This window comes from Aythya fuligula, chromosome 18 (assembly GCF_009819795.1).
Source record: "Aythya fuligula isolate bAytFul2 chromosome 18, bAytFul2.pri, whole genome shotgun sequence".
Lineage (NCBI taxonomy): Eukaryota > Metazoa > Chordata > Aves > Anseriformes > Anatidae > Aythya > Aythya fuligula.
Window position 1 is genome coordinate 8,707,626 of NC_045576.1, and position 69,493 is coordinate 8,777,118.

Genomic DNA, 69,493 nt, shown 5'->3' on the forward strand with positions numbered 1-69,493 from the left:
CTGGCCAGTGAACCTGCACCCCATGCTTCCCACTGGTGCTACTGCTTATTGAGAAAGTAAAGATTTGGGGCTTGCAAAGAGGGGCAGGGAAACAGCTTTGCTGCCGTTTGGGTACCGACGTGCTGCCAAAACGACCTGTCGTCAGCTTGAAATAGCAAAGTGGTTGTCTGGCTTTTGCAAGCATTTTTAAGAGTTGTTTCTCAGCCAAATCTCTGAACTTTTCAGGGTGCTGGGAAGGTCATTTCACCATAGCAACCTGGACCTGCGCTAAAGCCCCAAATGTCAACTTTGGGCCAAAGCTGTGGCTGAATCGCTGCAAGTGAGCTGTGAACAGAAGGGGATGTGCTGCAGGCTGCAACCAGCTCCTCTTCCAGAAAGGTGCAGGTCCCCAGGAGGGGCTGCAGCTCGTGGAGGAAGGTGAGTGGCACCACCGGGGCTTGTGCTGCCCATGAGTGGCAAGTCACTGTCTCTGATCATCTCCGTAACTGACTGTCATGCGCAGGACCTGCAGCTCAAGCAAGGTGTGGTTTAGAGGCTTTTCCATGCTGCTCTTCTCGTCCTCCAGCTGCTCCATCCCCAAATACTGGCCCAAGAGTGCCACATGCCTTCCTCGAGGGAAGGTTGGTGTTTGGGCAACAGGCACAGCAGACTTTGTTAATCAACCCGGCTGTTGCAGTTTCCCTTCATGTTTGTACAAATGACACTTTTTAAGCAAATCTCATGCCCCACCTCTGCTGATCTTGGGCAGCTCTCATCACTTCTCCTTTAAAACAAATAAACAAACCCCCAGACTCCATGATGCTGCAAAGCCTGGTGCATCCAGCAGCCTGGTCCCACAGCAGAGCAGCTGCAGTGCCCTGGGTTACCTCTTCCCTGGGACCAGCTCCTCCTGCAGCAACCCTATGGGGAATTTACTCCTTCAAAGATTTTGATAGAAATAGAAAGAAATCTCTCTTGTCATTCCTCACAGCAAGCAAACTTTGCATCTAAAGCAAACACCAGGGCCAGAGGTTGACGTGTTTGTTTTTCATGTGCTGCAGCTAGGCTGAACGCTGGTACTGTCTGCTCGCAGTAGCTGCCCACCTGTCAGTAAGCCCCCATTTCTGAAACCTTTGTCAGCCCCCCATCGCTGTGCTTTTAGCAGAGCTCAGAGAAAGAAATGCCACAAAATGAGCTTTGCGGGTGCCTGGGATGGCAGCCCCATCTGAGTAAATAGACCTACAACCTACTGGCTTATGTAACTTTAACTAAACCCTTTATAGGTCATAAATCCACGTTTCCTGGATTTTATAGCTCCTGTTTAAAAATACAAACAACAACAATGACAACAAAATAGTATCTGATTGGAATAAGCCTGAGCATTGATCATCCCTTAACAGAAATATTGGCTCTGAAGCACTCCTTACCCTGCGTGCCGGCACGCTGCCCCGGCCCTGTGCTGGCAGCGCCCTCCAAAAGCCTGGTGACGCTCAGAAGGGAAAGCTGGAGGTGAGCAGAGCATGGGGCACGGCCGTGCACACAGTTATTGAGGGACTTGGCCAGCACCACGTCACCATACGGTGACACGGCGATGGCAAAAACAAGACGTGCATTGTGCTCTTCCTTTAAATAGCACCAGCATCCAGAGACTCTATTTCTGCAGGTTTTATGGCTGTGGAGGGTGCAAGAACCCACTGGCTTTTAATAGCTTGGAGTTATTTAGAGATTTTATTTGCCCAACAGCGCTGTGCTTTCTGGGATGCTTTAGGAAGTGTTTGCAGTAGTAATGAAATGTTTCTATCAAACGTCCTCACTTGGGGATTGCTAAACCTTTTCTGTTGGTAGCAGCTGTGCAGGGACTGTCCTGGTCCACTTGGGGCTGGGATGAGCACCAGAGATGAGCAAAATGCTGAGAGCTGTGCTGGTGGCACAAGGACGGGCACCTGGACCATGCCGTGCATTGAGCTTCCCGGGGCGGGCTTCAGTCAGCGTGTCAGCTAGAAGGGTGGCTTTGAAACCATGGTCTGGGGACATTTAGGATGCTGCGGGTGATGCTTAAGCATCCATAAATAGTAATTAAGCAAAGCAATGTTGTACGGCTTGTTGAGCTGTCTGTAAACTTTCCCTGGGGTCTGCACGCTTGCTGGAAACTGAATAAGCCTCCAGCAGTCAAAACAGAATAAAATACCCACAACCAGTGCTCGGAGCATTGGGGAGACTCTTCCTAAAAATGACTCCTGGGCTTGACAGCATCAAGCCTGCAAGCTCCAGAGCATGCACGTAAAGTCACTCCAATCCCTGGGGATTAGGAAAGCTGCAAGCCTTGAATCAAGGGCACAAGAAGGAACGAGAGGAGTAGGATTTGCCCCCACAGTAACCTTGAGTTGGTTGTTGAGGGCCCCTGGCACTTGTCCGAGGCCGTGTTTTATTACCACAGACGAACAACAAGTGCAGCAACAACGAATGAAGCATCAGGAGCTTTGGAAAATGGGGGGAAATGTCTGATTTCTTTCTTCCTCCTCCTGTATGTGGCTCAATGAAATGACTTATTCACAAGCCTGTGTGCTCCCATTTCCCAGAAGATGGATGTTGGCCTGCCTCTTCCTTGCCATGCACAGGTGTGATGGGCACTGCCCGGGGCAGGCACACCCTGCAGGCACAGAGCCGCTTGGTTATAACCTCGGTTTGCCGCCTTCTCCCTGCTCCCCTAGGCAGTGCTGCCCCCTGTGCTGTCCCACACATCCCGTGGTTAATCTCAGTTACAACGCTCAGTGCTCACACGTCTGGCTCAGGAACAGTGCCTTTACTCTGATCCCTGAGAACAAACGTGTGTTTTGGATAGATAAGGCTCCATGCCCCAAAGAAGTCAATAAATAACTGTGGTTGTTAACACGGATCACTTCATTTTGGAAGTCGCAAATGATTCACCTTCTCCCCAGGCCCACCTCTGGTGAGGATCAGCACAAGGCAAACAAGCATTTCACAGTTTGTTGGTTCCTTTCTTGCTCTAGTTGCATTTTCCAGAAGTCAGGTCTGGTTTTCTTTCCCCAGGTGCTGCCTCTGGGCTATATTGGGCCTGTTCACCGTGATGCCAGGAGGCATTATATGCGGTGGTAGCTGGCTGAAAGGCCTCTGTGTCCTTGCTGCAGGAGACTTCAACTGGAAGAGGGACCTACAGAGGCTCCGGAGGGGTTGGTGTTATGTTAGCAGCTGTGAAGCTTTTTCACTGTGGAATTAGGAGTGAGCTGCAGCATGGCAGGCGGGCCACCACTTCAGCTGGGCCTTCTCAGGTCATGCAAAGCAAGGCAGGACACTCTTACCATTTCACAGAAAATGTATTCAGAAAACAGTCCTGTTCCCTACTTGTTTACAGTAACTCGTAGAGACTGTTACCACACCTATGTTGGTATTCTGCAGGCCCTGGTTGTTTCACTTTCTCTCCTTGTTTCTTGTGTTTGCTGGTCATTTCCATCCCTCTCTGGACTTCGCCTCCTTGGTTGTTGAGCCTGAGCAGTGCTGAGCAGAGCACATCACATACATCATCGTCCCCTCAAGGCTCTCTGCGACCTTCCCTTGCCTCCTGGTCTTCTCCTGAGGCTGCTCCTCAGCTGCAATTTTTGCTGAGAGTTTTTATCCTGCTAACTTTCAGCTCATGCTGCACTTGGACTCATTTTAATATTGTTACTATCTCAGACCTACTCCTTGTCACGCATTTTGGGAGTAGGCAGGAGACATCCAAGAATCTGAAGCCAAAAATAGAGAGAGAAAATAAAATTGTGACTTTAAAGTTCTTCTGACTCAAAACCACCTTAGTGGGACGCTTCCTTGGCCATGGCACTGCAGCTGATGTTGGTCTTCTCCAGCTGGTCCCAGCACTGTGACTGTGCTGGACAGGACCGTACTGGCTGTCCCATGAAATCTGAAGTCCTAAAGCAGCCCTGAGGTGCTGCAGCACACTTTGGTGTGCTCATAGGTCCTCTATGCTGCAGCACTGGGACCTGGGGCAAGCAGGATGAGTTGCGAGAGCAAGAAGCACACCTATGGATTATAAAGTGTTGGGCTGTTCACAGCCTTCTTGCCTCGGGTGCTCAGCTCACCCCTCCTGGGAGGCAGCATCTGTTCCCCACTGTGTGACCTTACCCCGAAGGACGCATGGGATGCATGCAGCTGCTGGGCCTGATTGGAGAGCCCTGGGGGCATCCACACCGAGAGGTAGGAGAGGCTGTGCAGGGTCTGAGGCAGACGTATGGGGGGTGAAACACAAGGAGATGGCATCTTGCTGAGTACCCAAGGCTCTGAACGGAGCTGAAATGAGCTTTTGCACTGAGATACTGTTTTTTATGGTTTGTAGCTGTGTTGACTTTGTTTAGGATCATGATGGGTTAAGTCACAGATTTGTTATTAAAACCTGACCTATTTTGTTCTGGTATTAAATACTACCTACTCTCAGAACCAGGCTGGTTTTAAATGTCCTTCTCCCAGTCTGAGCTTTCCCAGTCCCAGAAGAGAATGGATTAGCTGCGGGCTGCTGTTGTGGCACTGAATTTCTCCTCCTCTATCACAATGTCGTAACACTTGAGTCAAATGTTTCCAGGGAATAGCAGCTCAGTTAAATAATTCTGTTTCCGGAGGAATCAAAAAGGAAACTTTCCACTTGATCTCATGCACAACATCCTATATTTACAGAAACTAAATATCAGGCATAAATTGACTTGAGAGGTGCCTTGGAACCGGCTGTGCTATTTTGATCCAGCCCTGCGACTGCCACTGCCAAACGTGAGGCTGGTGGGAGGGCTGGAGCAGGAGACCCGAGGGGCTTTGCTGGGGGGCACGGGACACATCCAGGCCCCCTGCTGTCACCGCTCCCCCCCCTCCAGCACCAGGAAGGGTTTGGACAAAACCTTGGGTTGCAACCAAGCCAAGCACCCAGTGCTGGTGCAGCTCACCCCAGGAAAGTCCCTGCATCATGGTGATGGGGTGGATGGAGCCCGGTGGTCCCTGAGGTGGTGCACAGGAGGTGACACTGCATGGCCACCAGCATTGTCCTGCCGGGGGACCGGCCACGTGTCTTCTATTTTCGGTGGTGGCACGCCGGGAGCCCGGGACGCGCCGTCTGGGCTGTTCGCCTCCTGTGGGTTTCGTATTGCCGGACACACTTGCTCCATGCCCAAAGACACTCAAGCGGTTAATTACGACCTAGAGCACTGATGGATCACATCACCGCTATTTTTAGCGCTCTCACTTCTGGTGCGAGGCCCGCATCTATCTCTTTTTGGCCTTTTATTTTCAGTTTCTCGTTGCTGTTTCCTAAACTCGTCTCAGCACCAGGTGGGCAGCAGCTGGTGAATATTTTTGTCTCCGTGCGGCACAACGGGGCTGCGGCGGGGGGGCCGGGCGCTGCCTCGCTCGCTGAGCAGCTGAAGCCGAGCGGGGCGGCAGCTGGGCACAAACCAGGGCCGTGTCCTGGGCCAGATCCTGCACCGGGTGCGGGCACGGCTGGGAATGGCAGGCTCAGCTTGCAAGAGCAGAAGGATGAGGATGCAGAAATGGGGTGGTGGTTTGGGTTTGGGGTCTTTTAGGGGGTTTTGTGCAGCTGAGGGGTCAGCTTGGTGCACCTGAGATGTGAATGTGGTACTGGTGTGGTCCCCTGGCACAAACTGGTGATGGGATGTGCAGAGGTGCTGGCGAGAAGAGCAAATGAGGTGATGTGGGCACAGAAGAGCTCCGTGTCCCTTCCCATCCCCAGCAGACATCTCCCCTTCCTCCACACCTCGGGCAAGGACCCAGGAGCTGGACGGGGCGGGAGGAGGAAACCTGGCCTCAGGGGTGAGAGGGAGCCGGGAAAGGAAAACCCTCTTAAGCCAGGCTGCTGACGGATGGGCCGGGAATAGCCGGTGCCCGGTTCCCTAGAGAGCGGGCTCATAGCATGGACATAGATAGGAAAACCCACCCCGAGCGCCCGTCCCTCCCAGCAGGTGCCCGCTCCTCCCGCTCACCCCCATCGCCGGGTTCCCAGCACCTCCCTCCCCATCCCCTGCTCCATCCCCTCCCTCCGCACAGCTCCTTCCCTCCCTCCCGCCAGGCCAGGAGTTCAGCTGAAGGTCGTCAAAGGGATTTAAGGCTTTGGCAGAGGAACGAAAGATTTTTGTAGAGCTAAAGCAGCTCTGCTGCTCCCTGCAAGCGGCCGGCCTGTGGCTGTGTGCTCTGGCGGGCAGGCTCGAGTCTCCTGCAACATTTTACAGAATAACAAGGTGTTTCTTGTAAACAGGCAACACCGAAAGGCCATTTGCACGGGTTACTGGTGGATGTCCTTGTTAATAGGCACACAGCTAATTCTGATTTAATGCCTTCAGCTCCATAAAGTGCAGTGCCAGGGTGCAGTTACGTTACTGCCCATTCAACACCAGTTAACCAGCCAGAATCCAGAGGTAACTACAGACATTAACTACACGGATTGAGTGTAGGACCCTGTAACCGTGCTCATCTGAGCTTAATAAACCAAGCACAGAGCCCTGAAGCAGAACAAAGGGAGGTAATGGCTCAAGCAGGTATATAAGCACGCAGGTGTCTGGGTGATGAGCGCCACAAACGGAGTCCTCTCCTGCACCATGACAGCCCAAGACATGGGGAATGTGCTCCAGGTGCTGCCACACATCTGGCTACCTGGAAATGAGATCCTGACCTTATTTATATCTCTCCTCCTGCAGCGTATGCTCAGACGAAGACGGGGACGGGGTGGATGATAGGTAAAACAAGCAGATGCAACAACAGCAGGGGCTGGGGGGAAGCGGAATCTAAGATCTTGCTGGTATCTGTGGAGTGTGTAACTGGCAGGAACATTTTAGGGCTATGAATACAAGCTGTCGTATGCATGTATGTGCAAGCAACAATCCTGTGAGGCCAGGGCATGCCGATCACCTTCAGGAGAAGGAGTTTGGGGCACTCGTTTTCAATTAAAATCCTTTTCATGTCAGCCTCAAGGATTTGTGGCTGCCATGCATTTTTCTCTTTTACTGTCCCTGCTTTTTATGGCTTTTTGTATCAACCTTGGTGCTAAGATGGGGTTTATTTACTGCACTTTTTATGCTCTGGCTCCCCTGCTGCTGGCTGCTGTTGCAGGCTCTCCAGGCAGGGGGGGAGGCCAAGCCCATGGTTTCTTTGTGAGATGCCACCAGCTGGAGGTTTCCATCAATCTTCGTGCCTAGAGAATCAAGTTTTCGTAGCAAACAGCGGATGGCTGTGATCCTGGTATGAATATCAGAAAGGACCGCGGGAGCCTCCTTGATTGGCAGGCAGATCGCAGCAAATGTAAAACTGTGGTATTTCTGCTAATTTGTTGGAAAGTGCAGGCTGGTTATGTATAACACTTACACATGCAAACACACACAGATCTGTCTGCAGGCAGCACGTGGAAGAGAAGGCTCTGGATAAATCCTGCGCAAGAGATTTATCTCAAAGCAGACGGCGTGGGAGGGCCAAGGCGCAGCGACATGAGGGGGACAAAACTTAAACCCTTCATTTTCTCCCCCAGCCCATTTGCAGACAGGGGGATTGATCCTTGGGACTGCTAAGTGTGATTTGATACATGCCCTGTGTCTTCCCAGCCATTAATTTGGGTGGCAATGGCAAGTTATTTGTATTTTATTAGCGTAAGGATGTTCACCAGACCCCTGGGCAAAGCCCTCTGTGAGGACCGCCAGTCCTCAGGATGTCCCCGTGACTCTGGATGTACCAACCAGGCAAGGAAAACAGGTCCAAACAGGCAGGTGAGACAGACAGGAGCTGTGCTGCAGCAAGCACCAACTCCATGTTGCTTTTCTAGGTTGGCAACGCAACTTCAACTTCTGCTCGTGAGATGAAAAAAATAAGGAGGTGAAAAGTATTAGGTCAGGACTATGGTGATGGTGAGGTTGGCTGAGCCGTGAGAGGGAGCAGCAGAGACTTCTTCCTGGCTGGGGCTCTCCTCTCACCACACAGATGTTGCACAGAACCCCTCTGGACTGGGCTGGTCTCTGATGTTGTTCAGGCGGCCGTGACACTTACCTGACTGCCTGCTATTGAAGTAGATGTGAAAATAAAGCAGGTTGGCTATTTTTGATCAATGACTAAAATCAAACCATGCACGTCCTGAAAGGCAGCAGGTCCTGCTAGGTGAGTGTCCCCTGTCAGCTGGAGGGGTGACCAAAGGGACCCTGTGAGGTGCCAGCCTCCAGAGCAATAGCAAGCAGACTCCGTAACAGCTGGTACAGGCCGTGTGTACACATGGGCACAGAGCATTTGGATAAGACTGCTGCTCTCATTGCCTTTTTCACATGTAACATCTTTTATTTTAGGCTGAACTGACCTTGGAGTAAAATTCCTGAGTACTGAGGAAGAGGGATGAGAGCCTGGACTCACCAATCCTCTAGCCTAACGAATGCAGTCATCGTACTGGTCGTAAGAAAGGTAATGGGAAGCTTTGGAAACTGAAGATGATCTGACAAGGACAGGTAAAACTGGCCAAATTATATTTTGATTCTCACTGGCTTACGCAGAATGTGTCCCTCAGGCCCTTGAGTGCTGTGAGCTCCAGCAGTGACCAGGTATTTAGCTGGCAGGTACTGTGGGAGACAGACATCCAGCAAAGCATTCACGCGTGTGCCCATTGGAATGGCATCCGAAAACACGGCTCAGCAAACTTGCTGTCATTTGGGAAACACCCCAGCTCAACAGGGAAGTTTTGCCAAGAAAGAGTTTAAATGCTGAAGAGAAGGATGGAGTTTTTTGGCATGTAATTACATTTGTGATCAGGCTTGCAGTCATTTTTCTAAATATGTCTCTTGGCATTGTGTGACTGAAAGAAAATCTGGGGCTTGGGTGGTTCTTTAATGGTTTCTTACCATTACTGTAATGAAAACCATGCTCAGACGTTAACAGTAAAAGGTCACTGGCAGGGAACTTGTTGCACCTCAGCACTCTTGAGGCTTCAAATACACCAGGGACTTGTAGTTCTCAGCATGTGAACAGTCAAGGCCAGCTCTGCCTCCTTCTCTTCCCTCTCTCCTGCACCCAAGAAGCTGTGCTATGCGTCATTTAAGAGAGGTTTCAGCTGTTTTGGCTGGAGACTGGCCCAGGAGATGTGTGCAGCTCCCAGAAAAGCCCAGGACAGGTACCAGCCCCCCTCCTGGAGCAACAGCCATCTGCAGGCCAGGGCTGTGGGTCCTGGGCTACAGCGTAGGGCTTAAAACATCCCCCCTCAGGTATTTTTTATCACTCTTTACCGCAGCAGGTCTTTGTATATTTATTGATAGTTGGTAAAAGCAGAGCTTTTGTACCCAAGCACCTCTGTTCTCCTCTTCCGCTCAGCCCTTGCAGCCCAGCCAGAGTGAGGGTGAGGAGCACACCAGGCCCCGCAGCTCGCTTGTGCTCAGCTCTCTTCAGCCAGACCAAAACCTTGGATCCAGCTGCCCAAGAATGGTAGTGAGCTTTCGATCTGTGCTCCTGTAATAAGTACTTGCTTGCCCTGGCTGTTGGCTTAAAACTCTGTGGGGGAAAAAAAAAAAATGTTTCTAGGGATTGTTTCTAAACTAAGAGTGCCAGTTGAAAGGAGAACCGTGTACAGCCAACCCTTGTGTCCAGCTCATGGGCTTCTCAGGGGAAATGAGTGACTAGAATGAGACAATGAATGAGATAAATAGCATTTAACTGGTATTGTAATGAACCTTGAGCAGTCTGTCTGTGTGCAGAACCTGCAATTTATCTCCACGGCCATTCTGTGAGTTTTTAAAAGAGGCTGAGAATTATTCACCAAATCCCCTGAAGGACGACTGCCCAGTGGTCTCCTTTGAAAGTCCCAGCCACGTCCCACTGGGGAGATAGAGCTCCAGGTTAAATACGCCATAGAAAGGCTTGGATTACTTTGTGAAGGGCAGTAGCATGCAGAAGGAGGATAGCAATGTTGTGTGTCAGTACCAGGCAGCCGAGCACGAAGCGATGAGGCTCCGCTACCGCTCCCTGGGCAGCAGGGGTGGCTTTTGGCCCTGCTTGGTGCTGCCCAGCTGCTGGTGGCAGGGCTGTCAGCAGTGGGCTGAAATGGGTGGAAAGAGGAACACTTCTATGGACACAAGGCATCTCTGCATGCTCACGTCTCCTTCTCTTCAGCCTCTAGGAAGCCTCTTGGAGAGTGCTGCAAAAAGCAGAACATGCTCAGTCCCTCCCCTAGGCCAGTGTGCACCTAACCCAAGCTGCGCCTCCAATTAACACCTCCATGGATGAGGCTGGGGAGGATCAGCGGGGCTTTGATTTAATAATTTCCTTACAGATGTTGTCTGCTGAAAGCTGGAAGGGAGGGTCTGATTGAAGGCCATGCTCTAATTAAATCCCAATTCTGCCACCAGCCCCAAAGTCCTGGGTCACACAGCCTGTGGTGTCCCCATCCCCAAGGATGGGCTGGAAGGAGGACAAATGGGACGGTGACATTACCACGAGGAAGTCAGAGCACAGTTGCCCCACTTGCAAATGTTCTTGCAGGCTTGTAGAGGACAGAAACGTGTTTGCAAATACGTGGTATTTGCCAACAAAATGAGATTGCTTAACAAGTAAGAAGGAGAAAAAAAAATGAATGCAAAAGTAATAGAAGACATAGCCAAAGACTTAGGCCTACAAGTGGGATTTTCTCAATTTTTAAATCTGGCTGGGGTCACTTTCCCATCCTGCATGAGGAATAACACAATTTTCACCTGCTATGTAAGATTCAGTTATGGTGTGTCTAGGGGGCTGTGAAGATTAATGGTGTTTGTGCCATACAGTAGAATTTTACCAGATAGCAGTGGATTTCCAGGAAGGGAGGCATTTCTTAAGCCACTGCGGAGAGCTCAGCACAGCCCACTAAATAAGCTGATGACTCCCTTGGCTCCGCTCCTCGGGGCATTTCTTAAAGTGCAGTCCTGGAGCACAGTGTTCTTAAATCAAAGCACAAAAATAACCAAAACAGTATCAAGTGAATTGTAAGAGCTGGCAGAATGGAGGTAATAAACAAGGTTAAAACAGTCCAATAACAATATCCTGTTACAGGAGAAGAATTACCAATATTCTGTAATGGTGAAATATCAAACTTTCTGGTGACAAGGCATCGATTTTCCCAAAAAGGAAAGCGAGAACAAGCTGCAGCAGTAATGCAGCATGTGTGAGCACAGAGAGGGGATAGCTATGACAACACTGAATAAGTATCTCATCTCCAAGAGCTCGAGCTCTGTGACCTTTAGCAGTGTTCGGGATTGTATGTCTGTTTAGGATGTCATTAAACATGACAAGCTTCCTCCAAATGAATAGTGCGTAGAAGTAATTGGAGTAGTTTGAAGGGCCAGATTCCTAACTAGCTACTTAACTAACTTGGAAAAGCTACACGTCATTAGGAAACACAACACAAAAATCTAGTTTAGCAAAATTTAGTTTTGGATAATAGCTCTTTACCCCATGTTCAAGTTAATAACCTGGTTTCCATGACGGGCCTAATAGAGGGGATGGTCCTGTGCTGGTCCCAGTGCTTGGTGTGCCATGGAACTGAGAGCAGGTTACACATGTCCAAAAGGTAAATTTAGATCATCTGGAATAGCCCTTAGGATCCAGGTAGTTTATCTCATGCTGAGTAGATGGCTATGTGATCGCTGACAGCTTTGCAGACCTCTGAAGGAGGGAGGAATTGCAGCAGCCACTGGGGCTCAACCCGAGGTTTAGTACTCTAAGGGTGGTGCTATAAGCATGTCTCTTGTGGCCGGGTAAGTTATGAGTGGCATTTGAAATCCACTTTACAGAGTAGAATAAAGAGAGTGAAGAATTGTAAGGTAGCTTGAAGACTGACATTAATTACCCAGTAATTTTCTAGCTGTGATCCATGAAGTACTTGTTGCTGATCCCCAGACAGATGGCTAGTCACATAGGACGGGCTTCTCCTCTTTATTTCCATCTGCTATATTTCATTAAGACAGCTAAAAATAAAAATATCCCTAATGTTATTTTTCCATGCAAGCTACTGCTAGAGTGATTTGATGCAACTGTGACTAGAAGAGTTTCCAAGAGACAAGATTTTCTTAATTAATTTGTGATCCTTGGCATAAAAATTGACTAAGAACCCCTACACAAGACTTATCATGAGAGCTACACTTTCTTCTAAGTGCTATATATCTAGAAGAGTTGGTTCAAAACAGCTTCTCTGATATAAGGGGAGTAAAGACTCTGCCGTCCCTTCTGAGCTGAAGTTCCCATTTTTGCATTCAAACCAGTTGTAGATGGTGACTACAGAATGGAGATGTAATCAGGGAGATTCTTCAGGCATGAAGTCTTTTATTCCTCTGTGTAGTAGGAATATCTCCAGAAGCAGCTGTTCCTCACAGCTCCAAGCTTCTTTTCAGCCAGCACAGTGCCCCAAAGTGTTTTGCAGGTTGTTTCGTTCTGTCTTTTATGGATTGTTTGCTCTATCTAATGTGTCTTTGCGTGGTAAAGCTGGATTCTTGCACACACAGCTCTACTAACTCCAGTGTTTAGTTTCTGGACTTAGCTAACACTTGCTCTCCAGAATTGAAGGTGAAATCTGGGACTGATATCTTAGGCCTGGGCTATTTTTATTCTTCACTACACAAGTCATTGCCATAGTCCTCCTGAATGCTGATCACAGATGCTTACAAGAGATCAACTCTATTACTTCACCCTGCTTTCAAAAGCCTAAAGAAAGCAAGCTATTTTAAACAGCACAACCCAAAGCACCACCAGTACTACGTCTCAGTGACACTGCCTACAACACAGATGAGAACCTTTGTTCCTACCCCTCCTTTATTAGTTGCTTCTGCTTAGAAAAACAAGCAATTTCCTCACCCTCCTGGCAACGTTCCCATGAGGAAATTCCTCCTCCCAAGCCACAGCCACGGAGCCACTCACACAATCCCTCCTTCTGTCGGATCACGCTGTTTTCCCATTTGCCTGGGCTCTGGCCACGCACCCCAGCCCAGGAGAACCTTTGGCTCCATTCTTGTGCCTGTTCTTCCTCCTCCAAGAACCTTTATTTGAGTTCCACCCTAAGATCACACTGACTTAGGCCCCAGTTTAGCAAGGAATTTTATCATGTGCTTACGTGTAATTGACTTAGACCTTCAATCTGTTTTTAGCTTATCAGAGCCATGGGTGGGTAACGCCACCCGTCTGCGCGCTCCTGACGCCCACGGAGGTTGCCTGTTGACACCGTTGAGCGAAGAGCACATGGGCCTAAAACTGAGCAGAAACTCAGATAAGGAGGACTGCTGAGCTGGACTCCATCCAGCATGGTGGCACATCTTTTAAGACCTAATTATCTCCACACAACACTGCGGAGGTGTCAGCACCATGGCTGTGACACACTGCAGGTTATTGGGTGCTTCGACCGCAACTCATCACTGGTGTGTAGTAACCAAACTTGGGTAGTCTGTGCTCTGCTCAGACTTCATTTTGGATATCAGCAGCTTTTCCTGCCCTAAGTCCTGAGTAAGGACTTTAGGAGTAAGCCTTAAACTTTGGATCAGAGAACGTGTCTAATTTTGGCAAAAAGCAATGAGTGCCTCCAGCCCAGAAAAAAAAAAAAAATAAAATCCAGTAATATTAGATCCAGTATTTTATTCTGCTTAAACCACAGTGAAGTTTGACACAGAAGCACCTCATTTTCCTGTAGGGCCCCATCACATCAGTACAAGGCCTACAGACAATTGCAAAAGAAGTGGAAAGACGCCCTGGATTTCACTTGGCCCCTTATAACTTTTACCTTCAAAGTCTGGCATATTTAATTCAGATCATATAAAAATTCCAGTGGTGAAGGGTGGGGAAAATTGAATGTTGAATGAAGACTTTTGTTTTCCGGAACAGAGCTGAAATGAAGAAGAAGCTGGGCTGTGACGATCAGATTTCTGCTATAGGTCAGAAGTTCAGTGTATCATCAGATTTCATGTCATGGGGCTGTTCTGTTCCTAATTGCAACCAGCCAGGACCCAGCCCATTGGTGAGCTTTTACTCTGTGCTCCTTCCATAAGATATATATTGTAGTCAAAGTAGTAACTGAATCATTTTAATTGTATTTTAAAAGCAAACCATTACCTTTCAACTCTACAACACAGCAGAAAATGAAAAGCCATGCTGGCTTACAGTCATGTAAAATATAAAAGCCAATACTGGATTGTTGCCGCAGCAAGTTTATTTTGCACAAATTTAATACAAGCATTCAGCTATAAAGCTCTGGTAGCTGTGATCTCTGATTTGAAGGTATCTGGAACCTCATGGTGAGAGCAGCCAAAAGCCCCAAGAAACCTGGTCCAAGGGCCCAGACCCCAACCCCACGGATTGGGTGGGGATGTGTGAAATACGGCTCAGCTGGGCAGAGTTGGTGCAGCAGGAGAGAAGGGACCTGTGCAAGCAGCACCAGGCAGTACAAGTCCTGAGTGATCCCACTACATAACTAAATTAATGATTTATATGTCTCAGGGGGAGCAGCTATAGCTACATCTGAAGTTGAAATGAAAAACAACTTAGCACTTAGCTGATGATTGACTTTTTGAATAATTTAAATTGGTCAGAGACATCCAGGGTGGACTTGTGTAACCTCCTATGGACATCCATTTGTCTGCAGAATTAAAGGAGACAGCGTGTGAGTTGTTTGGGCAGCTGCATCACAATGCTGCAACAACATTAAATTATGACAGAGAAACACGGGCTGTTATGCAAGGATGATGTGGGACCTCGACTAAGAGTCAGGCTGGGGTATCTCAAGTTAATCCAGTAGCTAACAAAAATTAATCTACCATTCCTAAAATGACTTTGCATCATGAGTGTCTTCTGCAGAGCACCTCTTACTGCACTTCTGCTCTCTCAAGCTTTTGGAAGCCCCTGTCTCATGTGGTGATAGAGTCTTAGAGAAGTTTTATTCTTCCTATGTCCAGGACAGACCATCTTGTGACCTGCACCGCATCCTCTCCTTAATAAATCATCTTCTAAACCTTTTCATAGTGAAAAGAGGGCATTCACATGTTTCAGCGTATTCTGGTTTCCCTGGTTGGGAAGAACGAGGCTCTTGCTGGTGCTGCAGGACAGCTTGGAGATGTAGGCACTGCCTCAGGCTGGGGAGCAGCGCCAGCCAAGAGGAGCAGGACTGCCTAGAAGACACGTCTGTATTCCTCAGATGCTATGCATTGCTCTTAAAGCCAAGAAACCTGAAGCTGCAGTGGCAAGTCAGACTTCCTCTCGAGATGGAGTCGAGGCAGGCTAATTTTAGCCACCATGCGCTATGCAAATCACCGCTCTGTAGCTGGGTTTATTTTTTAAAGCTCTGACTGCCAAACTGGCTGCAGGGCACAGACTTCACGTGGGTCTTGGAGGTTTGAAACCGGCTCTTTGGTTTCTGATGCTGCCTTTCAGATGGGGGCAATGTGTGCTCAGAGAGGCTGACTAGAAAGCACGCTTTCAGTAGGGAAGGTCTAGATGACTGGGTTAGATCATGCGTTGCCTTTCTAGCTGGCTGGAATTAGCTCTTGGTGCTTTTGTGGTCCTACATGTAATTTTTCTTTTTCCTTGAAAACTCCCCTGATAAGCCACGCACCGTGGGCCTGCCAGAGATGGTGGGAGTGCTGGTGTGGACCTTCCTGGTAACTGGACCATGCCCAATACCAGTAGATAAAGGAAGCATATCTCTATTGGCTTCTAGGTGTATCCTCTAAATGTTTGGAACATGCACAGAGTTTACTTTAAACTGTGGCTGAATGTGATTTCCTAGGAAAGAAGCATTTCTTAAAAAAATTATTATTAGACTGTGATTCATGGCACTCATTTAAAAGACAGAGGCAGATATGGGGAAGCGAGGCGGGATACGCTTCCAGTAAGCCCAAGCTTTAGCACAGGCAGTAAATTGTTACATTTCTCTTCAATATTAAGAAGATTTAGCACACAGAGTTTCATCTGATAGCCTTCACAATGTCTTTATCATGAGCCATACTGTGACTGAGTTGTAGTTTGTATCTAAAAGAAACAATTCTCTATTATTTCATATCTACATGTCATAGATAGCTTCAGAAAGTTTCCTCTCTCAGCTTTAAGAACAACCACTTCCCTGCTTGATGCCTTACCCATAACTCAAGCAGGTCTGCATGGAGCATGGTTTTGAAAGGCACTTTGAATCTTGGACTCCAAATGAGGCAGACAAGCAAAAGCAGGAGCTCGATGTCAGCTGTGCTCCTATGGCCCGTGGCTCATCTGGAGTCTTTGATGTAAGTGCTTAGGATCTGGGGCTTGAACCACAGCGAGTGGTCGGAACTGCTCCTTGAAATCTGCTGTGGACTTCAGGGGTGACTTTGAGAAAAAAATGTGCATAGCATAATGCAATTTCGATAGGGAAGCTCTGAAATATCCCATTGCATGCAGGGCACGAGAAGGGACTGCCACTGTATTCCTTCGAACGCAGGGAGCTAACATGTTGTGCATTCATTTCCATTTACGTGCACAATCTGCCCATCTTGTGAGAGTCCAGCACTGCTTAGAGAAAAACACCACCAAAATTAAAACAAATAGCTGTAGGGCTGTACATAAGCCGTGCAGCAGCTCCCCAGCCATTAGAAGGGGGGGACTGGGGAAAACATCTTTTGCTGGGACAGCGCAGGTGCCCCGCAGCTCCCCGAGGTGCTGGGTGGCACCGGGGGCTGCCGGGGGTCTGAAGGGACCTGCTTCAACCCCAGCGCTCCTGGAAAGCTCATCTCCAGGGGAAGCAATGCCAGTGTCCCGAACCTAAGAGTGGGGAGCAATAAAGAGCCTCTGTGGAGATGAATGGTGCGTTTGTGCTGCTGGGCGTTTCAGCTGGACGAGCAGACACGCTTGCCTTTCAGCATGGCTACACTCTATTTTTGTACATTTTCTGTGTCATTTCATCGCCACTCAGCTTCGTATTAAATCTGACCTTTCTGCACTTGACTAGGGAAAGGCAATCACTTACTCTGCCTTCTTCAGAGTTATATATCGCCACATACAGCAGATAGATAAGTGTATCTGGAAAAATATGGCTACATGTGAGAGCCGGCAGGAAGAAGTATCTGTGAGCAGGTCAGGATCCACTTACAGACCTCCCAGACCTGCTTGGGCACAAATATATTTTTCAAGTCGGGTATTTAACTCCCACTGGCTCCCATGAAAACTCAGTGTATTGGTAAGCTGCATAAAATCTTTTGCTTAGAACCAGTGGAAAGAGACTTCAGTTCCCCATTCCGCATCACTGCAGCCAGGCCCCGAGCGAGCACAGTGAGGTTTCTGTGATTTATGATGCTACAAAGAGTTGGGAAGTTTAGGAGGAGGAAAAGGAATATTTCAGGTTTCATTCAGTGGATAGAGACGGATCTAAATACGCTGTTGTGCAGCCCTTGGACTGGAACTGAGACTGTGCACTGCACAGAATAAACATCAGCCAAAAGGAGTTTAGTACCTAAGTGCCTCCAAGTACCCTGGATTTCCAGGGGATAACAACAACCGCACATAAGCAGCTCTGTTCGAGCACCGTCACAGAAACTTCGGGGGCCTCTTCTAGTGAATGCATCTACAAATGACATGCTCCAAGTCCAGATTTGATCTCTTGGCTTCTGAAGCTACCAATTGCTGAAATGCAGTGATAATTCTGAGCTGATCACGAGGCTAACACAGTGGGAGAAGTACGGGAACAGGGCAGGGCTGCAGTTTGGGTCGAGCCCTAAATATCTTTAAGCCTTGCAGCTGTGTCTGTTCTGTAAGTCCAGGAGCAGAGTAAAGGAGCCTGCACTGTGCTAAGTGTTGCTCCAAGTGCTTAGGCTTCTTGCTCCTCCTAGCACCGTGGTGTGATGCTGCCCTGGGCAGCAGAGGCACCTGGCTGCTCCTGCCGACAGCAGCTAACGAGCGACAAGGTGACGAGGGTCAGCGGCAGCAAATGCAAGGGCAGGGCTCCCAGCAGGCCGGGGCGTGAACCCGAATCAAGGTCAAGAGAGTGCCTTGGTGTCACAGCTTATTCTGCTCATCTTATTCATGGAGAAGCTGTGCTTAATGTTGAAGTGATTAAAGAATAATTTAGCTTGATGCGGAAGCATCATTCAAGAAAAACAAAGGCAGTTTAGCTAAAATTGGTTTGAAAATGCTCATTAATTAAGCTCATGTAAATCTGCGTAGATGTGGGCTTGCTAACACTCTTTTCCCCCCTCTTCTTATCTAAATGTGACTAATTATTTGTCTAATTATGATGTAATTGTGTGGCCTTGGGATCACTGATTACAGATGCGCTTCCTTTTCTCCCTGCTTTGTCTGAATCCAAGCGGAAGGTGGGATGCTCTGCTGGGATGTGCTGCTGCTCCTTTTGGCTGCAGTCTTGACCTTAAAAAAAAAAGAGAAGAAAAAAGTGAGTAAGCTGAGCTATTTATAGTTGAGCTAATTATTTTGATGTGATATGACAGCAGTGGAGTCTGTTTTCCCTTCACTCAATTAATGGCAATGGAAAAAGCATTCAATACCCTTTTAACAGCGTTCATTGGCTGCAATACAAACCTTTGCTTAATGCTTTAAGACACGGGATTTTGCAGTATGGTGATGGGGGGGGGCAAAACTCTGTGTTGTCTCTGCTTGATGGAGGAGAAGCTGCAGCGTGAGTGGCAGCAAGGAGCTGAAAGGGAATTACTGTTATTAAAGGAAAAATCCATTATTTGGTAGGAAGGTAGCATGCAGCAAGCACATGCAGACTGCCACAGAAAAGTGTACAGGACAAAACTCAGACCTCTTCTAGGATTCTTGGTGGGCTCTAGGGAGGTTGAGGTAGCTCGAGCATTGCTGTTCACTACAGGGAGAAACTGAGGCAGGAGCATACTGCCTTGGTAAAGGTTGCAAAGCAATTAAATGGCCAGACAGTAATAAACTTGGTCTGTGGTCTCTGATAAATTCATCAAGAAAGTGAATTTATACTGAGCTTGTGATCCTCTTTTATGCATTTGTGCCATTCCCACACATGAATTCAAGGAGGGAGACATTCTGGGCAGCGAACAAAAGGGGGAATGTGGAAGGGACAGAGCAGGATGTCTTGTCAGCAGTTTTTGTTGTCCGTGACTGAAGTTTCAACAACAGAACCCCCCCCAAGCACCACGATGTATTTTGTTGGTCTCTGGGGAAGTTGTTAATAGCAGCTAACCCTGGTCTCTCTTCGGGAGCTGGATGAAAACTAGATTTTTATCTTCTAAGATTTGGGAATTTAAAAAAAAAAAAAAAAAAAAGCATGAAACAGATCCCTATCTTTAACCAAGACACAATTTGAAATCATAGACGCCTGTGAGTTAGTTCTGGTGGGAAAAGCCTTTCACCCATTGAGTTAAAGGCCTGGGGTCTTGCTCCCCCTCCAAGACTCATAAAACAGCTTTTCTTCCCTGCTCCGTGCTGCCCAAAGGGAGCTGTGGCTCGTCCCTCTGCATGACCACAGAGCTCCTGCCAGAGGGCTCGCCGTGCATCGCCGTGCTTCCTTCTCTGCTGCATGAGAGGAAGAGCAAACACGCTCTCCCCTCCTTTTAAGGCTCTGAAAGCTGTGTGCTTCTCAGGTTGCGTTTTGTGACCTTTCAGGCTCTCAGAAAGCAGGTGCTGTTTGTGAAGCCTTTACGTGACTGCCGCTTTGTTTTCATTTTATTTATCTTTTTTAACCATGTGGGTCAGGCAGCTGCAGGTACAGTGCAATATTCATGAGAGGCTCTGATTTATGCAGGCACAAGGCTGTGCGGAGGGATTACAGGGTACTGAATGTTATATGCAGCTTTAATTTCTTTTCATGACCAAAGGATACAGCCAGAGTTTCTCCAATATGGAATTTATGAGAGGCTCATTCATGCAGGCTTTAAAGGGGCCCTGTATCTGTGCCTTGCAAAGGAAGAAGAGCAACGACCAGCAGGGCGCGGATGCGGCTGGGACCAGGCGCTGCACTGAACCCGTGGGGCAGCTGAGCTGCAGTTAAAGGAAATTATATATAAAAGCATGGGCAGGGCAATTAGCATGACACCTAAATGGCCTCTGTGTCTGGCAACCAGGCATTTATGCATCAACCCCAGCCTCCCTCCGAGATAGGCACCCATTACGGGGGCACCAAGAAACTCAGGGAGATGCTCAGGCTGAAATCTTCTGAGCGGGGACTCTGTGCGGTACAGTGTGAGATTTTAGGGCTTCTAAGAGCTGCTCTGGCACAAAATGAATGGCAGAGGAGTTTGCGGCAAGCCTGGTTGTTGTTTGTCCCTCCTAACTTCCAGTCCTGCACTCCGCGCCAGTGGCTGCAGCTCGGTCCTGTTCTGGGCCAATTTTGGTGTTTTCTCCGAACTGCCAGCCCCTTCTCCTGGGGCAGGGTGTGCCTGCAGCTCGCCAGACGCTGCCCTCCACCAGACATTTGCGTTGTGGGTTATGAAATGGGGCTGGCACACGATGCCGGGTGTTCAGCCTGGGGATACAGCCTGGCAGCACAGTGTGAGCATCGAACGTGCGCTGTACAGCCCTTCCCTGCCTCGGGCACCACACGGTGATTTGTGGGTACTTCCATTGCACGTGGCTGTTTTGTAGGGAGGGATGAGTCTTTGGAAAGTCACTGGTGTGTTTCTGCAGTGGAACTGAAGCCATCAGGGTACTCTGAAAACTGGTAGTGGGTTTCTGATCGACAACCCCACCGGGCGTTGGTTATAAATGGTCTGGCCATTTCTGACCACCTCCAGCTGCCTGGGTCAGGGTGAGGGGAAGCCCTTCCATAAGCCCAAGAGGAAGTCACGTCCAAGTCTGACACCTCAGAGCATGGCATATGCTGTGCTTGGCTCTCTGCGAAGGGCCGTGCGTGGTCTCCAGTCCTCTGGTGGCTGCTGCTGGTGCCAGAGCCCCTGAGCCTGACCTGGCCGCACAGCCAAAGCCTTGCCACATCCCACAGCCATCTCCTCGAGCTCCTATTTCTGCACAAGGGGAGCTTTCCTTCGATCTCCCTCTGCCATGCCATCCAGGAAAACAAAAAGGCGCTGCTAACATCTGCTCTCTTCTCCTCCTACATGCAGGCTCTTTCTCGGCTCCCCATTAAACCCCTTCCCACACAGAGGCGTAGGCAGCCTTATGCGCGTACATCTCGGCGTACAATTTCTCCCGTCCCTTGGGAGCAACATTTGCAGTGGTGACTGGTGCAGGTTTATTTCTGTTCTTTGCTACGGCTTTGGTTAACGGGCTGCTCGGGCTCGAGCTGCTCCTACTCCTCTGGTGATCAGACCCTGTACCAAGCAGTGGCAGGGCTGACATGGAAGCTTATGGAGATGCTGAGAGTGGGTGGAAATGGATGAGGCAACGTATGTAGACGCTGCGCATTGCTAAGCTACACTCAGGTGCATTTACTTCTTCCAAGAGGAGTTACTAAGGAAACAAGGAGCTGTTTTCTGAAAAAAACAGACGGTTCTAATGAGCAACAAAAGCTATGCTTGTCCTTCAACTTCTGCGCAGTTGGGCCTGTTCTTTGGTCTCCAGTCATTGAGACGTGGCTGGCTGGGGGCTCTGCCATCTCCCTCTGGCCCTGGTCCTGTCCCTGGGGCCCCCAGCTGCGGCAGCGTGCCAAGCGCTTCCCATAAAACGCACGAGCTCTGAGTCACTCCTCCTCCTGGCAAATGAAACAGGAGAATCCATCTGGGCTCGTTCCATCCTTAAAAACTTGCCATGTTTTGCAGTCTGCACATTTTCTCCCCTGATTGGAATGGCTTTGCTTTTCCTGAAGCTGGCATGGCTTTTTTTGTTGCAACAAGAAAAATCCCCATCAAAATAAATTTTGCGGAAAAGTTGAATCCGAGAGGTTCAAAGCCAGGCTGTGCCAGCTGGTGCACCACGAAGCTTTGCAGAAAGGGGCTCTGCAGCCCTGACCCAGCCTTGCTGCCCACTGGGGCTTCAGCATCCCTGGGGACCTGGACTAGGGTGCAGGTGGCATGAGTCTTCTGCAATGTTCGGGTCGCCTTTGTGGTGCAGAGTCTCGTGTCATGCATGTAAAATTTGAGAGAAGCCAACCTGCATCCCACCAAGCACTTGGCCATTAATTGAAATGAGTGATTTACTCTTTGAGGAACAGTGATTATCCTTGAAAACACAGCGAGGTGGTTAACTGCGCCACCAGGCATTAAGAGTTGTGTTGAGAGAACCTCTTCCCAACAGAAAGGGTTTTAAGATAGAGTGTTACTCTAGAGAGAAAAATCCGTTTTCCCAAAATAGAGATCCAAATACCTAGAACAATTCAGAAAATGCTGTAAAAGAAACATGAATAGCAGCAATACTGTTAAGAAAGAATACTTTGAAAGGAATTATAATCCCCAGCTGAAGTTCTCTGGTATAGAAGCAAAGAAAAAGATTATTTTTGGGGGAAAAAAAATCCATATTTCTTGAATAGTGTGTTTAGTTTGGTGGGATGTGACATAATTGTGTATTTTCCCACCATTCAGAAAGTATAATTCCCCAAGTTATCACAAGGAACACTTGCTCATTAAAACAAAAAATCGGAGCTCACTAACTTGGTGCATTTTGCAGTGTGATTAATGTGCTGGCTTCCAGAGCATTTAATTCAAACAAAGGAAAAGTTCAAAGAGAATGGTTCAGTTTATCTAAGTGTATAATTTTTTTTCCTGTGAACACAGAAAAACACAAATAATGGTTTCTGTTGTTTTTGATAGACCCACAGTGCTACCAGATTACAGCCAAATGATCCTAAAGACGTAAACTTTTTTCAGGCTTCAGACTTTGCTATCAAGCAATTAAAAACAAACAAACAAAGAAACAAAAACAACAACAAAAGGTGTTGAAAATTAACTCCAGAAGAAAGGAAAACATTGTTACATATGGAATTTTTTTCCATTTTATCTATTCTTGATAAGTCCTGTTACAGCAGGAAGGGGCAGGCGGGTTTTTGGGCTGCCCTTGCCTGCGTGTCTGCGCTGTAACTGGTGACTGGAGGGGTCAGCGCCTTTCCTATGGAAATATCAGATTTTGCCTGGGTGCTGCCCATTGGGTTTGGCTCTAGAGGTCTGATCCAGTCTGTGAAAAGTCCCCGGAGCAGCTGCAGCTGTGCTGGTGCCCGCAGGGGAGTGAAGCTTGTAGCTCCCTGTGGGGCTGCACTGCTGCAGCTCTGTGCTGGGTGAGGCAGGTGGGCTTAGGAGGATGGGGGATGCAGGGGGAAAAATAGAGAGGCTTTTTGATGGGAAGGTTCACAGCTTTCTTTGATGTCCTACATAGTGCTTTTTTTTTTTTTTTTTTTTTTTTTTTCTGAAATGTTTTCAAATTACCTGCAATATTCTCATGCAGTGTTTCCAGCAGTCACAGTCTGACCTGGAATATCATTATATTGGAGGAAAACAGGAGAATGAAATGGAAAACAAAATAAGAATGAAAAATACCCAGAGTAAGGTTTCTGTTAAATAGTGATTTGGGTTGTCTTCTTGTTTGTTTGATGTCATTATGGTTTTAAAACAGTAATATGGATTAGCCAACAAGCATGGTCACATCCAGCTTAGATCCTGCATTATTTTTGGGGGTGGAAGCCGCCGTCCCTTCCCGGGGAGCCCCAGGCAATCGCCACTCTCTGGGCAGGCAGCAACAACTGCGGGAGCGCTCTGCTGGCAGCCGCCTTGGCAAAGCCCTGCTGGATCAGCCTGGGGTCACGGGGTGGTCAGGGCGAGCGAGGGAGGAAAATACTTTAGGGGTGAGCTGGGATTCCCTCCGAGGTCCCAAATAGCACCGGCGCTCTCGCTATTTAGGATGGCTTTAAAGTCGCAAGAGCAAACGCTGTAGGTTTGTACCTCGATGGCTGCTTGATGTCCAGCAGCAGCTCAACATTACCACGGCTGGAGGCTGTGCAGGTGCTCAGAGCCCCTCGAGGAAGGGTTTGTGCCCGAGGCACGAGGAAGGGTTTGTGCCCGAAGCACGAGCAGAGCGTGCACAGGGGCAGTAAATGTAGGCACGGCTGCAGCACCACCCAGCTTCGGGCTGAGCCCGGCGGTGACTCAGGGCAGCCAAACAGCCCGGTTCTGAAACCTGCGTGTCCAAATCAATGCCCAGCAACCCCGGTTTCGCCCGGCGCTTTTGTTCCTGAAACAGGCAGATTGCTAAAGCCCTGACTAGAAGAAACATCAACTGAAACCTACAGTGTGCTCACAGCCTTCAATTAAAATATATCTATATTATTCCCTCAATGAGGAATTATCGCTTGAATGAGGAGTTCAAATAAGGGAAGAGAATTTCTGCCTCTTTTCCTTAAACTATTAAAAGGCCTATCTGTCTTTCCAATTTAACATCCCTGGGCATTGGCAGTGTCGCAAGAAGCGTTTCAGAACCGAGGCGAAGCTGTAATCCCTCAAGAGCTGGCAGGGAGCTTTTTTCTTTTTTTGGATATTTTGCTTTTCCATTTACCCAGGAGTTTATTGCCTAGCATTTGCTCATTGGATTTGGATGCTGCAGGGAAGACAGCCAGCGGATTACCGGGGACCTGTTTAAGCCCGCACCCTGTACAGAAAGAGTTACTGAGCTGCTGGTGTGGTATCCCAAAATAAGCAGGGCTGTCTCGAGCCAGCACGTTTCTCACAAGCTTTCCCATGAGATACCCCTGTGTCTTCAAAATGGGATTTTCCTGCAGTGGCAAACATGAAAATGTACTCGAGTGTTTTGCTCAGCTATTAGCGGAGCTGACGAGTGCCGCGAGGAAGTAAATAACACCAGATACCGCGGGTATGCGAGTCCCTGGCAGTGCGGGGCTCTGCTCGCTCGCCTTCTCCAAACCCTTGCTCTGCCAGGAATGTTTGTGGGAGCTGGGGGCTTTACAGCCAGCGCTGGGGAACACTGGCACCGAGCAAATCTTAAAGTTCACGTTTCCCCACTCATCTGTGTGAAAAAACATCCGTGGGTTTATGTTGCTCCGGCACAGGGACAGAAATGCACCGTGCAGTTCAGAGATACCAAACATAGCTTTTTTTTTTTTTTTTTTTTTTTCCAGCCTTTAAATATTTACAACAAATTGCTTGGGAAGCAATCACACACTGTTCATTTTCATTGTTAATCTAATAAAATTTTGAAATCAAATTTTGCAAAAAAAACTGCCAGTAAACACTTTATGGCGAGCTTAAAAAAAAAAAAAAAACACCCAAAAAACAACAGAAGACCAGCTGTGCTAGCACTTGAGATTTATTTGGGCAATTACAGCTAATAGGAAACGCAAGTCTCCTAAAGAAATTATATTTTCCTCTTCAGCTGTTGAGGAACGCTGCACGGGGCGCTGATGACAGTACGGCAGTGGGTGTGCTGGGGCAGGTGTCGGGCTGGCAGCTCGTTTTCCTGGATGCCCTTCCCCTAAACGTGTCCTTGCTGTGTGTCCCTTCTTCGGCCCCTCACTTGGATCTGGGGCCAGGCAGGAGCCACTCCGGGCCCTCCTGGGTGCCTGGGGCTCAGGCGAGCGCTGGAGCAGCCACGTCTCCCTTTGTTTCAGGTCACTGAGTTTTTGCGTCCAAGCTGCAAATCAGCCCCAGCGTATCTGAAATGCTGCCAGCCTGGCTGGAGATTTGAAAGTCTGAGGAACCAGGAAATCTCCTGATGGAAGTCTGGGGAGGGAGAGAGGACGCTATATGTGCTGTGTGTGCTGTGTGCGCTTTATCTGGGGGTTAGCTCTGAAATAAAAAAAGCTTTTTTTTTTTTTTTTTTTTTTAATGGATTTGCAAAGCGCAGCTCCATTTTATGCAGACTCCATCTAAATCTGACTACTTTGTGCTAAGGTGCCGGGAAGGCACTAACCCCATTTACCAAATCTTTTCCACGCTGGCTAACCCCCTAGGCGCCCATCTCACAGCAAAGCACCCCAAAGACCCCCGCCTTGCTGCCCCATGGTGGCTTGTGGGGCGCTGGTTCACCATGGGAGCATCGCCATCACCCCACGTTGGGGTGGGAGCCCTAAAACACAGGGCTGCTCCCCTGGGGAGGAGGTGCGGGCAGGACAAGCTTTGCTTTGCCGGTGCTGAGAAGCGAAGGTCACGGAGTAACCGGATCTGGCGTTATTTATAAGCAGGGCGCTCGCCGCTGAGAGCAGCAACATTTGATCGGGGCCTCTCCCGCGCCGTGCGGGCTGGCCTCAAGCATGTCAGCCTCCGGCGTGCTGCCTCCCCTTCTCGGGGGGCTGAAGGGTGAAGGACACGGGTGTGAAGCCGAACTCATCCCACCTCCCTGCAGGGTTTGTGGCACAGGGTGCGGAGTAGCCATCGTGGATCAGATCCCTGGGGCTGGAGCATCTTTCATCTACATGCAAACGCTGAGCTAGCGTAAGCCGGAGTTCCTTTTTAAGGCTTGCTGCCGGTTTGTTCAGTTTAATGATTTCCCCAGGTTGCTTATTTATTTATTTCTGTTCTCCAAAGGCTCCCGGCTCTTTAACTTTTTATTTTTGATGGTATTTTCTGAGTATGTGGTTGAATTAAATGTCCGTGAAAAATGCCTTGCTTAAGAGGATGGGGGGCTGAGCAGCGCTGGAGCCCCAGTTCAGCAAGAAATGTAAGCACTTGGTTACCTTCCCTTTAATTCCACCAGCTCGTTAGGTGCCCACCTGGAGTGAGGTGTGTCCTCGAGTCCACCTCTGCCCAGCAAAGCATTTCAACTTGCTTAGCTTTAACCACGGAGACAAGGGATTTTTAGCATATGCTTCGCTGCTCCCCAGAACTGGAACCAGACCAGCTCTGGTGGATGATTACCCTCTCGCCTTCCTAGCACTGCTGGAGCTGTCCTGCTGCTAAAAACATTACCAGCAATAGGATATTTTAGGGAATCTTTGTAAAGTGAAAGCAGCCCATCCCCTGGTAGCACAGGCTGTCCCACAGCATCCTCCCTGTTTTGGGGCTGCAGGGACGATTTCCAGGGCAGTGAAGGGAGCGATGATTTTCAAGTGAGTGATGCTTTGTGGTTGCACCGAGTGTCGCTTGTGCTATATTTAGCTGTTGTTGCACACACAGAGTGCAGGTCCCCAAAGCCTGTGGGTGTTGCTGAAACACAGATAATAAATGGCTCGTGTGATCCGAGTGGAGCCACTTTGCTGAGTACGTCTGAGCCACACAAGCCGCTGTTCCTTTTGCTGCATGGGTCTTGTGGTGGCAATTTCTGAAATTCGGTGGCAATTTTTAAAATACCCTTTCTGTTTTAAGGTTTCAAGCGTGCCTGTCAGCTGTGTGTTTAAGACCAGGCATCATTGGAGGGAAAATTCAGTCTGAATGCTTCTTGGGAAAAGGTTGGCAGCTGATCAAAATAGGCAGCAGAAATGGTCTGAAGTGAATCCCAACACGAAGTGGGCAGCTTGGAGTCTGTGTTGCTTCTTCTGCCATTGCCTAATTGGTTCCTGGGCATCTCAAGTGCTGAGTTTCTCTGAAACGTGTAAGACTGACAGCACTCAGACTCTCAGATCAAATTATCCTGGAAAGCAGAAAGGCTCCAAGCCCTCGCTGAGCCAGAAATCGGTATTTTCTGGGATTCAGCAAGAGCCTTAAATAACAGCTTCCTCAACCCAAATTTGGACAAACTGCCTTTTGGATTTCTGGTCCCAGGCTGCGCCTTGGTGCAGTTTTTTAGCAGCTGCTGTGAGCACAGGGACAGGGGCCAGAAGGGGTGCCACCATCCCAGGCAGTGGGGTGGGGGTGTTGCCGTGATGCTTTGGGCTCATTCGCTGCTGCTTTGAGTGAAAACCGTGTTTTCCAGTGTAAACTCTCTCCTTGTTACCCCAAATAAAACCTGCTGGTGGTCGCATAGTCCTAGCACCAGGTGAAGGGCTGAGGATGGGAAGGAAGAAGGAATAAATCAATAAAAGCAGTCAGTGCCAGTTTTCAGATGGGGGTGATCCAAGCACTGTCCAAACCACAAGAAAGATCAGACCTGTTCCCAGCAGTGCAGCTGAAGCCCGTCCTCACGATGGGACAAAAAGCAAGAGTCTCGATCCAAAGAGCTCTCAAGTTGTGTGGATTCAGGGATCTGCCCTGCTTGGTCACGGCACAGCCCCGCGTCTGTTCATCCCCTGTTGTTTGCCTTGGCTGAGCAGCTCTATCGGTGTAGACTGCCTGCTTTTCTGCCAAGGCGCAGGGGACATTTAACAAATCGCATTTTTTCAGCACATATTCCTTCTCTGCAAAGCTGTTGGCTATTCCTATCTTTTTAAAAAGTCTTAAAAAAAAAATAAAAATAAATAAAAAAAATGAGTTGTTTGTGGTGCTAATGGTATGGAATGAGCTAAAGCTTTATGCCATTTTTAGTGCTCTTGGAACTGAGAGAATTGGAGGAACTGAAAATATATGCTTAATCGCCCCCAAGAAAGACTGCCATAATATTTTGGGTTGCATAAGCAAACTAAATTGGAAATCTGGAATCTATTCAAGACCTTTTGATCAGGGAGCTTTGCAAGTGCAGAAAAGTAAAAACACAGACAGATGGGGATTAGAGTTGAGCATCAGGAGAATAATTTCCTCTTTTAATTTCAGTTCCGCCAACATATAAAAAGCATTAACAATCCCGTTACGTAACCTGCGTCAGAGCCAGCTCTACGGAGCGCCAGCGCTCGCCGCAATTAAGCCGTTGGTTGTGCTGCCTCCGTGCAGCACAGGAGTCGCTTTGCACAAGCAAACGAACCCCCCCCTCCAAAAATCTGGGCAAATGGCCGGGCCAAAATGAGACCTGGTGATGGAGGCTAACGGGAGCTGCAGGGGGGCCGGGACCATGGGAGCCCGCTCAGAGATACCGCTGCGGTTGCAAAATCCAATTGCATCACTTGCAAACCCCAATCCGCCCTGTTTTGTCACTAAATCGGCTTCGGTGGGAGGAGGAAGATTAGGCCGAGGAGGAAGCGGAGATATTTTTTGCTGATTGTTTGATAGCGGGAACAATGGGCCATGATAGGCTTTGTGCTGCTCTTGTGGCAGGGTCGTTGAGAGGAGGCACTGCGCTGGGAGGCTGGCAGCAGCCCCAAGAGCTGGCAGAGCCGACAGGTTTCTGTTCTTGCCTGTTCTCCATGTCTCAGGGTGTTTTTGCGTATGGTGCTGATGCAGAGCGGTGCAAAAAAGTACTAAAAAGGTGTCTTTTTAGTGCAAGGACTGCTTGCTAACTGGACGCAGCTTTTGAGCTGGTTTTGAGGAGTCTGGCACAATATCCGTATATGCTGAGATGGTCCCATTTCTTCCAGGTAGTCAACTTTATTTATTTTTTTAAGCAGGTTTATCTTGCAGTTACTCTTGCTTGCATTTCAATCTCATTACACAAACCTAGGTGGGAGTAGGACTGAAATTCCACAGAGCAGCTCTGCTTTTCTTCATTTCAATTAATATCAGATCTGGGAAGCCAGCCGTATTTTTGGCATCGCTTTTTGTTGCTCTGCATTGGCACGAGCTCGGAGGAGCCTTCAGATCCCCTGCAGCGCTTCCCAAAGCTGGCGGAGCCACCCCAGGTGGGTTTCTCCAGTCTGCAGAAATCCCAAATTGGCCAGGATGAGCCAGGGGGAGCTCTGGCTGGTGGTGGGAGGGATATGGCAAGGAAATCCCTGCCTCTTGGCAAGCCCTGGCTGCTGAACCAGGGTCTGAACTAGCGCCGAGCCCGGCCGTTCATCAGAGCCAGGCACGGTGGCTATTTCTGGGCCACGGCAAGATGAGTCGCTCACGTGTGAGCAGCACTCTGCAGGCTAATTGGCCATGGTGAATAAATAACAATAAGGTGGAAGCCTTAAAAAACTAGTTTTACACAACTGGCACATCTTCCCCATTCAAATGGGTTATCCCGTAGGTGCGCATGAGATCACAGCCTGCTATTTAAAGAGGAAACCTCGACTTACATAAATGTCTGATTATGCAACTGTCATGGAAACCAGAGATGACAAAGATGCTTTAGATTGGCTTGTCCATTCCCTCAGAGAGCTGGACTGTTCCTTGCAGTTTATTTTTTGCTCAAGATTTTAAGAAATGATCAGTGACTGCCAGGTGCCGAGCTGGAGAAGAAATGATTTATAGAGAGAGCTGAGTTGTCACTTTTCTAAAGGTGATTTGCTTTGGAAACTCAAGAATAGAAGAGCTTTAAGTCGCATCCAACAGTCCTCACACTAGCTTAGTTCAGCCCTGTGCTTATATGTTCAGCATACCATGGCTTTCATTACTTAAAGAATGTGCCAGAGTCTTAAAGGACACTTTTCTAGTGTTCTGCTTGACCTTTCTTTAATTTTCACCCCCTAACACTGTTGTCTTTCCAAATAATAATCCATCTTTCGCTGTTTCTGCACCCTGCCAGCGCGTTCCTCATGTGCTGCTGTTGCTTAGCCAAGCTATACAAATTTAGCTCTTTTTAATCTTCTCTCATAGGTCAGTCTTTCTAGCCACACTCATTTTTGCTGCTACACAGGGAAATCAGCGGAGATTAATATTTTAATCTTCTTTCCCTGTTTAAAGAAACCCCAGGAACTATGCACAATGAATGGTTTTCCTGTGACTTTAAATTAGTGTTTAAAAATAAATATATTTTTATATGCATTTCTCCTTTGCTTCTAGTTCCTCTGTGTTATTGACTTACCTGTTCTTTGGCCTTCTAAGGAAACAGCATTTTAATTATTTTGAACAGATTTAATTTCAGTTTGGTTTCCTGCGATGACTGGAGTAAAGTTGTTACATCACAAATGATGTGGCTTAGTCTGACCTGGGCTAGCCAACCCGGCTAATTCTGCACAATTAACCTGGACTGGTTTTAACCCAAACCCTCTGGACTGTCAGGTCCCTCCAGAGACTTGGGATTTGGGAGGATGTGTACATGTACGGAGACAAAAGATTAACTAGTATTTACTGTCATTTGTGTAAACTGTTTCCTCTTTTATGGTGTTTTCTGCTGGCCAGCAGTGTATTTCGGTGCTTTTGTTTTCCTTGCAGTTGGCCTCGTCCTCTCTGACTTAATCCCAGTGGTCACCGAGTGCAGCTTTCCAATTCAGTCATTGATTTTTTAAATTATTATTATTTTTAATTTAATTTATTTTTTTTTCCTGAGGCAGCTGATACAGGGAGCAATTATGGTGGTGATTTCTCTGTAATATGGATCTCAGTTGACCACATGGTGAAGGGACATGTGCTTATTTTGCACAGAACCCCACTGCGGGGCAATACTTTCCAGCCACTGCCCAACTGAGACAGATTTGACCCTAGAGATGAAAATTCAGATTGCAACATCTCACCCCGAATATCGTTCCATTAGTGAGACGGCAATGAAATGTAGTGCTTGTGGCGTGATTTGTAAGACAGAAGTGCTCCAACTATTCATCTTAAATCACAGCACTTGCACTACATATAGGCAAACGGACTTTTATTTTTCTGAGCAGGTCAGACAACTTCCAACCTCTTCTTCAAGTATTTAACACAAGTTCTTAAAAGCAAGAACCTGTTTCATTGCACTTAAAAGAACAAGCTACCCCCAAGGGAATTTGCTCATCCTCTCCCCATTGCTCTGCAGCCGCTGCCAGCATCGCTGCTCTCCTCTCCTCCGACAACAGAGGCGTTTCCGCAGGAATGATCCCTGAATTTCAGATGGAAGAGCCTCCAAGATCCTTCTAAATAATTTCAGCATGAGATATCGTAAGGAAGCTAAAAATCAAAGGCATGAGGGCTTGCATATTTAAAAAGATGGAAAAGGCTCTCAGCAAAATGAGAACCACATTGGCGGGGCTGGGAGTTTTCCCCGGTACAGATTCCGAACGGGGTCATGGGTTCGTCGTACGCTGGCAAGCGCAGATGCCGTGTGTTCAGCATAGGCAGTAATTACCTCTCCTCTTTCTAAATTATGTTATCAGGAAACATCTATATTGTTTGCATGGGTCTAGATTACGCTCTGAGAATAGAATGTTCTCTGCACAAAGAGCGCGGTTGGGGTAAATCAATGAGAATGCACTCAGAAACATCAATTAAAGGTAATACAAGTCTTTAGCGCAGGATCAGGGAGCTAGCATAGTTTGAGATTCCTATTTTCCCAACCATGCCTTCCTCCCCAGGAAAGCAACAAAGCAGAACTACTCAGAAATTCATAAGGTTTAAAAATAAAACACTTGTCTCTTCTCATCCTCTTCTCTGCTCAGGTTTTCACTCAGTGCTGTTTCCCAGCTCGGTGTGTGAACATCCTGCTGTTCTGCAGGAGATCTCAGTCCTCTGCTGGGCTGGGGCTATGGTTCTGCACTCTGGTACTGGCGTGCTCACCCCAAAACCCCTGCAGCCCGGTTTGCTGAGGTGCCCAGAGCTTCTCCCAGGTTTTGTCCCAGCTCTGCTGCACCCAGGCACCTTCACACCACCACCCAGGAACTGCAGATATCACAAGCTAACAGATATTTCTCAATACAACATAACAGGGCGAACCGAAGATAGAAGCGGGAAATAAATCCAGACCTTTTGCCTTCCTAGCATTTCATACCTGGTGCTCATTTCCAGAAGGGTGAGCAATCTGGCCACCTTTGGACGTAACCAGCAAGGGAGATCTACGTAAAAGTCGTCAGCGTGTTCTCTGCTGGTTCCAGTGATTTTCTGTTATTTTGGAAAATGGGAAATTAATGTGAATCTTCCGTCAACCTATTAATTCTGTGTCCCCTTCACAGACGTTAATTCAAATGCGAAACCTGAGCCCAGCTTTGAGCCTCCCCTGCACTCGCAGCGGTGCACGTACGGGGCTCTTGTTTGGCTCCATTTGTTACCTACGTGACACTCATCGATCATGGTGATTGTGATGGGGATAGGTGGAAAATTTTCCCCTAGCTACTTGGGGAAAAAAAAAAAAGGACTTTATGTAGAATTTATAAGGTTTTCTTCAGCTAAGCTAATTATTCAGGAAACAGTATTTTTCATTTCTCTGCAAGAAGCACAGGCAAGCAGATTCCATTCATAACCCAAATACCAAACAGCTTTAGCACCTTCAGTTTTAGTGGCTTATTTTATTAATACTAAGGTGGTGTGGTGGTTGGCTTTTTTTTTTTATTTTTTTGAATGCTTTTCCCTTCGGGCAGAAAGCTGCTCCCTTTTCGTCACAGCCTCTATAATGAATTGCCGTGTACAAAGCCGGTCATACAATACGCAGCAGCAGCACGGAGCGAGAATCTTTGGGAAGAGTTTCCATAGAAACACTGACGTCCTCCTGGCGAACAGGACACCGAGTTCCTTCAATGGGAGGTATGGGGTTTTAAAGGAGCAGTTGGGTGGCAGGGAGCCAAGCCAGCAGAGCTATGACTCTGCATCTCCCAGCAGAATAGGGGGGGTTGGGGGTTCAGCTGGTGGGAGAAAAATAACCCAATTACCCTCGCATTAGCAAAATGTCGGGTTTGATGGTTGTTGCCGAACGGTGCTGCATATACCCTGGTAAATAATTAAACCGCTGACCGCAGAGTGCACAAGAGCTGGGAGCCAAAGGCATAAATACCCAGGGCTGCGAAATAGCTGCTCCTAAAACCTTGTCAGGTTTTGTCACAGATTCCATCCCCAGGAGCCTTAAATTCGGCACAGGGCACCATGACGCAGGCTTAACCCTCCCGGGGCCAGGCAAGGTTGCACCCAGCGGCGCGCCCTCCCCTCCGCTGCTTGTCTTGGAAGCAGACAAGTGTTTTGCTAATGTTCTAGCTCCGCGTTTTAAATAGCCGCATGTCTACCCGGCTAAATGGTGGCAGAGCAGCTCTGTCTGGAAGAGGCTGTTTTTAGAAGGAAAACAGTCAGAGGAAATGTTTTTGCCAGAAATGTTGGAAATGGTACAAAACCAAAAGGGAGCATGCAAACGAGCTCCCCGCGTTGGGCAGGCTCACGAAACGCCCTGGTTCAGCGCAGTGTCTGGGTGAGATTGAAGGAGGGGACAGACCTCTGTTGGGCGACCAGCCCCAGGGCCATGCTAAAGCCTTGTGTCAGAGGCTGGAGCCTCCCCACCGGCCACGGGGCTTGGGCTCTCCAGCCAGCAGCGGCCGTGCCCCAGCCCTCTGCACACAGGGAGCGGCCGCCCGAGCTGTCTCGGCACTCCCAGCTTCCTTGAGCTCTTTGGTTCCCTGCTAGATATCTCCACCAAGGGTCAGACAGCCCTTGGGTGCAGCCTCGTGCATCTCAGTTAGGGAGGTGCTACGTGCCACTCTCCCAGATACCTAAATCGTCCTGTGGAGAGCTGCACCAGGTGGAGAGCACCTCTTGCAGCTCTTTTTCCGTTTCTCTACAGCAGTGATACTGCAGGGCTGGCTCGCTGTTTACCCAGCAAATCTCTGTGGTCTGTGGTTTGCTTTTTGAAGGCAGCTGGTGGGAGGGTGAGCTCCACCGGGACAGCACAGAGCTGGGCAGGAGCTCTGCTGCCTGCAGGAGCGAGTGTCATGGTCTTTAACCAGCCCCAGTTGTGCACACTTTTGTTTTTGCGGGCACAGCTTGCATTCTCTCCAGGCTGATTACCAGAAAATGCAAAGCATCCATAACTCCATCACAGTTTACTGGGAGCCTCAGCAGATCTGCACCTTGCAAAATCTGCTCTGGAGAGTCTTAAATTAGGCACCAAAGGCAAACGACTCTTGCGAAGCTGCTGACCTTAACCACTTGTCCTTTGCAATTCTCAGAAAATGTGGCTGTTCATACTGCTGTCATTGCAATACTGAAAACTCCGTGCTGAAAGTTAAATTATTTCCAATCTATATGGTTAGGATGCTACATGACATTCCGGTATGTAATTTTATAGCGAAGACGTCCGTTTGCTCAGTGGGCTCCCGATAGGACGTTTGGTACCGGACGTGGAATTGATCTATTTGCAGAATGTTTGCATGGAGATTATTTTGCATAAACCTGTTCAGCAAGATTTGCTGCAGGCACAGGAGGACAGGAGAGACGATAAGTCAGAGGACGTTAGAGAAGTGCCCAGGTTTTAGGGACTCATTTGGACTGTTTCAAAGGATGATGGCAGGAATTACTTTTACGGGAATAGGAAGAGAGGGTAACACGGACCTCCGTCTGTCTTACTCGTACCTAGCTTTTTTGCCCATTAGTCTCCAAGGCTTTTGCTGCAGAATCAAAAATGCTCCATCTTGTTTTGTAGATAGGGAAATGATGCCTGAGCAGGATACTGACACTTCTCTAAGAGCATTCCCTAAACACTGGTACGATGGCCTAGTTCAGTGCTCCAGACACGGGACAACTTTGTAGAGGTGCTGGAGATCAGGATGGATTTAGGATGTAAGAGCCATGTTACTTGAGCACTTCACCCTTACAGTTCAGCTGAATTTGAAGGCTCGTTATGCTTTCTTGATTAACATAATTTCAAAAGGTGTTCAGACAGCAAGGTGATGAACTCAATTTAAATACCTAGCCAGGCTGGACTTGTGGCAGGAAGGGCAGAAAAACTGCCTACAGCACATGCCCCATGCGATAACTTGGCCAGGGGCAGTGTTGGGGTTGGGCAAAACAAGGACCTGGCTGTATTCAGCTGGGTGACCCACAGCGTGTGGGGCTGGCACCATCACGGGGGTCTACCTCCCTTTGGAGGACGGGCACCAAAAGAGAGAGCTTTGTTTATATTGGTTTAGGAAGAAATACAGTTAAAGCAGGAGGACGCAACTGGTTTGACTGCAATTGTAGCCTCCAAGCACTTTTGTGTGGTATTTCTGCAACAGCGAGCAATAAGTGGAATTATCTACTTGACCGATATTAAACCGGTGCATTGCAGCTGTCACGAAATTCTTCTAAACCAGATCTTTTTGCAGCTCCTCTTATGCCAGAAGTGCTGTTTCTTCCAGGTTACCCGAAAACCTGAAGTGCTGGACGTGCACCCATTATTGGTGTGGTACATTTGGCCAAGGCCAGGGCACTGCTCAGCTCGGCTGGTTATGAGGCCCTGCGGAGCAAACCCTCTTTGCAGACACTGAGCTGAGAAGCTGCACTTAAGGAACCTGATGGACCTTGATCCCTCGCCTTCTGGGCAGTGCTGAACTGGAAGGTGAACTCATCCCTGAATAAAAACTAATTTCCATCAAGGTTAGGCTTATCTGCAGGCTGAACAGGGCAAAGCTGCAAGGATAAGCCATGCACAGGGCATTCAGTGATGCCTCAGCGAATCCATGCAGGCTTGTGCTTAATGGAGAGATGTTGTGAAAGCTTCTGCCTACTACTTAAAAACTCGCATTGGACTTAAAATGTGAGAAGAGGGCTAACTCCCTCTCCACATATCTGTAGTCAAGAGTTGTCAAACATGTTGGAGGTGTTTATACCCCAGCAGCTCTGTTTAGCTGAAGCATTCGCCTCGTGCTTGCTAGCTGAACCAGCGAAGTCTTTCTGTCTTTCTCTGCACCTGAGCCCACGTGGAAGTTCCCATTGGGTGGAGGTTCTGGAAACCTCCAGCCATGGGTCACTGCAGCCAGCAAACGTTTTGCAAATTCACTGCACAGATCCATTTCTCTTCCTGGAATCGGGCCTTTTGCAAACATCAGTGAAACTGTGTTCTCTGTGATGCATCGTCTGAGCCTTCTTTCCAGCAGATCCTGCTTCTTTTTCACATCAACTCAGATACTAAATCTAGGACATGGATGCTCAATCCTGCCTTCTGGGCTCTCATCCATCAGATTTGCAAATTTTTTTGTGATACAACAGTAATAGCAAGCTGCTTGTGTTAAATGGCATGCTATCAGGAAAGCCTTTCCAAAAGGGATCTTAGTCTTTGATCATTCTTTCTATTATCAGAAAACAAAGTATGCCTTTTGGTGATGAAAAATGAATGCCCAGTTCATCCTTCAGAATGGTGCTGGGTTCCTGCTCCTCAGACATGGCACAGCAAGCCACTCAACATTGATGTTGGATACAAACCCCTGAAAAGTGCAAAGTGATAAGCCCATCGCTGCCCCTTCCGCACTGGTGATTGACAGCATCTAGCACAGAATAACAAAAAGGAGGAATGCACTTTATTAAAGATGAGCATTTGATACCAAAAATTAAGCATGGCCATAACAATTACAGCCATCTAGTGGGCAAAAGTTTTGTTTTGCTTTTTTTTTTTTTTTTAATTAAAAAAAGTATTGATATGCAATTTTAACAGGAAAATATCTGTAAATGGCAGAGGTCCATCAAAGAACTAGCAGAAGGAGGGGCTTGTACCCTTTTTTACTATTTTTCATGAATACATAAAATCTTAAATATTTTCCTTCTGGCATTGTACTTTGGAAATGTTAAGAAAATTAGGTCTCATCTGGCACTACCATTTTAATGAGGGACTTGCTGAGAATATCTGATGAAGTGCATTATTGCTCACACTTCAGCCAAAGGGACAGGACTGATTTTTTTAACAGAGATCTCCTTTCTCCAAATGGTTCATTACATTTTAAAGTTAGATATGTGATGACAAAACCTTTAAGTTAAGTAGATAGCAACGAATCAGCATGCTTCACAGAGTGATTAAGAATCTCTTTCTGCAGTTGCTTTGTATATATTCCTTTGGCTCTTGATGTCATCCATCATTTCAGGAGCTCTTCAGGCATCGAAGGGTATTTCATGTTTGATAGCATCTCTAGTGATTTCTACTGAAAAAGCAAATTGGAAAGTAAGTATTTTGTCTAAATCTTTGCATATCAAAAGGAAGAAAAAGTACATTCCTCTCTTTATCTTACTTTCATATGCGGCAAACAGGCTGAAACTATGAACTTCAGATCTGAATTCCAAGAACTCCAAAGCATTTTGATTTAGTCCATAATCAAATCTGCACTGGGAGTTCATAACAATGCTTTTTAATCCACCTAGGAGGGAGGGAAAAGATTCTCTGTAAGAGGGTTTGCTCTGTTAGAAGTTGGTGGGCTTTTTTTGTTTGTTTGTTTTATTTTTTAACTTCACTTGTACTCAATTTTTTTAAAAACATATTTACAGAACAAACCTTCTTAGAATAATCTCTGCAGGCTTTTGATTGCATGCCTTGGAGTGGAATAACAGGCTATAGGATTTTTAACCCTATGACAAGCAATAACTGGCTGTGAATTTTGGAAATCCTCTTTGGCATGTATTCAAGCCAATATTAATGAAAAACGCCCCATGCCAATCTCATGACTCATCCCAACCAGCAGTTTCTGACACTCATCCCATAAGTCACTGGCCTTCCCTGGGAAGAAAACAAAGCTGCCCCTCCCTTCCTTCCTGCAGGCTCATGGATGTGAACTGCTGCTAAACCGGTGCATCCTTTGTATTGGCGAGTATTTAATTTGGGGTTTGATCTATGGATTTCAAAGGGGAGTTTGTCACTGCATAATTCTTCTCAACTTGTGAGCCCTGCCGTGCTGAGCAGCTCTGTGGTGCTGCGGGCTGCCACCACCCACCCCCCATTTCATGTTTAGGGCATGAGAAACTTTTTGCAGCCAGTATGCGAAATCCTCTTTGCACCTCTGGTGCAAATCTCTCCAAAGACAGCTATACATGCAAAATGTTATGCTGTTTCTAAATCCTATGTATTAGTAGGAGATAGTACATACATATATGTTTACTTCATATATTATTGATACAGTGCGCAGATATCCAAGTAACCACTATCCATAGGTAGACAATGTTTGCAAAGGAAAATGCTGTTTTAAGTACCGTGGTTCTGCAGAATCGTGTGTGCTGGGCTGTCTTGCCCTGTGGCCATTGAGCAAGGGCCTTTTCCCCATCCCCTAGGTGAGAGGTGAGCAGTGAAAGGCAGAAGCTCAGCTGGTCTGATTGTGAATTTCTTGACCTCTGACAGTTTATTTTTTTTTTAAATCACAGACTTCTCTAAGCATGGGCTGTGCAGTTTAGTGTGCCATAAAAAATCTCAGATAGATACAGAACTAGATTTGTGATGCAGTTACTGGTATTTCATTAACCTTTATCTTGACAAGTGGAAATAACGCGCTGTGATTCGGGGTAAATTTTTCACTTGAAGAGAAAAATGGAGCCAAAATGGAAGTGAACGGTCTAGAAATTAATAAATACAAATCTGAAAGCACAAATCACCTCCCAGTGGGACCAGGCCGCTTGTGCGCGTTGTTGATGACTGTCTGTGCACTCTGGATCCCGACAGCATGGGTACGAAACTGCTGGTGCCATGCAGCCCCAGGGAAAAAAGTGGGTCCTAGGAGGGCTTGAGCTCAACCCAGCCTCTCTTAGACTGCAGAGTCTGCGGTGGCCGGCAGAGTCCCCCAGAGGAGACGGCAGAGCTGGTGAGTAATAAGGATAACTGATGTTTTTCCAAGTCAAAACCAGCCTGACTCACCACTATTTTGTTTCTTTTATTGTTATTTGTATTGCTCTGATGCCAGACATCAGATCTCAGTTATTGAGCCCAGAGTTTTATCGCTGTATAACAGGAGAAAGTGCCCTCTGAAATTCTTCCAGACTAAATCAGTAGGAGGGGAAAAAAGGAAAAGCAAAGCAGCTCGCTCACTGCTGCCCTGCGATTTGGGCCTAAAAGCCCTCTTCTGCCCTGCTCCTGAGCAAGCACCCTCACTTACCCATGGTGGCATATTTTTCAGCTGGCCTTGCAAACACTTAGGTTTGTAAGTCATTGATGCTGTGCAGTTTTCCAAATCAGAGACCTGCTCAGAGCCCGTGTCCCTGGACCCCTGGTGCTCTAGCACTCGCTGCCTGCAGGGGCTGCTCATAGCAGGACCATTCTACCGAGGTCTTGGTCTGAGGGCACCTGAGACTGAAGTGTGGCTGCAGAAAAGGAGCAGAAGGTAGATCCACCACAGACAGAGCTCTGGCCCTGCTGTCCTACAGCAAGTGGCACAGCCTTGGACAGCCACTGCCTGTCCTCTGGTAGGTGAAGTCAGTGTTCCTGGGCAGGGATGCCATGAATATGTCTCTCTGGGGCTGGTATCTAACATGGAAATGTCTCTCTCGAGCCAGTGTCTAGCATGGGATAAGCATCAGGCTGTCTGTGATATCCATCAGCCTCTTGAGGTTTTTGTGACACCCCAGGTGTTACCATTGCAGGGAGCAGTCATGCTCACTATTGCATCTGTCAAAGCAGAAGATATCTATCTATACCTTTAAAGTCTTCATTCTTACCCCTAGGATTTTAATAAAATATAAGGCCCTGCATCTGGTAGCATCAATAGAAGCAGAACTATTCCCAGATCCAGACAGAGAAATACATGTACAAGCAGAGGGAACCTAGATGTAAGAGAGACAAAAGCTGGCTGGAAGATCAATGCAGGAAAGATTTGTGAAAGGTCTGGGCTTTAATGGGATGAGTAGGATGGGACTTGGCATACATCAAAGCTATTAGGAGCAACACAGAAAAACTTGAGATTTGGACAGTGAGAAGAGGCAGAGGACAGCTGGAAGAGGAGGCTGGGAGGACAGCAGGTAGAGGAGGCTGTTTTAGCTTGTGTGCACCACTGGAAGAGTGAAGGCAGCTGCAAAGCCTGGTCAAATATTGGAAGAAGACTCATGTCTATATGAGAGCAAGAGAACAGGGTCGCCCAGCAGCAGGGCAGGAGGCAGGGCAAGGTGGTGTTTTGGCCAATCTCAGCTTGCGTCTTGGCTTGGGAAAGCATGCCTGGCATTTTTGTCAGCGGTGTCTCTTGAAATAAATCACCACCCGCTCTGGAGACTTGTGCCTGTGTCTTGGGACAATTATTGCTTTCTTCTAGCCTTGGCTGTGTAAAAATGCATTGCTTCTCGTTGTGAGAAATTCTCATCTCCTTCTGTCAGTCATCTTGTCTCAGCAGGGAAAAAAATCCCCAAACCCTGTCATATCAGAAAATGAGAAAATTATCAATATCTACAGTGTATGTGAAAAATATGAGCTCTTTCTCTATTTGGGAGAATGGATCTCGGTTGTAAAATGTTATAAATGTTAGCAGCTTCTCAGACATTCAAAAATGTTAATGATCCTATGGTACTAAAATAGCTTGCCATAGAGTTCTCTATATTACAAATACTGTCTTGCCCTCTGCAGCCACCTAAAAGACTATCCTGGATGAATGGCCCTATGTGTTGCTTTATGTATTCAGAAAGCAGAGTCAGGATTAGGACGTTCATGCAGACACAACAGGCTCTGACTGCCTGCATATCTGGAGTGAGGATCGAGCTTCGGTGCCTGCAATCAGGTTAATAAATACTATCGCCTTCCTCCCCCTGAGCGTAGGAATAAAAACCACCTGACAACAGCTGTATCTCTGAATTGGAGCCCGTCAGTGGAGGAAATCTCTGCTTCAGCCAGCTCCCCATGAGCAACCTGGGGCAGCTCCTTCCCCGCTTCAGGCTGCCAGCTTCGCGGGCACAGCTCGCCTCCTTTGGGTGCCCGCAGCTCCTGCCTACGTGCACCTCCGGCGGCTCTGCAGGACCGCGGCTCTGAGTCGCATCCCCAGGCATGCAGAGGAGTGGTTTAATTCTATTCCAAACCCAAATTTATTAGCGCTACCTGGAATCACAGGTTTGAGTCTTGGCACCTGCGAAGGCGGCTGGCTTGAGGCCTGTGTGGAGGAACCTTCACTGCTTCTACAGCACTCCTGTGGTAGGGCTCACAATTATATTTGAATTTGTTCTGCTTTTTCCTTTCCAAATATTTGTCCCTTTTGCTTTTGTGAGCCATCGATTGTTTTGTTTCCCCACCAGATTAGTTTATTCCTCTCACTTGTAGCTTTGGGCTTTTGCAGCTGAATAGAACCCGGGAGACCTGAGCGTGAGGACTGAAGACAGAGCACAACACAAAAAGGGCAGCGGGTGCTCAGCAGACACCACAAACCACTTAAAACGTCTTTTGTTTATTAGCTATTGTTCGGTTAAATATAGCACCTGCAGCTGGAACAATAGGCAGTGGCAGAGGACGGGCTTTGTGTGCACAGGGACTATCACCGGGTGCGCCGAGGCGAGGCCTCAGCGCATTAGGCCGCAGGCAGAGTGCAGCGGATTTGCCTGGAAAACCCCCGTAATGCCATTATAACTGGCCCATTAGCAGAGCTACTGAGGAGACTGCATAAATGATGTCTATCTCGTTGCTGAGAGCCTGTGGCGGGGAAGGTTTATTTAACCAATTTGGCACAGGGAAGGTGGACGTTGGTGGGGCCCTGGAGCCATGGGATAGTGGATGGTGCTGGGGGAGATGGGTCCAAGGCACCCAAATGGGCCACCCACTCCTCTTCCTCCCCTTCCTCCCATGCTGGTCCCTGAGGAGAGGCTTTCTCCTCTTCTCCAAGCCAGGCAGGTTATTTCTGGGATGCTGGAGCAGCAAGCCCTGCAGATCCATCCCCACATGGCCTGATATATCCCCATCCCATCCCAGCTGGTGTTGTGCTGTGTTGTGCCTGCTCTGCTCCTGGGCTTCCTGCAGCCCAGAAACGGGGCGTTTTCAGACACTTAAGCATGTGTTTCCTCAAAACTTGTGGTGGGACTCTAAAGAGAGCTACTGTGCGCATGAAGCCATCCAAAGCTTTTCGGATTCCCCAGCTGAATGAAATGTGAATGTGGGTTTTGTTGTTGTTGTGTTGTTTTTCTTTTTCCGCCATTAATTTCCTCTGTTCCAAAGCAGAACTGAGCTTTCTGATATAATTAGCCTTCCTTTCCCAAAGAAATATAATGGTTTTGAAAAATTGCCTGCATTTTATACACCCAACATCTGGATTTGGTAAAAATTCTGAAACTTCTTTAACGCTACTTGCGGTCTAGAGGAAGGGAGGGCGACATTTAGTTGATGATCTTTGCCCTCATTTTTAAGAAAAAAAAAAAAAACAAGCCATCAATTCAGCTGCTGGCAATTGAAAAAGCAGTTAGGCTGAACTCTCTTTTAAGTGAACAAACACTTAACGGATCTATTTATACCTGCCCTGAAGCAGACTACTGTAGGTGGAAATGCTGTAATTATTTCCTTTCCCTGCTTTCTACTGTCCTATAAAGATCTCCTGGAGCAGCTTGTTAACAAGTTACTGCTGTACATGGGTGAAATTAAAATCAAACCCAGGTTAACAACAAAACCAATTTGCCTAAAAATGACTAGAACTAGCTGTAACAAAGGTGAGACATGCTTGAAGGCTGCTAAGAGACAGCTTCTGTTGCTTAGCCCCATCTATCTAAGAAGGCTGAGAACTACAAATGATAAGTGTTTGGCAGCTGAGGGGGGACCGGGACCTGATTAGTAGTGATGAGGGGATGCAACAATTCTTTTTTCCCCTGTGTTTCTTTTTCCCATCAGTGCGTATTTTCAATTAAATTTCCCTCCCAAGGAGTCCCTCTCCTTGATTATCTTCCTGCTTTTCTCCCTTCTTCTATTCCCTGGGTTTATTTCCAGAGGAGATGATCTCTTCCATTCACCGCCCAGGTTAACTCTAGTTTCAGCATCAAGGATTGTTTAAGCTACAAAAAGCTTTTACTGAGTCCATGTTACAGCCCAGGAGTTGTAAGGGAGTTGTAACCCAGGAGTGTCTGGTCACCAGACAGCATCTCCAGCTGCCTCTGGGCTGGCGTGTCAGGGCTGCGTGCATTCCTGTACTCTCAGTACGATGGCCCCAAGCCATTATGCTTCATATCAAGTCAGGAGGGTCACGGACTAGATTACAGCTGGTTATGGTCCAGGTGGGAGGTGCTGATGAAACAGGGGGAAAAAAAATTGTTAACACTCAGCATGGCAGCCTGTTCTGTGAAGTAATTTTTAATCTGCAAAATGAATGGAAAATGATGTCGTTGTTTTTTAAGTGCCCATAGATTTTTAGCACTCTGTGTTGCTATGGGTTATTAGGAATGGTTAGTGGTAATATTTACTATTGTCTTCTGTGATTACAGAGTCCAAATTACTCAGTTATATGAAATAAGCTCTATACTGTTTAGAACTATGAAGGGTTGACTTTTAGTTCAAGCAACAAGAAATGATGCTTCTGGAGCAAGGGGGTGGCTGTGCTGCAAGTCCTGCTGCTACAAATTTCTGCCCCCCTTGAGGCACAAGGGGATGGGACCTGTGAGTTACAAACAGACGGTGCATCTCTAAGAGCCTGAATAGAGCTGGATGCGCTGAGTGCCTTAGTGACACCCTAAATGTGTAACAGCATCGCTCCTTTGGGAAGATGGCAGGCTGGTGGGGGGAAGGAACCATGAGCTGGCTGTGGGGAGGGTGTCAGTGAGTCCCCAAGGAGGGAGTCCTAGCAGAGATTTCAAAATCCTCACTATGCCTCAAAAACAAATAGACTGTCTTGATAGCAGGAGATAAAAAAAAAAAAAAAAAAAAAAAAAGAGGTAGCAATTCAGTGAATTTTTACTGCAGTGTATTTTGGAAGATTTGCCAGATGGCTGGCAGCAAGACTTTTAAACTCTGACTTCTTTTCTGAGCCAGCCATATTATCATCCATCAGACAGTCACTTTGGACTGACATTGCAGAGTGTGGCTGTCTCCTTTAGGTTTGCCTTGCTCCTGTTTATTTCTAGCTGATTTATTTATATCTGGAACTGATACAAGTGGCACAATTTCTTTGTTTCATTAAAAGATTCCTTGATCTAAACTTTAAAAGATTTGTCTACAGAGAGATCAAAGTCAACCAAGCGTATGTTTTGCATCCCTGAGTTTTTCTGACATTCCAGTCTTCAGGTAAATCTGGAAAAGACATTTTGCTGCAGAGTAGTAAGCGGTGTTGATGAGGTTAATGCAGAGCTGATCACCGAATTGTTGCGTACTAATGTGTACTTCTTGTCCAGGCTTCTTAATTATTATTTTCTAAGAGGTGAAACAGTGTTGACAGAGCTTAAACTATCAAGCACTTGTCAAGGTAAAACTGAGAGCCAAATGCAAGCATGGAAAATTACATCCCACTGCCCAGCAACTCACAATCAAGCACATAAAATACGATTTGCACAGCTGAACGGAGGCATTGTCAGGGTGCTCACCAAGGAGCCGAGCACTCCTGAACTTGATCTGCCACAACCTGTGGCTTACTCCTGGGAAAATTGCATGCAGCTCATTCTCTATAAGAAGCTACTAATCCTGGATACCTCATTTATTAATTTTTGGCTGTGAATCTCAGCCCCTCCACATCCCCTGATTTCTAGACCAGCCAGCGGTGGCAGCTGCCACCAGGAGAGAGCTGTCTCACTCCCTGCTGTTGCTGGAGGGCCAGTGGAAACCTTTTCCTCCCAGCTAGCTCAACTTCTCCATGAATTAGCAGGTCTCAAGCATGCGTTTCTGCCCCGTTGCCTGTTACCTGCTAGCGCCGTTGAAAGGAAAGGGTGTTTGTGGATGCTTTGAAGACATAAAGCTCTATAGGATTGCTGCACATTGTTGTGGATTGTTTGGGTATGTCCTGGATATGAATCACCTTGCTCTTTCTGACCTACTGTCCTAATTGAGCTTCGTGTATTCTTCAGGCACTCGTCACTGTCTGTGCCCTACCTTTTGGCAATAAAGCAGCAGCCTGGAGCTGCAGGTGTTTGCCCCGCTCCCTCATTCCGTGACAAATTAAAGGAGATTTAGTAAATGGACATGCTGAATCATGGATCCTCCCCAAACGTGACCCCGGATTGCTGCCCCTTTGTTTTGCTGTTGTCCGCAGTGGGGTCAGGCTAGGACATGGCTTTCCCGTCGGCTATGTGAATTTTACTGCTCTGCATGTTCCAGTAAAATCAAAGGCCTGAGAAAGGGATTCTGTGGAAGCTTTTTTTTGTCAGTGACTTTACCCTCGTTAGTTATCATTTAGAGCACAAGCCTTGGGGCAGCACCAGCACAGTTCCTCCTGTTTGATTATGGGGGCACTGCTGCTTCTTCAAATACCTCCACAGCCAGGTGGATCAGAAACACAAGCTGCTTCTGCCCTGCTTCTCCAGCACGTTTAGGCTGGAGACCCTGACCCTGACCCTGACCACCTTATATTTTCTATATATTGAAGGGGGAAAACACCTGCCTGCTCCGAGTCCCCTGTAGTGAGACACAGCCTGGTCACAGCCCTTTAAAGAACTTCTACCCCAGGGCTTATCTTCACTGCAAAATTAGCTCAGGCTTCCAGCCAAGGGTGCCCCGGCCTCCCAGCTCTGCCCTCTCCAAGCAGCGCAATGGAAAATTGCCGTCAAGCGACCCACCAGTGGCTGCAGATTAGGGTTTAAACGCTGCTCACGCTGGAGTCGCTGGCGTGGCTGCAGTGGTACAGACGTCAGCCCGTGCTGCTCCGCGCTGCACAGCCCCTGGCCCTCCCGTGAGACCCGCTGCGACGCTCGGCTTGCCACCTGGTGCTGCCCCGGTTCTGCTGTCCCCGCTCGGCTGACAGCTGGGCAGGCTGGTGCCAAACGCTTAGCAGGAAAGGTCTGGGTGGGAACACTGAGCTTGAGCACCTGGTGTCTTCCCCTTTGAGAATAAGCTTCTCGTAAGAGAGGACTGTCCAAGGTGGCCTGGGCTGGGAGCACCAACCTGGGGGAGCCATGGGCGCTTTATTTTTTGCTGCTGCTTTTGAAGGTTTCAGACCATCTTTTCTTACCTTAATTTTTTTTTAATTTTTCTCTCTTTCTTTTGTTTTTTTTTTTTTTTTTTTTTTTTTTTTCCTTCTGTCTTTTAATTCTTTGTGTTTTGCAATAATACAGCACTGTTACGTGTTGACCAGAAGAGATCAGATCCTTGATTCTGGCCCTGTTCTAGATCAGTTCTGAATTTCACATTCTCTGTGCATATTTGTAGTGCTTTTTACAATGAATTTTACTCTTTTATTTTGGGGGCTCATTGGTATCAGGAAACACAATTCAGCTGAGCCTCTTTTTACTCTCTGGAAGGAAGTCCTTGAAGAAAAGTTGATCCAACTTAGAAGAGAACTTGTAGGTAGTAGACGCCCAGTCTCTGGGTGTGAAGGAACAATCACATTATTATCTTTCTGTCATTGGAGATAAATGAGATCTATTCTTCTGGGGGTGAGGCAGGCGTGATTGATCACTGGATAATAAAAGCTACAGTTCCTGGTAAGGAACAAGGCTGGGCTGTGCAGCTACAAGTGCTTGTGGAGAACCTAAGCTTGAGGTGTGTGCCCAAGTTGCTCTTCATTTCTGAGCTATTACCTGATACTAAACAAGTCCTATATAAAAAGTAAAATTTCAACCTTTTCCATATGTGATTTTCAGTGGCAACTAACGAAATACCTCAGTCAGCAAGAAAGATGTTCATAGTTAGATGAAAGCTCAACCAAACCCTGCCACCTCTGGGACTGCTTCTACTCCTGGTTCCTTCAGCTCAGGGCTGGTGTCACCTGCAAATCCCCCCAGGTGGGATTGCTGGCTAATAATTGTCATTATTCCAATTATTTAGGTCATGGCCCTTCTTCTACTCCTTCTTTTCACTACCTGAGTGGTGGAGTCAGAAGAGAGATGACCCAAGGGCACAGGTTCTGGTTTGTCTCATTGCACAGAGCTCTTAGCCTTGGGTTCACTGCTGGCATTGCATCGTTCCGTTCTGGCATTGCTTCTTAAAATCACTCTTCTTTCACTTCAGTTCAGAAACCAAAAAACATTCAGTTTTTAAGGATAATCACACACTGATACCTCCAAATGAAGTTTTACAGTATGAGGCCGTTTTCAAGAAAATAGATCTCCATTTAAAATACTTGGGGCTGTGTTTGCTTGCTTGTGTTTGCAGGTGCTTTTATTCAAATGGTCTGCTATGAGCATGTATGTAAAGTGATGCAGCCCCAGATTTGACTGAAATGAAGTTGTGAGAATTTATGGAAAAACACTTTGTGAGAAAACATTCACAGCTATGTAGCCTTAGAAACTGGCGAGGTAAGAGTTGGAGTTTGAAGAGCGGCTATGAATATGGAGAGCCAGGAGATGGAAAAATCACAAGGGAGGAACTGCACCAGCCGGGATGAAAGATGAGAGCTTCAGCAGAAAACTGATGAAGGTAACGGAGCAGGGGAAAGATGTCCTGTGACAGCGGATGGATTTGTAGCATCCAGCCCCAACTGGAGCATGAAACATAAGCTTGCTTGGAGTGGAGTGGAGAAAAATCAATCAGAAGATTTCACATGTGATTGTGAGACTATAGAGAGCTCCAAGACACCCTGGAACACTGCACCATTTACCCTAATCGGAGGGTGAGTCAGCACTCAATTATGTGCAGGCAATTTTATATTCAGTTTTCTATGCGTTGGCGACAAAGCAATTTAGATAATATGGTCGTATAGCAGAATCACCTTCTTTACAAGTCTGAGTTACATTAGCTGAAATAAAAAGTATGTCACTGCTCATTTTCCAGTGTATAAGATAATCATCATGTGGGATCAAGAAGAAATCTCTTCTTCCCATTGCCAAAGCAACATAATTGTGCAACACGGCTGGTTTCTCTCTTCTGAAGTGTAAGTTATGGCTACTCTTGAGACTAGACAGATCCACCACTGTGTGCAGATACTGTCTGTAGTCTTGCACAGTAATAAGAGCACAAGATATAATAACTCCTACTGGTTTGTGTACTCAAGAGAAAACATTCTGTTGTAATGAAGTGGGTTGTGTATCTGAAGGTATGTAAGGACTGCTCACTCTGTCCATCACATGTCAAAGACCTGTGATCTGGGAAATAGAAGGATCTGTGTTCTCTCCCTGCCACAGCCTTATTGGAATATAAAGTCACAAGAGTAATGTCCTGGGAGATTTCAAGATGTGGCTCCAGGTTTGCACAATGTTTTGCCATCGGTTCAGGAAAGATGTTATGCTAATCTGACCTTTTTCTTCATCTTTAAGGCACGTATTATATTATTTTGGAGCAATTATACCCTTAGGAACCAAAGATTGGAGAGGAAATGAGTGATTTACTATGCTTTTAATCAATGATTTAAACTGGATGATTGTTTCAATGCCACTGACGGATTCAAATCTTCTATGAGCTACTCCTTACATGAACTAGATACATGAGCTGCATTAAAAAGCACTTTGTGCATCCCAGGAGCAAACACTGAGCTGGAATCTTCATTCCATTTCATTGTTCCTGTTGCCATAACTCCATAGACTTTAACGTGAGTTGAGTAAGGGTCAGATATGGAGCATAATGAACTCAAAGAGAAATTTCCATTGGATTTTTTTTTCCGTGGAAAATACCCTTAAAGACTCAGGGTCAAACATTCATCTGTGATAAGCTGGCATCTCTGTCCAGCTAGCGCTTTGTGTCTGTACTGCACTTCAGGCACCTGAAATTTCCTTTCCCTTCCCGTCCCCCAGTCATTCTGTTCTTCAGATTGGTTTTCTGAGCTCAGCATTCTCTAAGTACGAGTGCATTTTAGCTGTCACGGTCAAGTTTACCCACAAATGCTTTTTTTGTCTATTAATTTATTGGACAGAAAAGACCAATGATGCATAGAGAAGTATCTAAACTTATGTTCAGATCTTGAAAGCATTCTGCTTAGAAACCAGCATGTGTTCAGAGCAACTAGGTTTCTGTTCCTCTCGAAAGAAGCACCCTCGTTTTTTTTAATTAATGTGAAGATAGCTTCCAATGATCTTCCTCTATCCATCAAGATACTGACATTTGAACTCCTTTTACTTTGAAGTCACCATCACTCAGATTGTCACAGCTTGACAGCACAGTCGGTTAACTCGGCACTTCTCAAATTAATGCTCTCAGATTCAGTATCAATACACGGGACCTTTGGCTTTCTTACATGTGAAATTCTGCATGTCATCTAGTAGTCAGTGACTAAACTCTCAGAGTCCTGGGCCGTGCATAAAGCACTGTTACTGACAGCAGCAGGATTGTGGAAAGGTATCAGAAACCCAGTTAGGGGCCACATGCTCCAGAAGCACAGATTGTTTCATTTATGCTTATCACATAAAAGCTTAAAATACGGATGGTTTCCTACAGAGCTGTATTATTCTTGGTTGCCCTAAATTCATAGTCAAGAACCAGGTGAGATCTTCTAGCGATGTTAAAATTATATCTTGTTCTGGACTTTATGGCAATAACTGAGGCATCAGCACTTAGGGAAAGGCAACTTTCTCCGGAGCAATATTACAAGAGCAGTTCTTTCACGGACCGGTAAGCACTGCCTCTCTCAAAGATGACTTGGGATGGGAGACAAAAATAGCTGTAGGTCTTTTTGCTTCCTTATTGCTTCCATATGACAAATGGATCATGTGAGAAACGTTGGCACAAAAAGCAATCCTTCCCTCCCTTCTCATTCAAGATGTGCCTACCTTGCTTTCTTGAAAGGCTAGAGAACAGTAAGGGGTTGATCACATCCTTGCTAAGCCAAAAAAAAATAAAAAATAAAAATCATGGCTGGGAGAGCCAAAGGGTGAGAATTTGGAGCAATGGTTTAGCGGTACATCAGGGCTAGCAAGGAGGGATTGTATTGGCTGGATCTTGGCCTCAATAAATACGAGTTTCCATTTATTTCCAAGAGTCTCCCCTGGGCATTCTCCGTCATATTTTTTTACCCTAACTGATGATAATCTGAATGTCAAAAATTAGCAGAGCCTCTGTGTTTATCAGGCATTTGTGGTAAACAGATGCTGCTCCGTTACTCCTCCTTGCAGTTTAAGCAGCAATTTCCTTATTTTCATATATTTAATATATTCCTCAGTTTTTCATATTTAGCATCTCCTTTTTCACATTTAGTATCTCTCAGTTAAAAAGATTGACTAGTTTTCCTGGATTTAGCCTCTCAAGAAATAGATTTAGCAGTTTTCCTGGAAAATGCTAAGTAAGCAAAATTCTTCACTAAGGTCTTAATGAAACCTGCCTTCAGAAGAGACTTTTCAAGCTGCTTTCATCTGTCAGAAATTAAAAGGGCAAAAAATCAGTCTTTTATCTCCAGTGTTTACTTTTGATCCCCATAAAATAATTACGGTGAGCTGTCCTTACAGCTTAACAAGCAGCTTTCTGTCTCTAAAACTGTTCATGAATGGCTGGTGGTAACAAGCAGGTTGAAGCATCTGAAGCTGATTAACTGAGAAGTTAGATGGCTATCAGCTAGGACAGACCTAACCTCATAATTTTATCTGTTAGCAGATACTGCAGAACTGATTGACATTAAACTGGCAGCATCTCAACGCAAAGGTGAACTCGAGGAAAAAATTATATCGGATTTTAATAAAACTTTCCTCAAAGGTCAACCTCTCTAAAGTATAAAATCAATTTTTCTTCCTTCCTTCTTTTTAAGGCTGTTTTCTCATAACTACAGAAAATTCTGACACTCATGAAATATTTCCCATTGCCTTTTTCCCTTAACGGTATCTGCCTGCTTGTGATCATTCTTTTTCTCAGTATTTTTATTTAGATTCACTACTCCCCATTTCTCTCCTTGTACCTGGCCTTCTCAGGATCTGTTCCCCTTTCTCAAAACATCACTCATCAGGTCCCTGGTCAACAACAGATCTTGCCTCATAGCAGCCTCAGGATGCAAAACCTTCTCACTTCATCCCTGAAGATGGCTGAAACTTTGGGAAGAGCAAAGCTTTGGTGCAAAGTCTTTATTAAAGCATGCCAGGCTTCCCCTGGTTTTATTTTTTCCTTCTTACCCAGCAGCTGCCTTCTGTGTCTTGCTCGGGACTCCAGTAACTTTTGCCAAGTAAGCCACACGAGCACCGTGCCACTTAGGAAAGAAGGATGTCCTTGTGAGCCCCATGCTTCTGCGGGTCACTCCCCTTTGCTTTTATTGGCCCAGAAAAATGTGTTGTCTTTTTCGTTTCTATTTCAAGAACAATCACTAATATCTAAGAAAGTACCAGCTTAGAAGTATTTTGTTTTTTAGAGTGTGCTGACTACACAGAGCAGGAGGTACCCAAATCTTGTTTCTTCATCCTTGGCATATAAGTTCCAGTGCTTGCTAGCCAAATTTTCAGTCTTAGCATACCGGAGCCATCGCATACTTTAAAAGCAAAGGAACTTCTGGTATGCATGTATGGCTGTGCACACCCATTTGGGCTGCATTGGGCTGCATCTCTTGAGAATTGGTACCTGGGTTTTTGGGGCTTCCAGGAGTGCTCCAGTGGGGTGCAACATCCCTCGGTGATGCTGGGTAATGTCTCACAGTCCCAGCCTGTCCTGTTACCATAGCACTTCCCTCCTTCCACTTCAAAGGCTCTTTCTCCCCCTCTGTGGCAGGATTAATGATACAAGACCAACAGACATTTATCTAACCGACAGGTTTGCCTCCCGCCAGCCCTTCCCTGCGTGCTCCCGCAGCCCCAGCACACAAATCCCATTTCTCCAAATTCCGCAGCCCCCTGCACTACGCAACAAGTCCGGGCACAGCTGGGGCTGCTGCGAAGCCAGGCAGCAGTTTGCAGCAAGTCCTTGTTTGCCCTGGGGTAGGAGTCTGCAAACAGGAGTTATCACTCACACATCCTGCCATGTGCACGCCACTTGGCACCGCTGCTCTTGGTCGGAGGTGACTGTTTGCCCCCTTTGCGTTATTAGAGAGGAGCTTGGGGCTCCCCTAGGGGATGTCCTGGCTTGGCTGCTGCTGGGCCAATGCCCCTCGAACTTCTCAGTTTTGGCTGATTTCTCCTCTTCTTGGTTATTCTTTACTCCATCAAAACAATGTTACAGCCAAGCTAATTTTGTGGTTCCCAACTGAAAAATCCTTGTGGTCAGAGAGCTCCCGAAGCCGGGTAACGTCTGCTATGCATGTGCATGTGCTGTAACGTGTATTTATGGAGAAATTACTGCTTAGGCTGGTGAAGTGAAATGTAAGAGAATCCATGCTACATGTCAAAATTGTTAAAAATAGATATATGCTGGAGATCAGCCCAGATTGGGTGCTCACACTGGTAGACGACGGAGAAAAGGGACATGCGTTACAATCGGCAAATGGATAAAACTGGGCTAGAGAGGGATGAATACAAGGCGAAAAGCTTTCCACTTTTTAAAAACCAAAGCCCAGGCTCTCATGCTAAAAGAAGAATTGTATTCCTAAATAGGAAAATGTTAAAAAAGAGACTGTACTATATTCAGGAACATACGTTACAAAGCTTTATGTCTGTTGTGGAGATACACATCATATATTCTGTAGGGGTCAACAACATTCATTTAGTAGAGAGGGTGAAAAGGACCAAGTCAGGCAATGAGTATTATGAGCCTTGCTTGCTGCTTCTCTTAAATTCTTGTCTATGTTGACAAAGGTTATTAAATTTTTTTTCCTGGGTATTTTAAGCTCCTTTAAATAACTTGTAAGCTTAAAAAAAACCCTGTATGTCAGTTTTAGATAACGTATTGATCGATATATAACTCTGGTTTAGATTTTAGAAGATGCTATCAGTTGTTTCAGGAACCTTGGCTCTCTAGTTTAGACTGCAGGGACCTAGACTGTCGAAATTGTAGCTCAGTTCCTGGTGCTGTGGTAAGACAGCCATCGCAGGATATGGCTGTGTGCAAAGATGAGATCAAAACCCTTCTAGTTTAATATAGGTTAAGAGAGTCTCTGTACTTCCAATCTCGCTCTTGCCTCTTTGCAATGCTCTGAAATACTTCTGCTGATTTGTTTTGCTGAGGAGAGAAATTGTCAAGCTTTGCCAGGAAAAAATAGGAATATATATATATATATATATATATATATGTTTAAGATTAATCTTGCAATTGAATAGTATCGGCAACCTGAGTCAAATTTTGCTGCTGGAGTTGTGATTTTGTATCGATTGCGTTTTTAAAGATTTTTCTAGCAGGGAGAGGCAGACATTTTGTTATTGCTGTGTATTAATCAAAAGGGCTGAAAAATATTGCAGGCCTTATTCTCACATCTTTGTGGACCAAAAAGACAGTTGCGTTTGCAAGAATACAAGTCATCCTGGATTAGACTCAGCTTTGAAGTGCTAGTAATTTAACACTACTACAGTTTGGCACCTACTTTTGATGTGTGCTGTGTGGAAGACAATGATCACTGCAGTTTAAAAGTCAGAATTTGCTTTTTCAGACCAATGGGGATAAACCGAAACTTTCCTTGGACCCCTAGATGGGGACTTGATGCTTGCTGACCTACAGAGCTTATTTTTAGGGCAATTACCTGTCTTCAACATTTAACATAATATTTTTTCAATAGCATGCAATTTTAGCATTGTCTGCATTAGAAGCTTTTTTTACGTAAGCCATAGAAAAGCACCTCACCATTTTTGCAGCTTTACGAGATCTCACAGCAGTCTTGATTACACACGTATTAGCTTTGTATTTTTAATTCAGCTCCTAATGCTTCTCACGCAGCGTTAAAGCCATTCAACAGAAAGTTTCTGCTTTTACAACCGCTCATTTTTTAGCAACTCAGCAGCACAGTTAGTCGGTTGGTAAAGCTACTTACTAAAGCTCCCCTGAAAACATCGATCTCCCAGGTTGTGCAGTTTTTCCCACTTCAAAGGGAAATCTGCTGCTGCTGCCTCAGTTAGTGCAGAACTGAGCAAAGTAACATGTTGAACTGTTTACGGAAACAGCTGATGTTATCTGCCAATTTGGTCAATGTTTGCCGTACCGGTGAGATTTCTAATTTTTAAAAAACTGCATTTGTCTTTTCACCCATTCCAGTAGTTATTTCACCCTCTTAACTTTTGTGGTAGAAGTAATGACAACTTGTTCTGAGCGAGAAATCCAAGACTGTCTGGACCTGGCTCCCTGGCTGCGCTGCAGCAACTCTCGCTCATCTCCACTTTGCCAGGGCTTGGAATTTTCTCATCGCCACACCAGTTTCCAATTTGGGGAGCATGGCGATGACATATGGCCCCATTCGCTTTGAAGGCGCAGGCAATGCTTCACAGTGAAGAAAAGCATGAAGGATTGGGACAAAAAAAAAAAAAAAAAAAGCGACTATTTTGAGCCTGAATTATGATTTTCACATTGTTTGCAATACTGCAATCAATCCTAGTAACACCCATATTGATGCATCTGAATAAAAACTATGTTTTGCAACGGGTGAGGCCTTCCAGAAGAACTTTTCGGCAGTGGAAAATCCCCACTCTCACCCTCGCTACCTTTTGCTTCCTTAACACTTCATTTCCCACTCCCTGCCTCCCCCTGCGGATTTTAACCTCCTAAGGGTTAAAAAACCTCGCCATTTCTTCCCAATATTTCCCAAATCACTCCAGGGGCCGGCGCAGCGTTTGTGCCAAAATGCTGTGACACGAACACGGAGCGAGAAAAAACACCACAGAAACACCATAGCCGCCTCCTTGGACCCCGGCTCCTGCTCTCGCCGGCCGACAGCAGACCCCCGGCGGTTCGAAGGGGAGCCCTGTGAGGAGATTTGCCCCGGGTTCCTGTCAGCTTCACCCCCGGGGGGGTGGACGAGGGGCGCTGCCGGCCGCTTGAGGGGGACGAGGGGAGCCCGCCCCGCTCCCCTCGTCCCCCTCAAGCGGCCGGCAGCGCCTTTGCCCCCCCCTCCCCCTCAGCATCAGGCTTTGACGTCGTCCTCCTCGATACCGAGTGACCAATCAGGCGGCTAGCAGGGCGGGCAGCCAGCCAATCGGTCAGCGTTGCTACCTGGGGGGAGTATTTTTAGCCTCGGCGGCTCGGGTAGGGAGGGGGTGGGGGGGGCTGCGCCCCTCCTGGCCTGAGAGGGGCAGCTCGCGCTGAGGGGGGCGCCGCCATTTTGCGCCCCCACCTTGACCGTGGCTCGGGGGGCGGCCGTAGGCTCCTCGCTCCTGCCCCGAGGTGTCCGAGTTCCCTCCCCAAGGGCCCGCAGGGCCGTGACCGGTCGCAGCCGAGGCCCCCGCGGGCCATCAGCGCAGCGGCGGTCATGGGAGATGTAGTTCGGCGCGGGGCCCTCCTCCCCCCATCCCCTCCCCTCCCTGTGGAGCTGAGGGGCGCGAGGGCAGGCTTTGACGTAGCCAGTGACGCAACGCTGCTGCGAGGCGAGGAGCGCGCTGACGTAGAGAGCTGCCCCTCCACGCCGGGCTGGGAGGGGGGGAGGGAAGGGACGCGGCACCAGCAAGGGGGCGTGGCCTGATTGAGATGGGCGTGGCCTGGTGGAGGTGGGCGGGGAGAAGCCGGGCGCCGGCCGGCATAGGGTGGTGCTGGGGGGGCGTGGCCGGGCGGGGTGGGGGGCGTGGCTAAGAGCTGGGGGCGTGGCAAGGGAGGCGATATATAGGGGCGCGCGGCACGGCGCGGCAGTAGCAGAAGGAGCCGAGCGGCGGCTGCCGGGCGCGCACGTCGCGGGGGTGTGAGCAGCGCAGCCCTCCCCCCCTTTCCCTCCCCCCCCTTTTTTTTTCCAACCCTCCCCCTCCCTTTTTTTTTTTTTTTATTCTTTTTTTTTTATTTTTTTCAATCTTCTTCTTTCCTTTCCCCTCCCATCCTCCGGGAGCCGGCTCAGTTCGGCGAGATGATGGGGACCGGGTGCTGAGCCGCACCCCTCCACCCAGCCCCCCCCTCAACCCCAGCACCCCCGCACCCTTCCAGCACTCACACCCCCGCCGGGACTGTTTGCACTACCCCGCACACCCACCCGGGTGAGTACCAACGCCTCAGGCCGGGGGGGGGGCCGCGGCAGCCACCGCCCGGCCCTTGAGGCGGAGGGGGGGTTGGAGGGGGGGACGCTGAGGCGGGCACGGCCCCACCGTGACGGGAAGGGGGTGGGGGGGGAGAACACACCACAGGGGCTGAGGGGAAAAAAAAAAAAGGGAGAAAGAGCCCCCCAGGGAGCGGGGCTGGGGCTGAGGGCACGGCACGGAGCCTCCCGGGGCCGGCTGGGCCCCTGCTGTGTGAGGGGCACCGGGGGGGGGGGGAGGTCGAGGCCTCCTCGCCCCTTGTGCCCTCCGCTTGTCCCCTCACGGGGCCCTGCAGACGCTCTCCTTCCTCCTCCTCCTCCTCCTCCTCGGTTTGCCGGAGCTCCCCGGGCCGTGAGGAGAGCCCCAACCGCCGCGTTATGTAACGCCCCGGAGCGCTTGGTGGGCCCGCAGCCGTCTCGGGAAGATTTAAAAACGGCGACAGCAGCAGCAGCAGCACCGCAAAATAAAAGTTGGGCACGGCCGAGCTGGCTTGTTTGATCAGCTGCTCGTGCCCCTGGATCCGTTTTGGGGCGTAAGAAAAATGTATGGTGTCTGCCCGGCGCGCCTTGAAAGGATCATTTCTTTCCTAAAGGACACGGAGGCGGGGAAACGAAACAGATGGATTAATAAATCATTTTTTAAATGCCCCTTTTAACCACCCAATCAGCTTTTCTGCGCTGATTGTGTCCCTTTTGTAAATATCTTCTGTTTGCCCTTGATCTTTTCCTTATCCCCACCCAGTGCTGATCCAGCAAACGTTTAAAGGTCGCCTTATCTTACAAACTATTCCCATACCATGTTGGGGAGAGCGCAAGTGGCTTGGAAATAGGGTTCCAGGCTTTAAAAGGAGATTATTCGGAGCAAGAAATAACAATGTAAATAACAAAGCTTTTTTTTTTTTTTTTTTTTTAAATGGGATTTTTACCGACTTTGATTTCTTTAATCTTCAGTGACAGCTACGCTGAATTTCGTTCGTGGTGATGCAGTGCAGAAAAGCACACCCTTAATTGAAATTCTTGTTGAGCCTTTCACTTGAGCCAAAAATATATTTTTTTTGTTTCACTGGAACTTTTTATATAAAGGTGTCTTCCGTGGATGAATACCTTATATTAGGGTATTGCAGGATTTTCATTAGCAGGGTGTGTGCTAATACTGGATTCTAGTCCCTTCTTTAACTTTAGATAGCTAATTTCCCTTTTGTCCTTTGAAGGACTGACAACCATATTTTATATTAAATATAAAATGGAGTCCTAGAGAAGGAGAAAGCCTCAGCAAAAACAATTGCCTATGAAAAGCCTTCTTGGCTCAAGTAACTTTTTGAAATCTGGACTATAGACAACACAAAATATGTATTTAGCTAATATATTACATTTGACCTATAGAATAATTAGTAGAAAGAGAAAAATTAGGAAATTGATCTATTGTAATAATTTTTGCAGTCATTGCCACCCTTGTGACAGCAAATTCATGCGTCTATTTTGTATGCATTGACTGCATTATCGTTTTAGCTGTTCCGAGGAAAGGCAGAATTGTTATATATGTACAGCGGACATTTTCTCTTCACGTAGTGTAATTTCGCCAGCGCAGCATAATTCACAACATAATTTCACCAGTTGATGTGAATGGTCGGCTTGGACTTAAAATAAGTGCAGCGTAATTTTAGTTATTTGGGTGAAGTCCTCTAAAGCAACTGAGAATATTTTTATATTTCTGCAGCTTACAGCGTGACCAATGTGTTTGCAAACTTTAAAATGATAAATGAGCCTCGAACTTAAGACCTTTCAAGCTAAACTAATAGTCCAGTTCTAAATTTTGCAGCTGAGTACCATAAATCATCCAAATATGGGTTGGTAATTGAACCCTTGACAGGCCTGGCAGTTCTGTGATGTCTTAAAAATTATACTTGCTGCTTTGTGAATAACTAAAGTGCAAGCTCATGTGATTCTGAAATACCCCATGCTGTATATGTAAACACATGCCTAGTGCATCTTCTGCAGTACTGCTTGTAAGTCACACCGAATGTAGTTGACACCCTCACCTTTTGCAGGCATGAACATAAATAGTTTGCAATTTTTTTTATTTTTTTTTTTCATTTAAAAAGGAACCTATTTTATGCAAAAAGTGAAGCTTAAAGAATAGGCCTTGGAGCTTGAGCTTACGCTGTCCTTATTTGGATGTGTTTGCTTTTGTTTTTTCTTAAAGGAACAAGAACACTCAAGGTGAAGGATAATAATCTACTAGAATCAGCACTTTGAATGAAATTTTGTTTCCCTGTGGCATCTTGAACACTTTCTTCGTGTTTCGAAACAGACTCAAACCTTTGTGGCATAGCAGCTATGCAGCTTGAAATCCAAGTAGCACTCAATTTTATTATTTCATATTTGTACAATAAGCTTCCCAGACGACGTGTCAACATTTTTGGTGAAGAGCTTGAAAGACTTCTCAAGAAGAAGTATGAAGGGCACTGGTATCCAGAAAAGCCATACAAAGGATCAGGGTTTAGATGTATACATATAGGGGAGAAAGTGGACCCAGTCATAGAACAAGCATCCAAAGAGAGTGGTTTGGACATTGATGATGTTCGTGGCAACTTGCCTCAGGATCTTAGTGTTTGGATTGACCCATTTGAGGTTTCATACCAAATCGGTGAAAAGGGACCAGTGAAAGTGCTTTATGTGGATGATAATGAAAATGGATGTGAGTTGGATAAGGAAATCAAGAACAGCTTTAACCCAGAGGCCCAGGTGTTCATGCCAATTAGTGACCCAGCATCTTCAGTGTCTAGTTCTCCTTCTCCTCCCTTTGGTCACTCTGCTGCTGTGAGCCCAACTTTCATGCCCCGCTCCACTCAGCCTTTAACCTTCACCACTGCCACATTTGCTGCCACCAAGTTTGGCTCGACCAAAATGAAGAATAGCGGCCGTAGCAACAAGGTCGCCCGCACTTCTCCCACCAACCTTGGCTTGAATGTCAATGACCTGTTGAAGCAGAAAGCCCTTTCCTCCTCCATGCACTCTCTCTACGGGCTTGGCTTAGGCAGTCAGCAGCAGCAGCAACAGCAACAGCAGAAGACTTCTGCCCTTTCTCCTAACGCAAAGGAGTTCATTTTCCCCAACATGCAGGGTCAAGGTAGTACCAGTAGCATATTTCCTGGTGACAGCCCCCTTAACCTCAGTCCTCTCCAGTACAGTAATGCCTTTGATATGTTTGCAGCCTATGGAGGTCTAAATGAGAAGTCTTTTGTGGATGGCTTGAATTTTAGTTTAAACAACATGCAGTATTCTAACCAGCAATTCCAGCCAGTTATGGCTAACTAAAAATAAAACAGAAGTGACATACAAGTAAATACTATTGTACAAGTTAAAATGCACGTACCCAAGGGTGTATCTTTTTTTCCACCTCTTGAGATTTTTTTTAAGGCTTGTAGTATGAATACATTCAAGCTTGGTTAGATAAATACAACATGCATCATTTTTTCATTTGCCAACCAAGCACAAAATTATTTTATACTGAAATGTACATTACGAAAATATACTCTCAAAATATGGCCTCTTACAGTATTTAAGATATAGCAAGGACATGGCTGATTTTTTTCATGTGTATATATATATATATGTCCACAAACATATATGTATATATATTTCAAAAAAATTGGCACTAATAAGTGGGTTTATTGGTCTTTTTCTAATTGTATAATTTAATTTAGTACAAAGTTTGTAAAATATCAGAGTATATATATTGTTTCTACAACATGGTATTGCATTTATATCTTTTTACTACAGTGATCTGTGACAGCTGCAGCAGCTTCATGTTGTATTTTTTTTACTGAAATTGTAAGATATCCATCTTAAAGACATCAATTCTAAAAAAAGTTGTGTACAGAATATTCCTTAGTGGTGGAATTAAAATGTACGAAATATTTGCTTTTTTCAAAAGAAACACAAATTGTATTTTCTGTTAAAAGTTTAAAGATTTTTGCTATATATTATGGAAGAAAATGTAATCGTAAATATTAATTTTGTACCTACATTGTGCAATACTTGAAAAAAGGTATAAAAGTATTTTGAGTCAGTGTCTTACATGTTAAGAGGGACTGAAATAGTTTATATTAAGTTTGTATTAAAATTCTTTAAAATTAATTGACTGTTGTGGTCTGTTTTTACTGTTCTGCTGAAGATCAGAGTGCTGCGCTTCTTGTGTTGTCAGTGCTAATGATGCAAAAAAGTCTGACTCAGTGCATCACAAAGGAGCAATGGAAAGGGTTGCTGTATTGATGCACCACAACAATGGGCTGCTTACCTAAAATACTTCTGACAAAGCACGTAACCTGATTAAATGCTTGCCTACAATTACTTGAGCAAATGTTCGCTTGTTTTCCATAACTGCAGCTTACTGAAGTCAGGAGGTTCGTCGTTATTTTTCCCTTGAGAATTAAGACTACAAGCGGTGCGAATGTTGACTTGTCGTGTGATGTGATTTATCGAGAAGGTACTCAGGTGATTCAGTGAAATTCCCTGTCCATGTAATCAGAGCGGATTGGAACTATTATCTCGGGAGGTCCTAGACCAATGCATCAGCGTTTGTTTCTGTATTAGGGATTAATAGCTCAGAAGCTAGGCTGAATAAAAGTGCTGATGTACAGTTTACTAAAGTCATTGTAAACTTCCATTTTATATGCTCTATTAAAGAGAGAAATGTAATGCAACTACAATGTGACAATCTAAGGTGTTTATTCTAGTGGATTTCACCAATTTTAGCTTAATAGATTTTCAAAACATGAATGTGAGTGGGAGGACAGATTCCAGAAGCTGACAAAATAACTCAGCTTTTCCATGGCTATTTTGAAGTTGAATCCCTTACTTTTTTTCTGTGCTTTTGACAAATAGTGTTCCTTGCTAATGGATGTTGTCATGGGGAAGAGAAACTTGCTTATTTAATCCCGAACTCTAAAACAGCAATTCATTTTCCTTCCTAGCTCTGGTTGTACAAAGAGGAGATGCATGCTAAGTGGATTGTCTTTTGGCTCATAATGGTGAATTAGAAGCTACTAAAGGAGTACAGTATTAAAATTATCCAAACATTACTGTTCTGAAACAGGCATTTGAGACAAAATCAGTCTTGGCCTGCCTGATGCACTTGGTTTTATAAAAGGTGTAAACTTGCCCACCAGCAGCACCATGCCACGCTTAAAAACCCAGTCTGGTGTGAGAAGAGCAGCAACTTGTTGGAAATAGCCTCATGCTGTAAGCAAGGACAAGCATGGTCTGCAACGCTGCTGTGAGGTCTTTGGGCAGGGTGCAGCTGTGACAAAGCATTGCTCTAGCAAAGGGGTGCGTTGGAGATGGGAGGCTGACAATGCTATCAATTTCTAATGCCATGACAACCAATTCAAAAGCAATAATGGAGTGAATATTTTTTTAGGCATTCATCTGTTTGTATTTAACTGGCTGCTTTTTATTGAGTTTGCCATCTGGTTTATCTTTCCAGTAACAGCATATCAGTGGACAGAACCATGCTTAGGAGTGTTTCACTAATTTTGAGTGGGTGATTTTGCTTCTAAAAGGGACAGGCCACTGAACGGTGTCTAAAATACATACATATGTCATAATTACTGAAACATGGAGAATAATTTGTGTATTATTTCTCTCTTTATGTCTAGACTTTAAGACTTACTATAATTAGCATTTACAATATAATAACTAAACTGCCTAGGAGGTTCAGCAGCTTTGATAGCAGAGACTGTTTTCAGTGTTCCTGTGATCTGAGCTAAGATCATTTGTTTTAAAGGTCATCCAGCAGTACTACCTTCTTTCCATTCTGATTTGTTCACTTTCACCATAACCAACTCTACAATAAAAGGCAGTCATTGCCTTGAAAGGCGGTCTGGAAACAAAGGTGGTTTTTATTATTTTATTTTTTGGTGGGTGTCTACATGCAGCAGCTTTTAATATAAAGATTTTAGTAAGCAGGTTTCTGTTGTTCATAGGTTGTTCATGGTGCTTTGCAAGGAGACAATCTGGAGAGAAAGCTTGCAGTTGAAGAATGCAAATGAGAGTATTTTTAATCTGTTCTCTTACTCCTTATTAGAAGTTAAAGATTTTATCGTTTTCTGTTCAGTCTACTACATCCACTTATTTATCTTTTACTAAAGCTTAGGGCTGAATTTGTTATATCAAACATTGATGTTGCAATATTCTGTTTTAAATGAGTGCCAAGTCAATCTCATTTAATGTGCACATACCCAGCTTTCTGTTCTTGCAGCCCTGCTCTCAGGTAAATACATTTGCTTTGAGACAAAGGGCCTAACTGGAGCGAAGGTGAAAAAAGGAAGCATTTGCTCAGTTGTGCAAGTTCTTTTGTATTTTCTGTTGTGAACATGCAATTTACTTCCTTAAAATTGCTGGTGTAAGTTAAACCTCAAAAGACATCTTTTATTGACAGTGAAGAAAAGGGTAAAACCCTAACTATGCATCCCCCTCCATGATGTTTAGTGCATCCTGTCTCTTCATTCAAGGCCTCCGACCAAACACAAATTTTTAAAAAATATAACCTTTAAATGTCTGAAGTAGCAATGGATTGGTGTTAATGCTTAACTTCTGAACCATAACCAAATTCAGTCGTGTTAGCATAAATTCGTAGAGTCTTAAAGAAATTAGAATTGCTGTGACAAACTAGTGGCAGTCTCTGAGGTCCACATCTACTGTAGCATATCCATCTCCTCCAGTATTTCTTGCTTTAACCTGTATTTTTATATAGATCTTTTAAAAGATATAAAGTTATAATTTTGAGGTATTTCTTCTGCTTTTAGAAAATGTCAAAATCAATACTCATCAGTTTTCCACTGCATGGTTAGTTTAATAAAAAAAAAAAAAAAAGTACCCATTCTCTTTTTCTACAGTTAGGATTAAACAAAATGAGCATAAAACCTAAAAAGTAATGATTGTTTGCCGGATCTATAGAATTTGACAGAGCTAAGCCATGCCTACCTAGGAAGGCAATGAATGTTATGACTATACTGAAGGTTACACTAATTTGCTTTTAAATGTAAGATTGTTTAAATGATCATGCTACATTAAAACAAGGTTAGTGTTCAGTCATTGGTTCAGAAATTGATAAGCGATGGTAGCACCTTAATCTGTAAGGCTGACTCAATTCAGTACAAGTTGATTACTTTTGAAAATTGTAATCTGGGATCTGTGAAATTGAGTTCAGAGGCTTCTTGGCATAGCAGGGCAGGGAGATTTCAACAGCAGCAGTACGGGCTGTGTTTTATCTGTGGATACGTGGCAGGCCTTACTCTTGACCCCAGGAATCTAGTAGCCAAAATTAAATTGATCTGATTATTTTCTCAAAGGGGAGACAGCTAATGGGTAGTTTACAACACTTTGTGCTTCATTGCCACATCATGTTCTCAAAGGTCCATGCTGCGGCTGTGAACCCAGCGGACGCAGGCTGGCCTGGCATCGCACTCTTGGTGAGTACAAGTTTCTGTAGTTCTTTCAGCGTCAACTAAGCTACCATGACTTGCACAAATTGAGGACTAGGCTCAAGCCACAGAAGGACCCATCTCTGCTCTTCACCATGCAAAATCAGGAAGCTCTGAAACACCATTTATACCATCTTGCTACAGCTGAACATGGCAGCTGATCGTCCAGCACAACCACATGCCCAGCTGGCATCACTCAGTGCTCCCCCTGTACTGCAATGTGCAACAGCCTGGTACTGGCAAACAGTCCCACTGCATTTCTGAAACGTAAGTAACCAAACAACTAGCTGTTAAATCAGCTATTTCAACCAGCATGGGATCAAAACAGAGTTCGTTTACTGATCTGATGCCCCAGACTGTTCTATTAACGTTTCACTAAAAAATACCTCAGTTTGTGTTGGTAGTTTTGGAGCAGATGAAGCAAACCGACGGTTCAGCATTCTTTTTTATATCATCAGCAAGTTGATTTAAATTGAGTGTACAGAGTTGGCTGCATTCCTCTCATGAGCTGCATAAAAAGTTTGCTAAATCGAAGTGCCAGAGCTGTAAAATCCTGCTGAAGGGATTGTTTCCAAAGATCAGCGAGAGGAATGGTTAAACTGTTACCGTGGCAGTGTGTGTATGACTTTTGTCCTCTTGGCTTAATTTTAGTGGAGGTAGTAAGGAGTTTTGCCTTGCAGAAGGGAAAAAGCATTAGGACTTGGGAACATAAACCACATTCCCTTTGGCACTGCGCGTTCTTTACCTCACAGACAAAATATGATCAGTGTGCGGAACGAATAGCAGGTGTAAAATATTTTTAGAAAAACCTTGGCATACAACGCAGACATCCCTCAAAACCCATCCTTTATTCTGTCATCTTTTGTTTGTTAAAAACAATCCGTAATATTGATGGATGCAAGTTTGGTGGAACTCGCTGTAGTTTTCATTTGATAATTTAGCACTTCAGAGGCCTGAAATTGGAGATCCTCTCCTCCTCTGAGAGCCGAGACACCATTACGTTTAAACAGTCTGTCAGCTCCGTGCCCTCTTGGAGCTCGTTGAGCTGCTTTCCCTTTTCCCCTTAGCTTGAAGATTACCCACAGCATAAAACAAAAGAGGACTCTGGGAACGTAGTGCCTTAATTACTGTTCAGTGCCTTGGCGAGCTTCTTTGAGATGGTTATTTCACCAGCACTGGCTAATGCAATTAAAAACAACTCTGGAAATCCACCTTTTTTCCTTGGCAGAATATATTTATTGCCTGCTGTACTCATAACTCCTTCCTTTGTCTTTTCTGCCTCTCCCACAGCACCCTCAGAAGGACTGGCTGGCACACCGCTCCAGTTGTTCGCTGCCTCTCGCTACTTTGCTGCACCAGGCTTTCATGTCGTTACTCTTTTCACCCAGGCTCTACTTCTCTCTGATCTCATCTCTTAAATTACTCTGTGCTCTGTCACATAGCAATGCCAGGAACTGCTGTGTGATGGCAAACATCAGCACATGAGGCCCTGGCCACCCAAAGGTTCCCTAGCCCTCCGCCACGTGTAGGCCGGGCCTTACTTGACTTCACTTTATCTCGACAGACAGCGTAAAGAATACAGCTAAGAATTACAGTAGATGATCACAGTCTTATGAAACAGGGTGAATTTGCTGCTTGGGCAGCCTCACCCAGCAGTGCAACAGCCTGGGAGTTTTTAGTCATGTTGACGGAAACGAGAGGTGGCAGCTTAGCGAAGAACATGGGACAATAGATGACAACTCGGGCACCCCGCATTTCAGCTCTGACTCTGGGCAAGTCACTGCCCTTTTCTCTGTTGGTTTCCTCCTCTGGCTCCACTGAAATTCCAGTGTTAGACATTAGCTGGCTATTGCTGTCAATAAGGAACTTCATCCAATTTGTCTGTGCCACAGGAACATCTGAGGCTGACCTATTGTTCCCTCCTTTTACTGCCTTCAGTTGCTGTGGCCTCTGAGAGTCTTCTCCATAGTACAATTCAGTTAACGTATATTACATGACCTTTATATTTTATAATAATAAAATAAGGCATGCATATAAAAGTAAAGCACTTACTTCTCATTGTCCATGCTATAGAGTCTGATTCATCCACCAATGGAGCAGAAAGCCTCCAGAACAGTGAGATCTCACATACCAACTATTGTGATTCTTTAAAAGAATTTCTGTGGGTGTTTCTATAGATATAGAAGTATATATTCCTCCAGTACAAATCATGTGAAAATTTTACACCAGCCTACTCACTGAAGTTGCTGCTGGTCAAAATTAGACTTGCATACAGATTTTACAAACTAAAACAAATTCCCCTTTGATTTTCATTAGACCACAATATTAAGCATCCTGTGTATGAGCACAGAGGCAGGGCTACAAGGTTTTGCCTCTGGCTGTGCTATGAACTGTCTGTGCAGTTTTCAGCAGATAGTTTCAGCCTTTCCAGAAGTGGTTTCTGTATTTTTGAGCCTATACTTGAGCTTTTAACTCCCTGCTGAGTCTTGGATGCTGTAGATTACTGCACCTTATTTCTGAAGTCAACAGGTTCCCAATCTGTCTGTATCTCTCAAGTTTGGCCAGGTACATATAGCACCTCTGTTTGGCAATTTAGTGGGAAGAGTGCACAATTCCTAACTACAGTGAAAAATGTTAACACCCGGGGCAGTTACCTAATTTGCAGATAATATGTGAATCTCATGTTATATTTATGAACTGCTTTGAGACACTGGGCATATTTTACTTAAGAATGATTGATTTTTCATTTTTTAGTAACACATAATGATGTTCACTATTTATGTCTTCTAGACTGTTACAGTGTTGTCTTTGTTTCAGTGTTGTCAAACCAAATCACTTGATTCAGGCCTACAAGAATATTTTAGAAATTATGAGACAGCTATAAATAATAATCAACCTTGCATCGTATTAATTTATTTTCTGGGTATAAATTTAAATCAGTTTCAGAACTTTCTAGCTTTTCTCTACAAGACTACTGAGAACTTAACTTTTAGGTGAAAATTAAGATCCATAGGATATCACAGGTTCCTAAGGACTGGTACTTCACAGGAAACAGGGATAGATTTGAACTCACGAGTGTTGGCATTTAACCACAGCTGCTGAATTGAATCAGATTTCTAAGCGATACAGAATGACTGAGACCACCACTGCCCTCCTGTTTTCTGCTTCTCTGGTGCTGATGTGCAGTTTGCATTACAGATTTCACACTTGGCAGTGGCAACAACCAATGGCAACTAACCCAATTTAACTCATACACACTGACAAAAGACAAATGCACAGAGATCAGCCACACCATCTCTGACCTCTCACTCCTGACCTTTAAGGAAGATCTCCAAAATTTCTTCAAAAGACAATCTGAGTACTAAAATTCCTGACTCTAGGATATAAAAATCACACAGATATTGATTGCATATCACATTATAATTTTTGCTAGCACCAGCCATCCCTAGGCAGTAATTATTCCCGTCTCTCTCACCCTCTCTTTGTGCCATGAATGACATTATCAGCTGTCCTCTGGATAGTATCCTCCCTTTGATCAACAAGAACCAATCATCCTTTCCCTCAAATTGCCTAATTCGTTAATATAATGAAGTCTAACTCGGAACAATTATTCTCAACCTGTATTTAGCTCTAAGGTTATTGCTTCTATTTCAGACCTAAGGAAGCCTTATGTGCCTGAAAGCATGTCTAGTTTTCCAAGTATGCCAGCTGACCTAATAAATGATGTCCCCTCTCCCTGCCCTTGCCTCGCTTCCATCCGACACCATCCTTGCTACAACGCAGTACTGCACCTGCTGCCCTTACTCCTGCTCAGCTGAGTCTACAAATGAAGGCAGAACCTTGATGAGCTATGGGAGGTAGTCTGTTACCCCAATTAACAGAAGAGAAGTGTAAGCATTGTGTGGTAGAGCTGCTTGGCCCTTACAGGCATCCATCCCAGCGCATCTGAGGCTGCACTGCTGGCTCTGAGCACGTCTCGTGGCAGGAGCTGGGGGAGGTAAGTGAAGCTGCTGGTGGCACTGGGGCCCACTATTTCTTGCTCTCTCTCTAGATTTAAGAATTCAGTATTTGGAACAGCTTACTCACCCAAAGTCAGTGAAATTTAGGCTCTCCATTTCATTCTCATATCTTATTCTCTGAAATTCCTAGTTGTTTTTTTTTTGTTTGTTTTTGTTTTTGTTTTGTGTTTTTGTTTTGTTTGTTTTTTGTTTTGTTTTGTTTTTCCATCAATTTTACTCTGTTTTCCTTCAAAGTCTTCCTTAAAACTTACTTTTCCTCATTTCCTTCCCAAACCAAGCCTTTTCCCCATTCAGCTTGTCTGAGGTCTGTGCTTCACCATGTGTAATTTGCAGCGTATTATCTGATTGAGACTGTAATCTCTTCAGGGCAGGGCCGTCTCTCTCTGTACTCACAGTTCCCTTTGCTGCTCTCTGAGGTTGAATAAGAAGGACAGAAATAGCAGAGTATACAGACACTCCCAAATATACCATGTATTTTGTGAACTGTGCTCGGGAAGCAAATTAAAGAATGATTTTTATTAGTAACGTGGTTTGCACTGCATCACAGGAAGGTTGAGAAGAAGTAGATGCTTCAGGCAAAGAAAACTCCTTTGCAAAACGTTTGTGGAACACATTAGTCTAAAAATACCCATGCTTATGGCGGAGAACAATGTTCCATTGCTGATCTATAGCGAATTGTCAATGGCAGCACTGCACACTTCAGTCACACAACAATCCTGCTGTGACGTTGTGTGCTTTGTCCCTCTCCTGTTCTGCAGCACCCCCTGCACCCCACCATGACCAGTGCCAACACTGGTGCCACCACTGCTGTCTTGCTTGCCCCCTGCCATGGCTTAGTTCAGGGAGGGGATGGTCATGGGCACCTGCCACAGAGGTGACTTTAGGGAGGGAAACCTTCAATACGTCTTTAATGGCCACTGAAACTTTTCTTCCCTGTGTGTGTGCTGTGGGTGATGTGCTACGTGCACATGCAATGTGGTTTGGTCAGATCTCCAGCGAGTTTGGCGTTTTGATGCCTGCACAAATGGCTTCCACGTACTCAAATGTCTGCCTGATGAATCTAGAAAATGAGCGATATGTAAGGGGAGATGGGAGCTGTGAGTCTGACATTGATATTACTCTCCCAAAGCCTGAGTGCTTAGAGCTGGTGGTTTGATTTTTTTTTTTTTTCTTTTTTTCTTCTGGAGAGACCAGAGGCCATTTAATCCTGCAGGGGCATTGCTGTGGGTGGCAGCCTGGCCCCTTCCCTGTCCTGGCGTTTACATCGCCTTGATCAAAAGGCTCCTTCTGGCTGGCAGCGCTGCAGACGGGCTCCCCCTTTGTCTGATTCCCAGTTGCTTTTTGGGAACAGCTAGCTGTGCTCCAGTGCCTGGCTTTGAGTCTCTTCGGCAAGTGTTTCTGTGGGGCACTGTCGTCTTGGGTATGTCGGTCTCTTTTCAGATGTGAAAAGATATCTGTATTATCTGCTAGCAGTTAGTCATCTGCTAGCCAGAATGGAGTTGTTTTCCTTAAGGATGCTTAGGATCACATAACTCTTGCAGGCAGAGTGGAAAACATCCGTAGATGTCGGGATTAGTCATATAACTGCTGCAGTTATCTTCATCCAGAGTCGCTGCTTTCGCTCCCTGTTAGAG

At 46.1% G+C, this 69,493-nt stretch overlaps 1 protein-coding gene across 2 annotated transcripts; it reads left to right on the forward strand.

Annotated features, from left to right (window-relative positions):
* The first annotated feature begins 33,151 nt into the window (after positions 1-33,151).
* Positions 33,152-60,493, forward strand: TOB1 (transducer of ERBB2, 1). 2 transcript variants are annotated; one of them, XM_032199850.1, is made up of 2 exons: positions 33,152-33,170; positions 58,557-60,493. In XM_032199850.1, the coding sequence occupies exon 2, from the start codon at positions 58,691-58,693 to the stop codon at positions 59,669-59,671; it is 981 nt and encodes a 326-aa protein (XP_032055741.1). In that variant the 5' UTR covers positions 33,152-33,170; positions 58,557-58,690; the 3' UTR covers positions 59,672-60,493. The 2 variants fall into 2 exon arrangements, with proteins under 2 accessions (XP_032055741.1, XP_032055740.1); XM_032199849.1 differs by lacking the exon at positions 33,152-33,170 and adding an exon at positions 56,138-56,315.
* The last annotated feature ends 9,000 nt before the right edge of the window (positions 60,494-69,493 follow it).

What these genes read in the sequence shown, in the direction of transcription:
- TOB1 (XM_032199850.1), top strand. Translation starts at nt 58,691, where the DNA reads ATGCAGCTTGAAATCCAAGTAGCACTCAATTTTATTATTTCATATTTG.